Source organism: Lathyrus oleraceus, chromosome 6, assembly GCF_024323335.1.
Source record: "Lathyrus oleraceus cultivar Zhongwan6 chromosome 6, CAAS_Psat_ZW6_1.0, whole genome shotgun sequence".
Classification (NCBI taxonomy): domain Eukaryota; kingdom Viridiplantae; phylum Streptophyta; class Magnoliopsida; order Fabales; family Fabaceae; genus Lathyrus; species Lathyrus oleraceus.
Genome location: NC_066584.1, coordinates 26114109 through 26186197, shown reverse-complemented (window position 1 = coordinate 26186197; position 72089 = coordinate 26114109). Strand labels below are relative to the sequence as shown.

The 72089-nt window shown below is 34.3% G+C and overlaps 4 protein-coding genes across 5 annotated transcripts; 1 reads left to right on the top strand and 3 right to left on the bottom strand.

Annotated features, from left to right (window-relative positions):
* Positions 1 to 6843: 6843 nt before the first annotated feature.
* On the top strand, positions 6844 to 8948 carry LOC127093787 (uncharacterized). The gene is made up of 2 exons (XM_051032689.1): positions 6844 to 7782; positions 7860 to 8948. The coding sequence occupies exons 1-2, from the start codon at positions 6844 to 6846 to the stop codon at positions 8946 to 8948; spliced, it is 2028 nt and encodes a 675-aa protein (XP_050888646.1).
* A 9379-nt stretch (positions 8949 to 18327) lies between these two features.
* On the bottom strand, positions 18328 to 23047 carry LOC127098181 (enhancer of rudimentary homolog). The gene is made up of 4 exons (XM_051036692.1): positions 22789 to 23047; positions 22556 to 22655; positions 19626 to 19746; positions 18328 to 18703 (listed from the first exon to the last, which is right to left on the bottom strand). Exons 1-4 carry the CDS (start codon positions 22789 to 22791, stop codon positions 18613 to 18615), a joined length of 315 nt encoding a protein of 104 aa, XP_050892649.1. The 5' UTR covers positions 22792 to 23047; the 3' UTR covers positions 18328 to 18612.
* Positions 23048 to 34620: 11573 nt separating this feature from the next.
* On the bottom strand, positions 34621 to 37217 carry LOC127098180 (probable folate-biopterin transporter 6). Of its 2 annotated transcripts, XM_051036691.1 has the most exons (5): positions 36390 to 37217; positions 36196 to 36297; positions 35868 to 36041; positions 35360 to 35408; positions 34621 to 35197 (listed from the first exon to the last, which is right to left on the bottom strand). In XM_051036691.1, the coding sequence occupies exons 1-5, from the start codon at positions 36978 to 36980 to the stop codon at positions 34812 to 34814; spliced, it is 1302 nt and encodes a 433-aa protein (XP_050892648.1). In that variant the 5' UTR covers positions 36981 to 37217; the 3' UTR covers positions 34621 to 34811. The 2 variants fall into 2 exon arrangements, with proteins under 2 accessions (XP_050892648.1, XP_050892647.1); XM_051036690.1 differs by having other exon boundaries at positions 34621 to 35408.
* Positions 37218 to 58564: 21347 nt separating this feature from the next.
* On the bottom strand, positions 58565 to 62543 carry LOC127098179 (phospholipid hydroperoxide glutathione peroxidase, chloroplastic). The gene is made up of 6 exons (NM_001426973.1): positions 62114 to 62543; positions 61883 to 61959; positions 61307 to 61368; positions 59304 to 59422; positions 59058 to 59225; positions 58565 to 58861 (listed from the first exon to the last, which is right to left on the bottom strand). Exons 1-6 carry the CDS (start codon positions 62366 to 62368, stop codon positions 58832 to 58834), a joined length of 711 nt encoding a protein of 236 aa, NP_001413902.1. The 5' UTR covers positions 62369 to 62543; the 3' UTR covers positions 58565 to 58831.
* Between the last annotated feature and the right edge of the window lie 9546 nt (positions 62544 to 72089).

Below are 72089 nucleotides of genomic sequence, written 5' to 3'. Positions count from 1 at the left end.
TATCTAACTTCTCTAACAACTTATCGAACATCTCTAACGGCTTCACTAGTTGGTTCATCACACGGGATTCTTTTTGAATCCTTCTTGATGTTTTTAGTCTAATCCCACTCCTTAAGCTCATCTAAGATCACATCCCTGATGATCAAGACTTGCTTATTCACTGGGTTAATAGTTTGTATCCGCCAGTCGAATGATATCCCACCAAGATCATCTGACTCGACTTATCATTTGACTTTCTTCTCAGCTGGTCTGGAAGATGTCTATATGTTATGGATCCAAATACCTTCAAATGACTTAAACTAGGTTTGACACCAGGCAAATATTCTTCGGGTGTGATACCTTCAAGCCTCTTCATCGGGCATTTGTTTAGTATGTATGTTATAGTCAACACAACCTCGCCTCATAGCTCATTTGGTAGATGTTTCCCTTTTAACATACTTCTCATCATATTCATAATGGTTATGTTCTTTCTTTCAGTAATACCATTTTTTTAGGAGTGTATGATGGCACCACCTCATGCACAATTCCTTCTTTTGTACATAGTATGTCGAAATCTTTTGACACATACTCTCCACCTCTATATGTCCTCAAAACCATAATCTTGTGACCACTTTTTCTTTTGACCATTACTTTGAATATGGTGAAAACATCAATCACATCACCTTTCTTCTTGATTATGTAGGTCCTCAGCTTTCTGCTATAATTATCAATAAATGTAACATAATACTTGTTACCTCGAAGTGAATCTACTTGGAGAGGACCACACACGTATGAGTATATTATCTCAAGAGTGGATTTTGACTTGCTTCTTGCATCTTTGCTGAAGATATTCTTATGTTTCTTTGCTTGAACACATTCTTCACATACTTCTTCTAGAATATGGATTTTTAGTAGGCCTGAAACCATGTTTCTTCCTCTTCAAGTTACTATTGTCATTGAAATTCAAATGATCAAATCTATAATACCATAACCATTCGTCTCTGCTAGCTGCAACCGCCTGCACTTGTGTTTCAACACATCAAGTTCAATTTTGAAGGTTCTATTCTGAGACATAGGAGCCTTCAAGATTAACTTGTTACTTAAGTCGATAACTCTTATCCTTCTATCTTCGATCAATAATTTGTATTTCCTCTTAATCAGTTGACCTATACTTAGCAGATTACTCTTCATGTCAGGTATGTACAACACATTGGAAATTACTGATTGTTTACAATCCTTTCTCCTGATCAGAACATCACCAATACCTTCAGTAGATATGGTATTATTGTTTTCAAATTTTACCTTGTTCTTCGATGAGGAATTGATGTTGATAAACCAGTATTTTCTTCCAGTCATGTGCGACGAACAACCTGAGTCGAGATACCATTGATCTTTGAATCTTTCTTCTTCTTTTGTTGTGACCATTAGCATCACCTCACCTTCTTCAAGCTTTGCATCATTTTATTGATCTTTCTTGCCTCCTCAACATTGACTAGCATAATAGCCATATTTTTTATAGTTATAACACTGAATATGACTTTTATCAGGTTTTCTTCCATCGTCTATTCCTCTACTTGCACCACCACCTATGTGATTTCCTTGGTTAGAAGATTGTATTTGATTTCCTATGTGATTTCTACCATTCTGTTTTCCTTTGTCTTTCTTAGTTGACTGAGCTTGCAAGGCCACACCATTCTTCGACTTGCTTGCAGTTCTTCAGTCATTCTTTGTTCGTGAGATTCAAGAGTCCCTTGAAGATCTTCTTTTGTAATACTTGAAAAATCCTTCGATTCTTTTATGGCTACTACCACATGATCGAACTTTGGATGCAAGGACCTCAAAATCTTTGACATTACAGATTTTGGTGTCAACACTTCTCCACACATTTTGATTTGATTCACCAGTCTTGTTACTCTAGTGAAGAAATCAGTCATGTTTTCATTGTCTTCCATCTGAAGTAATTCATACATCCTTTTGTGAGTTTGTAACCTCACCTTTTTCACTTTCTGAACGCCTCCAAATGATTTTTCCCGGATGTTCCATGCTTCCTTTGTTGAATCTACATCACCAACTTTTTCAAAGTTGTCTGGATCAGCGCATTGATGGATTAAAAAGAGAGCCTTGTGATCCTTTTTCTTCAAATCTTTGTGTGCAACCTTCTGTTCATTTGTAGCATTCTCTCTAATTGGTGTTACATCATTCTTCACAAGATCTCAAAGATCTTGATAACAGGAAACAACCTCCATCTGGTTACACAAATTTTCATAGTTCTTACCATTCAAGATTGGAAGATTCGCTGGAAAATATCCGTTCAGATGATTCGTCGATTCAATGTGTCCCGAAGATCACACAGTCAGTGCTCTAGATACTAGATGTTAGGAAAACTCCAATCTTGAAGTTAATCGAATCAATATTGATGAACAAGAATTAATTTATCTGATTGGTCACGCCTTTTGTTCTTCACTCTTTACTCAGGTGAAACAACCACTTCTTGGTTGTAAGATGATTCTACATTACACAGAGAATTAAAGAAGAAAATAATGCAATTGAAAGTGAGAGAAAAGAAATTATAGAGGAAGAAGAATGAATGAATATTGTTGTGCAAACTGCACTCAATGTGTTTGTTACAATGTGTGTTAATCACCATTGTGATTTTTGAAACTACACAATACACTCCAAATAATCACAAAATAACTAACTCAACTAAAACTAAGTTAAGTTAACTATTTTGACTTTGTCGACTTCTTCGACAACTGCATGCTTCGACAGATTGTATTTGATTTTTTGTCAAATATATAAAATACAGACTTTATTCGATACAAATTAATTTTGACATCTATAAAAAACAAACACTTTATTTCGACTTCGATACAAAGAATTACATATTTAATCGAAACAACAATTAATGATGATGATGAATACTAGAGAAATTCAAAAAAAAAACTATTAAATTAAATAAATATTATTATTTTATTGAGTGAAAAATATAATTTATGATTTTAAGTTTATTATTATATCATTTTAAAAATACTAGGTAAAAAGGACAACTTAGTATGGTGAGCAAAAATTTATTTGCCCGTGTTAAAGACCACCTTGATCTCCACCATGTTATCAAAACTATAGATTCCAATTGCCTAGGCTCAAGGCCAAACTATAGATTCCAATTGCCCTGGCTAAAGGCCACCATGATCTCCACTATGTTCTCAAAACTATAGATTCCAAACGACTTGAAAGATTGATCTATATATTGTGCATAAAAAATTAATTGATGAAAAAACTTATGTACAAATGTAGCTATACTTTTTCTCAAACAATGAATATTCCATAAAAGTGACATTATACATAGGTGCTTGGAATGTAACTAACTCTTAGAGTCCAGGTCAAGTCTACAAATTTTTATTTTTATATGTGCAACTTGCTCAAAAGTAGCCTAAGAAAAATGATGGCTTTAGCACTCCATTCCAATATTGTGCCACTTTATCATCATTTTCTCCAACTAAATCAGGTTTTATTATATGTTGACAAAAAAATCACGTTTTATATAGCAGTGGCGCATTTCAAGTTTCAAGTGAGGCTTCTGAAAAATGGATGACTCGAGGAAAGTCCCCTCCAATACTTAGGTCTGTTTGAATCAATTCTTAAAAATTGTTTTTTAATTTTTAAAAAGTTAAAGTTAAAGAACTTGTTTGATAAACTCTTTTTAAAATATTAGTTTTGAAAACTAATTTTGTTTTTCAGTTTTAAAAACTAAAAGATAGAAAATTTATAAAAGCTGTTTCAATTTTCACTTTCAGTTTCTTGTTTGGAAAATCCACAAAATGAAAACACGCGGAAAACAATCGGTTTTCATTAATGGCACTTTGGTAATTTTTTGATTTGTTATTTATAGTGTCATAATGATTGATGATTAGGAGGTTTTGTTTTTTTCGGTAGTATATTGCATAATGAAATTATAACTAATAAATATAAGACCTCTATTATTTTATTTTATTAAAGGTTATTATTTTATTTTTATCCATGCAAATTCTCTTTTCTAATCTAAAGAGTCAAAATGCTAATCACTTCTCATTAATATATATATATATATATATATATATATATATATATATATATATATATATATATATATATATATATATATATATATATAATTTTTAATGTATACTCTAAAAATATTTTAAACATACATCCAACTAAATTACATTAAATAAATATATAAATAATTAATTTTATAAAATAATATCACCCTTTATTTTAATTCAATTAACTTTTTTACACATTAAATACATACAAATTATATATGTATGGAGCTTTGAGATATAAAATTTATTTGCACATAAAAAATAACTTTTAAAAGCAAATTAATTGCTAAAAACGTAATTAAAAATATCAATAGAAAATGTACTGATAAAAATATTTTACTAGAATAAAAATGTATCAATAGAAAAAATTCTATAAGAATGTGCTAAGGATAAGAGTCTACATCACATAATAAGATAAACACTTTTAACATGGACTAACACGTCCGGAGTTGTGAGAAGAACGAGAAGGTGTTTGAGAGGAGTAATTCGCTGACGATTGATTCTCAAATGAAGAATCAGTGGTTGAATGAAGATTGAACATGTGTTCTTGTTGAAGAATCAGATTGAACGCATTGTCTAGGGTTGGAAGTGGAGACATCAGCATAATCTGCGAACGAACATGAGAGTATTGATCACCAAGACCTTTCAAGAACTTGATTACCTTGTCTTGCTCCTTGAATTTGCGTAGATCTGCAGCAGCACCACAAGAACACGATATAACACAAGTACAATCACGAATTGGGCAAAAATTTTCGATTTCTTCCCAAAGTGTCATTAATTTGGTGAAATACGAAGAGATGTCAAGAGTTCCTTGTTGAAGACGAGCTACTTCCTCTTGAATATCAGCAATGCGAAAAATATCACCCTGAGAGAACCGATTCTCTAAACTTTTCCATACAAGAGAAGCACGATCATACTAGAGGAGAGATTTCGCAATATCTTCAGAGATGGAACATTGAAGCCATGAGAGGACGAGGTTGTTACATCGAAGCCAGGGTTCATAGAGAGGGTCAGAGATAGGAGGAGGAGAAAGAGTGCCATCAACAAATTTTACCTTGTTCTTGGAGATAAGAGTCACCTTCATCGATCTGCACCAGATTTGATAATTCTTGTTATCAAGCACAGGTTGAACGAGAATAAGAGATGGATTCTCATTCGGATGCATATAATATGGATTGGAGGGATTGATAGCAAAATCAGAGTAAGAAATCACCATTGTTGAGGTGATTCAGCAAGAAAGGAAATTGAATAACGAGAAGAAAAAAAAAAGGAAGAAGATGAATTGCGAAAAAAAAGGTTTCAAACTGATACCATGTTAACTTTGGAATATCATAGGAGAGAAATTCATTAAAGAAAGTATATTCCTTATAAAAACCTAATTACAATATACAAGTGTAATTAATATATATAGTAAACTAGGGAACTAACTAACTCCTACTTTAGCTCCTAACTTAGCTCCTAATTCAGTTACAACTATGATTAGTTAAGATTAAATAGAGTTATTATTTACATCACTATTTTCATCATGTAATAATTATTAAAAATATCAATTCATAAATTCATATTCAATAAAGAACAGTTGATATATACTTCGAATATTGACATATTATCGTACTTAACAAAATATTTTGTGTGAACAAGTTATTACTCAACTCCAAAAAAAAATTATATATTTAAAAAAAATTATCTCGACTTTATTTAATAATAAAATTATACATTTGTATATTTAATTATAAGTCATTAAAAAAAATTTAAGGGTTAAATACACTTTTCCCCCCTGTAATGTTAGCGAGTTTAGGATTACCCCCCTGTAAAAATATTTTTTGTAAACCCCCCCTTATGTTATGTAGATTCCTTCATAGAACCCCCTAATATCCAGGTGGCATGGAATCTAATAAGAGGTCCTACACCTGGCATATTTTTAATTTTGTTAAAGTGATTATGTGTCATTTTACACTTTTTAATTTCAAATACCCCCTTAGAAAATTAGGGTTCTGAACATAGCAGGGAAGACGAAGACGAAATTTCCAGGGGAAGACGAAGACGAAGAAGAAGAATGCAGGGAACGAAGCAAACGAGAAAGACGACCGCAGTGAAGACGAAGATGAAGACAACCTCAGCGAATACGAAGAAGCGATCCAGCTCAGTGAAGACGAGCTCAGTGAAGTGTCCAAAGTCCGAGGTTAGTAAAAATTTGAAGTTCATCAATGTCGTAGGGTAAAATTTTGAAATCAACAATCTTTGACATGTGGGTATAATATATTGACAGGATTCACAGCACTTTAGTGTTACACTCCACCATGGGGGTGAATTTTACAGGGTTTTTGAAGAAGAAATTATATACAGAGGGGGTACGGATACGACAGTTAATGGGATACATGTTTCAAATTGGAACATGGATAACATTGAGAAGTTGTTGAGTAGGTTAGGGTATAAGGCTGATTGTGTTAGGGTATGGACAAAAGTTTTAGAAATTCAAGATGGTTTTTTTCTGATTAGGAAAGATGATGATGCTGTTGATGATTTTGCTCTATACTTTAGTGCAATGAATGTGAAAGGAGATTTGTATGTTGAACATAGTACTGGGAACATGGACCCTGCTGATAGGGAACCTAAATGTGTGAATGATGATGACCACCCCCCTGATAATGGAATTGTTCCATTAGATGAGGAGAAGGTAGAGGGGTTAGATGATAGTGAAGATGAAAGAGCTACTGCTTACTTTGATGGTTTTTAAGGAATAGATGTTACTAAGCCTATTAGGGAGGAGCCCAATAACAGTATGGAGGAGCCCAATAAGAGTATGGATTCAGATGATGTATACTATAGTGATGAGTTGAATAGTTCTGACCCAGATGATTCTTGTGATGAAGAAAGGCCCAAGTATGCTAGGTTTAGGAAAGAGCATCTAAACAAAGACTTTATATTCAAGTGGGGTATGGAATTCAACACACTTGATGACTTTAGGGCAGCTATCCGTGAGTGGTCAGTGCTTAATGGGAGGGAAATTTCTTTTGTGAAAAATGAGGGAGATAGGGTAAGGGTGGTGTGTAAGCATAAATGTGGGTTTTTAGTCTTATGCTCTAAGGTGGGCCACAAGGAGACTTTTGCTATAAAAACACTTGTACATAAGCACACATGTGCTAGGGTTTTGAACAACAAGTCTGCTAGCTCAAAGTGGGTGGCCAAGCATGTGGTAAAGAGGATGCAAACTTCTGATACAGTCAGGATAAGAGACATCATCCAAGATATGAGGCAAACATATTCTGTGGGTATTACTGTTGCAAAAGCATGGAGGGCTAAGCTAATTGCCAAGAAGATAATTGAAGGTGATGCTGACAATCAGTATGCTTCCATATGGAGGTATGCAGAAGAACTAAGAAGGGTAAACCATGGCAACACTGTGAAGATAAATGTAGAAAGACCTAGTCCATCCATACAACCAAGGTTTGGGTCATTTTATTTCTGTTTTGATGGCTGTAAGAAAGGCTTTATTCATGGATGCAGACCATTTGTGGGGGTTGATGGATGTCACTTAAAGACCAAGTATGGTGGACAGTTACTTATTGCTGTAGGCAGGGATGCTAATGATCAATACTTCCCTTTGGCATTTGGTGTGGTTGAAAATGAAACAAAGGAGAGTTGGAGATGGTTTATACAACTACTAATGGAGGACATTGGTCAGGATAGAAGATATGTATTTATCTCTGATCAACAGAAGGTATGTATTTAACTCTATCTTTCTGTTGCAAATTATTCTATTCTCTAAATGTTGAAAAAATTTCTATTTTGTATCAGGGACTTGTGGCTGTATTTGAAGAATTGTCTGATACTATTGAGCATAGATTATGTCTTAGGCACTTGTATGCTAATTTCAAGAAAAGGTTTGGTGGAGGAGCCCTTATTAGAGATTTAATGATGGGAGCTGCTAAAGCCACATACTATCAGGCATGGGTCCAAAAGATGAATGAATTGAAGAATGCAGATCCCAATGCTTGGACTTGGTTGATGGCTGTTCCTACCAAAAGCTGGTGTAAGCATGCCTTTTCTTTTTACCCTAAATGTGATACATTGATGAATAATATCTCAGAGTCTTTTAATGCTACCATTCTAGCTGCTAGGGACAAACCTATACTCACAATGTGTGAGTGGATAAGAAAATATCTGATGAATAGGTTATCCACCTCTGCAAGTAAACTAGAAAATTGGCCACATAAGGTGATGCCAATACCTAGGAGAAGGTTAGATAATGAGGTGTTCAATAGTGGTCATTGGTTGCCAACATGGTCAATTGCTGAGACTTTTCAGGTTACACATAGTTACAACACACATGAATTTATTGTTGACATTGCTAAAAGGTCATGTAGTTGTAATTTTTGGGAATTAGTAGGAATTCCATGTAGGCATGCTGTAGCTGCTCTGAGTTATAGAAAGCAAAACCCTGATGAATTTGTTGATGCTTGTTACACAAGAGAAAAGTTTGCACTATGTTATGGATTTTCAGTAAGTCCAATCAATGGTCAAGATATGTGGCCAGAAGTTGAGATGGAACCACCTCTACCATCTGCATATAAAAATGGTCCTGGTAGACCTAAGAAGATTAGGATAAGAGAAAGTGGAGAGGATGGTGCAAGGAAGAGAAGATCTGGTGTTGCATATAAGTGCACCAAATGTGATAATTTTGGTCACAATGCTATGACTTGTAAGGCTACCACTCAGGATCCCAATGCACTTAAAAGAAAGGTAATTCATTGTGATATACATTTTGTCTTACATTCTACATTCTGTCTTACATTCTTCATTATGATATGCATTGTGATGACAACCATACATTGTGTCTTACATTGTAGAGAAAACCTAAAAAGGACATGTGCCAACTGCAACTGATATGCCAACTGCAAATGATATGCCAACTGCATCTGATATGCCTGCCCCAACTGCAACTGATATGACTGTTCCAACAAATGTGCCTGTTCCAACTGATCCACAGCCTCCAACTGATATGCCTGTTCCAACTATTATGAGTCAAACAGGATCTAGTGTGGCTGCCTCAATCACAAAACAATCCAGAAAAAGGGTTGAAAAAAAACCTATCATCAAAAGAAGGCAAAGTGAGAGGATCAAGTTGAGTTGGTTTAAAAGACCCATAACAGGTGAAGGAATATCTAGTGACAAACCAATTACCCTACCAGAAAATGAAGACATACCCACTTCAAAATGAGGGACTGATTATTATGTTTCTGCTATGTATTTTGTAATCCTTTTGGAAAACTCTTTTGTAATGCCAACTGATCTTTGAAGACATGTATTTTGTAATCCTTTTGTAACAAACATATGCACTTACTGTGATGATCAATTCTAATGTATCAGTTTAACATTATTGGTGTGTATTGTCTATAAAACACAATGGCTAGTCTGTCACATTTTTTTCTTGTTTTTCATAAACCATGAATTCTGCAGAGAGCCATGGCTAGTCTGTGCACTAATCTTACAACAAAACCATGAATTCTGCAGGACCTAAAGAAAAAGCCAAAGTATTTAATTACATTCACCTTGAATTCTGCACTGAAAAAGTTTAAGAGATAGACTACATTAATATATTTCAATTTATTTATATGTTTACTATGTCATATTTTCTTTAGAATTACTGACTATAAAATTGTTCTGTAGTTTTCTGATGATTTCGCAATTTTGCTCTTTCATTATGATATAACTTTTTTCTGTCATTATTGGTAGATTGAATGCTGAAAGTTTAATCAAATAATGATGTTGCACTGACAGTTTAAGATTGATGAACAGATTACATTTCATTGATGAACACATTACAAGTTCAACATTACATTGCTGAAAAACACTAATGACATAACAATTACATGACAGACTCATTAGACTAACTTAACCATAGCTGCTATCAACATCCATGACAGACCAATTACAAACATTAACCATAAATTTTTCCTCTTTTCCATTGCAATCTTTTTCTTCAGTTTTTCTAACTTGTTAAGCTTTCCGACTCTGCAATCTATCTCCTCAACAATCTCTTTAGCAAATTCAATCAAATAAGCCTTGTTGACTTCACATTGGCGGCATCCGGACGGATTGGTTTCTTTCACTGCAAACTCACTGACCAAATCATCCCACAAAAATAAACCGCACCCATTCTGCAATTTGAGACAAACACCACCAACAATTAATTTCGAAATCAAACTCAAAATAATAAAATGCTTCAAAATTGCTCACCGTATAATTCCTGCATTTCCAAAATTTGCGACCGGGGTTTTCAATTGACTTGGAGACCAACAACTTCATGGTTTCATTGCATCCACATCTTGGTAAGCCGTTTCCAACTTCACTCGTGGAAGATGCCTTGCTGCCACCCATAACCCAGATGAAGGGGACACGGACGAAGATGAAGAGAGGGATGGATTTGGGGTAGGGATGGATTTCACGAAGAGAGAGAGGGATGGATTTGGGATAGGGATGGATTTCACGAAGAGAGAGAGGGATGGATTTGGAACCCTAATTTCTAGTTTATGCCATGCTGGAGACCTAATGAAGATTCACATGTGAAAATAAAAAAATTAAAAAGCCACGTCTGAAATAAAAAACCAAGATTCCATGCCACCTGGATATTAGGGGGTTCTATGAAGGAATCTACATAACATAAGGGGGGTATTGAAAAAATAACTTTACCAGGGGGGTAACCCTAAACTCGCTAACATTACAGGGGGTAAAGTGTATTTAACCCAAAATTTAATTATTAATTAATAAAAACCTTTATTATTATATATTAGTTAAAAACAATTTTTAAAAGTCGATTTATCAAATAGGTTTTTTATTTTCTCATCCCTTAAATTGTTTTTAAAAATAATTTATCAAATAAATATTTTTATTTTCTCATTTTTAAAACAATTTTGAAAAATCATGTTACCAAACAAGTTTTTAAGTAGTTCTCTTTTCATAAACACTTTTCTAAAACAATTTTATAAAACATATTTTAAAAAGTGAAAAACAAAATTGATTCAAACGAGCCCTTAATCATTAGTTGCAAAATATTGTAGTTGCAAAATATGTAAAAATTCTAAGTAATGTTTTTTTTATTTTTTTTTACATATGTCAAGGAAGTTAATTATTATTGTTACTTTTTAAATAATAATTCTTATTTTATCTATAAAAATCTTAATTACTTATTATATTAATTTTATTTTTTCTCTTTCTATAATGGCTAATGTTAACGTGTGTCCCAAGGGTACAAGTTAATGATATATTTATAGAAATATTCTCTTGGAATGCATGTATTTGATTTCTTGAAACTTAAAATTTTGTTTTATTCAACACAAAAAATTTAATAGTAGTAACCTTAACTTGTGCCTCAAGGGCACAAGTTAGCAAGACCCTAATTATATAGGGGTAATTTTGACAAAATTGCAATTAATGCTATCTTGAACTTTATAAGTGACAATTAAAAAGAAATATTTTTTTTTTGCAAGAAAGTGACACTTATAAAGGAACGGGAAGAGTAATATTTAATGCAACCAAAAAGTACTGATATTGTTATGTTAACATATTGTTTTGCTCACGTCAACCGGTCCAATATATGTAGGTTTATCATCTTTAGATATTTGTCGCACTACTACATAAGAGGATTTGTCTCATACGTCACCGCACATCACACATGAATATGTCTCTTCTTCATTATGAGTATTTAGATCATCATTCAATAATCATGCATTTCGCGTTGGATAACTCAGAGACGGATACAACGGTCTCCCTTATATAAATGTGACCCTGAGTCACACTAAGATATCATTTATTGCATGTTTGTAAAGTTCCATTACAATCTCTTACTGACTTGAACGTTAGAGTGTTAATCCTTTTTACATGTATCTTTTTCGTTCATGGAAAACCGTCTCAACCCCGCCGCAAGAGTTCCACTGTGATGTTCATCATCGAACCAATCATCTTTTGTTTTAGTATGGGATAATGACGTCATATGTGAAAATTGAACTTTTGATTCTCTTGAATCTTTTCAATCTCACAACCTAACTACTTTCAATTGTATCTCTGATGGCTGGTCCAAGTTCTATTTGTGGCTAGAATGTTATCAATGATTGTCTCGATCATCAGTCTAAGTACTTCAAAACATTGTTATGATAGCTCTTTCCTTTGTCGGTTACGAGCTTCCTCTATAACAAGATCCATAAGTTTCAACAATAAACCATCAACATCAGGTACAATTTCCTCAATCTTTGGTCCCAACAAGAATCGTTGGGCAAAATCTTTGTAACACCCCGTATAATATAAATCTAGAATAATATCATACACAATGTTAATTGGTACTGATATAACATAAGTGTCTAACGAAATCATTTATATATACATGTCCAAAATTTATAATGCATCATAAGGCACATGATATACAAAAGTACCTAATCAAAATACTAAGATATACATAGTGGAAACTATCTTGAAACATTGAACTCTTCGAAACGTCTTCGCACAACTTTACCTTTGCCTTTATCCTTCCTTGAGTTACCTGAAAAATTCAACAATGTAATGGAGTGAGATAATAATCTCAGTTGATTTTCTTATCTTATGGATACTCGGCTCTAAAGGGTTACTAAGCGATACTCTAACTCAAATCTTTCAACTTTATCCTACGTGTATACACTCACACGATAGAATGAAAGATTAAGTATCTATGAGATTTCGCTTCGTATGGAAACATATGCACTTGGGGTCCACATAACCCAATAAATCACTACTAATACCACTCTCATGTGTTAGATACACAACGAGAATAACGAAGCTCTGCTAGTTTCCCAACATGTATGAATGTTATCACGGTTGCACTTGCCATGCAACTCAAGGGTGATCATTCCAAACTGATCTCAAGGATCTACTAATTCATCCTTCAGATATGATCGATGGGATACCAAATCTCCACTTCACGGACTAAGCTATCTACTAGATATGATCAATAGACACCAGACATCCATTGTATGGATTTTACCATCCACACGATGTTGTCAATGGAATCTAGACCTCCACTGTGAAGATCACGCTATCCATCAGATATGGTCAATGGACACCAGACCTCCACTGCATGAGTTACACTCCCCATTAGATATGGTCAAGGGATACCAAACCTCCACTGTATGAAATACACTAAATCCTTTTCCATCAGATATGGTCAATGGATACAAAACATCTACTATATGGATTTCATTATCCACTAGATATTATCAATGGATTCCAGACCTCCACTACGTGGAATATGATTTATGAAGTTACGGTAATTCATCTTATTGATTTGTCTTTCTCGGTTATTACTCTTCATAAGTTTCAAACTCGGGACAAGCACGAATAGGGATTATTATCGAAAACACAATTATTCTCAAACAATCATTACGTGATTATACTCATTAATCACCACGTGATTATTCTCATCAATCATAATATCATAATATCTTTTCGTACAAAACCAATTAGGATCACATATAAATCATCGACCGCCATCCAAGTCATTCGTCATCCTCGTAGATATGACGATTCATCTCAAGTGACTACTCCATCATGGGTACACACAGAAGTACATTTCTCAATCGAGAATCACGACCTAAGTTATTTTTACTAATCTTATTCACCTAGTTATGATCCTAGGTTTAGTCTCATTCATCATCATAGAATTTGACCACTTATTATTCATTCAATGCAAACATGTCATAGTATAAATCATAAAGCATTCATGATAGTTCAATATCATTACCCAATAATTATTTTGAATACATGCATATTTTTACTTCACCGTATGGTAGAGAATTAAACTAGATTTTCAACATATTTGATCGCGTCTCATTCTGAATTACGAAACTCAAGATACACTATTTTGAATTCGGAAATTTCTCACATAATTAGTGGCAATCGATTACCAATATATGGTGATCGATTACCAATCCTCAAAACGGACTAAAATCCCAATTTTAAGCCGGTAATCGAATACCAACATGTGATAATCGATTACCATAACAGCTAAACTGAAAAATATCCAGTTATCTGCATACAAATCATTTGCAAACAAACCATCACACATCAACTCCAATCATATTCTAACATGCCCAAACATCTCATATTATAATTTAAACATCATAACAGATATATAAACCTCATTCTTGTGAAACTCTAATGAATCCACAAACACAACTTCCAACCACAATAACACAACCCCATATCATCAACATGACATAACATCATGCAATAACAACATCATAACTTCAACACAACATTCTTACTGGAAATGGTGTGACATGACTTTGTTCAAAGGTCTGGAGAAAATCTACATAAACTCTTGGACGACTCCTTAGAAATAATTCATATCTCATTTCACTTAACAAAAACATAAACTAAATACAATGGATGTATTCAGTGCCATTCTACAAAACAAAAATACCTTGTAGGAATACATTGTGATGTTCATCAGAGGATCCGTAGAGGTGAAATGAGCAAATGACAAGTTAAAGTGTTGGATCTTTGAGAAACTTTTAAGGTTGGATATCATATTTAAAGAAAAGTTGAGTTTGGAATATCCGCAGAGCATGAGAAACTACTTGCTCTGTATCAGTTGTATATTAACTATACAAAAAGAACTTGTTGGCTGAAGAAAATGAGAAGAGTAAAACATCTGGGGGGAAATGGAGACAACAATCACCATAAAGACAGAGACAAATACATGAACAAGGAACCACATGCCCATTTCTCATAATATATTTGTTTGAACACATCCAGAGAAATGAGTGCTCCAACACAGAGTTTAAGGAAGCCAAAGTGATGTATCCATAAGGCGTGAAAGAGTTCCCACGCATTGACAAGTCAAAATATTAAAGATTTCACAAGATCCATGGACACGAGACCAACGACTTCATCCACATGAAATTGAAGAATTAATCAAGAATGGGGAGATTGAAAGGTATACACAGGAAAATATTCAAAGATGAGACAAGAAAAGACGCATAGGATTTCCACAAAAAGTCGTTCGTATGAGCGAACCTCTGTGATGAAAAAATCCCCCTCCCCACCTGGATGATATCCCACCAAAAAAGACATTTATATAAATCAAAGGAACTAGTAAAGAACTAGAAAAGTGAAGAATAAGATCACATGAAATAAAATGACATTTCATAGCTTCAATCACAAGAGGACTCCCTTTAATCGCCTCTATCACAAGAGGAATCCTACTCCCAAAGGAGCCATCCAAAAGAACCTTCAAGATAAAAATCGTAGATATGTTATCTATAATTTAGAACAAGAAGTTAACATAAGGTAAGAACCCTAAGCGGACCATTATGGGATTCAGGGACAACAAAATATTATGACGAATACCTAACGATACTTTTTTCTTAAACAATCATAGAGACCATGTCCAACTACGATGTCTTGTGAATTCTCATCGAAGAGGGAATTTCATGTGATAACATATATGTGGAGTTATTCACCAACTTGGGATTGAAAAAAAAAATAAAGTATGGTATTATACTTAGGACAAACTTACAAGGGTTCAAGTATTCAGTAACTTGCCCTTACAGTTTTAATTATTGGTATCCTTTAGAGAAGAAATTATAGAGTGATAACTTTTTGAGTTGTTCAGTGCAAATCTGTCTATACACGAAAATCACCTCACATTTGTGTTCAACTGTGTACACTAGATTAACATGACATTGAACCTATAGAAATGCATATTTAGAGTCAAAGTCGACATGTTCCTCTTATTCTAACTCATTGAAAGAGGCATCGAAGCAAATTTTGACAAGTCTGGCGTCATCATCTATATAGAAACTCCCTTCACTAAAGAAATAATAATGAAGTTGAAATGGATGATCATCGCCCTCAAAAAATTTATCTCCATGTACACTAAGGTATAATTTGAATGGACGTTAGAGTGTAAAGAAGCCTTCACACGGCTGAAGTACACTCTCTCAAAACCCTTGGTTTTCTCAAAATCCAATATCGGGGTTTTGAAGTCTCAACAGAAGAATTCATCGGTGTCCTCGTAAGATAAATTGAGGGCTATATCCCAATCTATTTCATCTCGAAGGTCTTAGTAAGACCCCAGACACACAATCGATAGATCAAGAAAATTGCTCTAGTTTTGGTGATAACATCGCAAAATTCAGGACGTTATTTCTTAACTCACTCAACACTTGTCTGCATTGACCAATCATTGAAATAAATCATATATATAACGGAGTTGATCCATATCTCAAACCTCGACATCTCCTTTAACCCCATGAAAGCACTCAAAGCGCGTGTATTTGCTGATTTTATTACAGAGTTCTCTCTAAACCACCAGATCATCGTCCATTAACGGTCATATGCACTTTATGTTGAACTACTCGAAGAAGGTTACAACGATCTCCCTTATACAAATGTGATCCTGAGTCTTCTTAAGTAGGGAAATGTCTCAACCGCATCAAAAATGTTCCATGGTGATTACCTTTATTATCAAAAATGTTCCGGCCTATTAAATTTAATTTACTACCTTTGCTTTTAATTTTATTACTCATTTATCTTTCTAAATCTTAAGATATCAAATTTATTATAATTATTATTTATTTATTTTAAATATAGATTAAATAAAAATGATCAAACATTGTGATTATTCTTAAAATGACAAAATATTTAATTTAATTATTGATTTTCGTTGTTATGAAAAAATATGTATTTTAAAAAAATTACGATTTATAGAGAGCGGGGTGGGATAGGACGAAGAAAATCATTCCCCAATGGGAAGAAGGGTGGGAGGTCAATTATTACCTCAACTGTGTTTGGAGTGGGGGTGGGGCTGGTATTGGAAGGCGGGTGGGACGGATAATGCTTAAACCCGCCATCTACCACGCCTTGTTATCATGTCTAATTCTCATTGAAATCAATTTTTAAATAGAATTTCTCAACATTAAATTACATTCTAAATAAAATAAAAATAATAATCAAGAAAAATTCCAAACATATATTTCAAATAATAAATAATAAAATATAAACAAAAATATCAAAATATTTATCATATAACTAATATTTTAAAATTATTATGAATAAATAATAAAGTGTGAATTAATATAAACGGTGTGGGTGCTAGTGTTTCTATAATCCAATTCAAGGTAGAAAAGATTAACCTAATCTCAAACTAATTCAAGATAGATTTTCTCTATCAAACTCTACGCATTTGAGTGAGTATCCACGGATCAAATCGGTTAGAGAGGCTGCTCATGTTGACTCCTAAACAAGCATTGTCTTGCGAACCTTTTTATAAATAAATAAAAGGGTAGTTGGTGTAGCCACCTCATGGTATGCAAGTTGCTAGTACTATAAGAATAAAACATGATGCGTAATTAAGGAATGCCGTAATTCAGTGCATCCTTCGGATCAATATAATCGTGTCACAACTCACAACTGCGTGAGACTTGGAATCTAGCAGCACATTTTAGATTATACTATGACTTTTTGAGTGGATAAGGTAAGGAAAACAGGTGGAGCGTTCATACATCGTATCTCTTGTCTATTTTGTTCTCATCAATATCAATAAATATTTATGATCAATTTATGTGTGATTTAATCAATAGCCGAGATTCTGAATTTCAACTCAACTCATAGTTAATGTAAATTAGTTGCCCAGTAGTTTGACCAAGATACAACTATATGCAATGATACAACCATTCAGAGTATTGTATATAAGCATCTGGCCCTACCTGGCTCTATAGTCTAAGAGAAACATCGAGGAAACGTAAACAAAATAACACTAGTTCAGAAAACAGGTTTTGATATGAATGTAACATTGGTAGATGTTGAAGGTTCCCGGCAATTGGATCCGATTTCATCCATTGCCAGGCATTGACAAGAGGAGGAAGAAAAGGATCAGTGTCTGAAATAGGAAGAGGTGATGAAAAATGAAGTGAAATACCACAAGTCGTGAACAAGTTTAACATGTGACACTAGACACTAGACTTCCATCAATCTCCATCATAGTCTAACAATCAAAAGCTAAAAGCTGATGACTAAGATTAAAAATCCTCACTCTAGAAATCAAAATGGAAAGAGAAAGTCTTGCAACAAAAACCATAAATTACTACTATAAACAGGTTTAAAACTTGATTTTTCTACACGCACTTACTACCTCAACTATAATCCCACATCCACCGCAACACATTAAACATGTTGGATAAGAACTAGTATTTGCATGACCCTGTTAATGAAAAATCATAGATGTTAGGACAGGTAAACAAACAGTGCAACTTATTATTATTATATAGTACAAGATGAAGATTTTTTAACAAGGCCGAGTCTTCTAGATATAGAACACTTGACAAGGATAAAACAAGCCCGGTTTAAATCGCTTGTTTCCGAAACTTCGCTGGCACTAGCTATTATATAAAACGCACCAACAGTATGTGCAATAATAATATTAAGTAACATAGCCATCAAAGGATAGCCCACATAACAGATAAGTTCTCCCTCTGGGTGATTTTCTTTATACATCTAATTGCTAAAACTTTGGGTTCAATCAATGAGCCAATTTCTTCAAATGTTGAAACGTCTGTTGCTTAATCCACTCTCGGTCATACGGCAAGTAAGCAAGAATTGAACTGTCATAACTGCAAGTAGAAACCAATCAGTCAGTCATTAATCAATGTCAATGAAAACCACACATGCACAAAGAAAGACAACTACAGACAGAGACAGTTGAAGTAAGGTATTACCTAAGTTCACCTTATTCTCCTACTTTTTTTTCTCTATAGTGTCAGAATGGGTAAAGCAAACATATGATGCAACAAATGATTGATTCATTAAGTCCTTAACACCAGGTAAAAGGGGGCATGCAGAGAGGGAGGGAAGGGTGTTACAAACCAGTGCCACTTTTTCTCCAGCACTTTACTCTATCAGGGGTTTAAGACTAAACACCAGGAAAAAAGGGGCATGCAGAGAGGAAGGAAGAGAAAGGGAGTTACAAACCATTGTCACTTTTTATCCAACACTTCAGTGTATCAAGGGTTTAAGACCTCTTTCTGACTCATAATTGCTGCCAATTTTCTCACACATAATCCTAATTGCTGCCAATTTTCTTACACATAATCTTAATTTCTGCCAATTCTCTCACACATAATATTAATTGCAAATTCCATGATTCACTCAATAAAGTTGAATCATGGAAAGCTCAAATCATCAGTATATACTCTTTTGCCTTTTCTCAATCATTTTTTTCTCTTTTCTTTTCACTGAATGTGATTTTACAATTTTTTTAAATCAGAAAGCGCAGACAAATCATATACTGAACTAGATATGAACAAACAACTACTGAATAAAAAGCTTTTCTTGAACCATGAAAAGCATCAGTATATATCCTTTCACTTTTTCTTTTCCATCTATTATTTCTCTTATTATTCATTTTCTGAAAATCATAAAACGCCGACAAATCATATATCTACTCATTACTAACAGATAGATCTGACTATTAAAGACCTATGCATGCACAGATTTGAGAGAGAGAGAGAGAGAGAGAGAGAGAGAGAGAGATACACTAGAGCACTCATGTCAGCAAGACCGTCTATGAAGTTGTAGAGATCCGTAATATCATAAGAGAGATTTCTGACGGCTGGATTCAACTCCTTCAGCTTTCTTTCATACATTGCACATATGCCTGTAAAATCACAGGATTAAAACCTCTATTTAATGCTGATAACTAATACATACACAAAGCATCAACAAATAACATAATACAAAAAATAAAATAGGTTGTAAATCCCGGATAAATGCACGGAATAGCCGGCCCCAAAATTGGAATAACGGTATAGCCTATTCCAGGATCAGGAATAACTTAGCAGCTGCTCTGGATGCCATCCGTATATAACACACTGTGGAGCACGGTAGAGGGGACACTATTTTACCCTATTAATAACCTATAAAATAATTTTCAAATGTATTGTCCCATATCTCCAAGAATGAATGAATCGTTTAGTTATCCACTTATAGACAGTATGTTTGATGTTTAAACTTTCCATAGACTGTCATAAATTGTCACAGTCCCTACTCACCAAAAAAAACACAATTTACAGATTGTCCAAAACACCAAGCACATAGTTGACGGACTTAATCACCTCATTCAGCCAAACATCATAAAACTTGAACAGAGACAACTGAGAATCCAATTTTATTATAGGAATAAGAAGTATATCCTGAATATAAAATCCAACACAACTTGCAAAAATATTTAAAATTATAATTGACCGGAGATGCAATATACATCATCCAATATTTAACACTCATATATATGCATGCAAAATGGCATTAGTAAGACCGATTTATATATGCATACAAAATAGCATTAGTAAAACAAAAAAAAACAGTGTGATTAATGGCGGATCGCAGAAAATAGAGGATTGCCAGAAATCCAATATTCAGAAATAGTGGATAGCGTAGCAGATAAATAATGGAAGCCGCAAAGCAGTTGAAATATAAATAATTGTATAAAAAATAAAGCATGTTGCATACAAATGAAAACTGTGCGAACATAAATTAAAAAAGTAACTAACATAAAACTCAAAATCTCAATATAGTTAAAGCAACTAATAAAACATGATGCATAGTTGCATACATTGTATGAAGGAGATGAAGGAACGTAGTGAAGGACAAAGCAGTTAATTGATGAAGGAGACAGAGCAGTTAGCATCTTTTTTTGAGGTGGTGAGATGTGTCTTTATATATCATATCCACTAACTAACTCACCACTTAAGGTTTTGTACTTTTTTAATGTTTTAAATTTTTTGGATACCACTGCAGGTTCTGTAATTTTTTAATGTTTTAAAAAGTTTGACCACCGCTAACACACACAACTCCGCTATTCATTACGTACCTCCATAACAGATATACCAAAACGCACAGCTATAACGCAAATAGCGGAGTTAACATATTGTATCGACTACCCCAAATTCTGATACATAATAGTAGTATAGTGGTGCTACACTGTTGTTTTAACAACACTGACAAAGAAAACCTTAAATCACTTCAAATACTTGTGTAAATTTAAATTCACAAGAATAGCTCACAAGAAAGATAATTAAAACTATAAATCACATTTCAAATACTTACATAAATGTAAATTCATTCATAAACATGATCGCATAAACGTTACAAATATCGTAAGATTATACGATTCAACTATTAACAAGGAGGATTCTTACTGATTCCACCAAAATAGGATTATTTGTACTCTTAATAGCTGAGGACATGCACGAAATCGTGAGATTTTACAATTCAAATCACGACTTTAACTACCATGTCATCTGCCAAGGAAAATAGGTTTGGACGGTATAAAACTAAGACAGTATATAAAAAGAAAAGAAATCTTGAAATCACACTCAAGGTTTTATTGCATCACAATCATGGAGACGACAACAATTCTACCGCCATAGTTAATAAATCTCATCATTTGCAATCTATCTAAAAAGAAAGTATTTTATAACAAGGCTTTAAGAATCTGCAATAATTGAGAACACTTTTTCAATATCAAAGTAAGAAAAAAATAAAAGGCTTATCTCACTAGGTGCGGTCAGCTACATAGATCAAAACTAAACTATAACGCCCAATCATAAATCATGTATAAAGCAAATCAATAAAAAAAAATTTAAAGGTTTTATGTACAGTTTCTCTGGGCATTCTTAGACCTCTAATTTTTAGACTACTATTCATCTTATCTATTCCATTTCTCTAGGCACCCGATAGTATGTTTTTCCCAAATTATTGAAAACCATATATTCTTGATGCTGATGCTCCTTGCATCAACTACATTATTCACACTTCCTATACCAATCCACTATCGTAAAATCAGTCAAAACCAAAATATTACAGGACAATGCTTAAAAGGAAATCGAGAAAGCCAATCTAATGTGAAATGCACCAAATGCTTGGGTAGAAAGGAAGCAAGATGACAAAAACAAAAACAAAACAAAAAACAAAAAAGAAAATAAAATTAAGCATAAAAATCTTTCCTAGAGATAATAGAGTATCAGATTTTATTTTGACCCAGCACTTATGCAGTGAAATACTTCTTCATGAGTTCATCGGCAAACTTAATCAAAATCTAATCAATAATATTTGAAACCACGATCCATGCAAATCCTAACAAACAACAATCCATTGACAAATGAGGATAAACCTAATCAAAATCATTGCATCCAAATCATAATATTCAAATCAAAAGAACTTGGTTAATAATAAGCAATCATCCTAATTTCCTGAGACCAAATGAAGGTAACAAAATACATAAATCCATCCAGAAGAAGAACACTAATCAGTAAAATCAAAAGAGAACAAAAAAAACAAAAACTCAGCCTGTGTACACTATTATTTACTATCGATGAAATTACACATAAAAAACATTAAAAAAAAAAAAAGCAAAACCTAAATCAGCAAATAAACAATGAAACAGCAGGAGGAGAATTGAATATTACCATCCATAGCTAGAGATACTGTGTTATAATCCTTGAAAGTTCTGGTTGCTCTGTTATGAGATGTTTGGATTAGAATAATCGTGTGGCGATTATTATTAGCCTGAGAATGAAAAAAAAAACACAAAAGATTAGCATGAATGATGATAAATAAACCTAATTTGAGAGAGGAAAAAAACGAAATTGGATTCGGTGAGAAAAACGAGAGTTGAATAATCAGGGGAAGGAAATCTTACCATAGCAGAAGAAGAATGATGAATCGGAAGAAGCTCTCGTTTGAAGTTGGTTTTTCTGGTTTGCGAAAACACGACACGACACAAAGCTGCGCTAGACTTGAATGAAGACTAAAATGGACCCTATAGTGGCAATTTCGATATTCGAGCTTATCTAAAATATCGAAATCGGAGCCGGGGTTTTAGGGTTTACATTAATTGGCTCGGCTTGGTTAGTCCATTTTAATTAATCAAGTTTCATGTTAAGTTAATTATCACTCTTTTTTTTTTTGTCAAATTTAATTGGGTGATTATTGTGTTCTGATGATTTAGATTTGGTCATGGGTTATGATTATTCAAATGTGTCAAGCTTACTTAGTACTAGTATGTTTTAAAAGTATATCTTTAGAAATTAAGGGCAGGTTGTTACCGATGGAAGCAGGTAGTGTCATGTTTTTTCTTCTTCTTGTTATCCTATATGTTGTCAGGCTATTGATCATATCTTCGTTAATTGTACTAAAATTTTGTTTTATTTTAAGTTGGACATTAATTTCAACAGAGTTCTAATACGTCTATAATACTATCATGAACTATATTTCCTCTACCGTTTATGTCACATGGTGTAAAATAAATTTTAAGATCTTCGAGGAAAAGATAATACCTATTACGAATTTAACTTAAAAGATTTGGTAAATTGTCTACGATTTTTAACATTTAATAAAAGAACTGCATCTTAATGACCATCAACATGGGAAAGGGAGAACGATTAAGGATCATCACTCGTATTCTATGATTTCTCAACAGTATAGCAATAGGCAAATTCCAAATCATATATGAAAACAAAAAAATTAAAGTTAATAACATAAACAAGACGAGAAAGATAGAAAAGGGAAATGGACTAAACCTAATAAGTAGTTTATGAAAATCAATAGTGATGCAAATCTATATGAAGACAACAATTAAGATTGTGGAATTGGCATTCGCGATAAGCACGATGATATGGTTGTGGCAGGGACAAAGAAGATTTGTGGCTTCACATATGTGTTTGTCGCAGTGACATCTGTCATACTTAAAGCTTTGAGATTGCAAAAGACCATGGAATTCATTGTATATTAAAGTGGAATCAAACTATTTGAGCCTTATATATCTAGTGGAGAAGAAATTTAAGTCGAGAGGGTTTATGAAGAACTTGGTAAAATCGATAAACGAAATTAGGGTTTCATATGAGAAAACCTTATTTAGGCATATGGGTAAAGTTAAGAATCGGGCTAGCCATTATTTTGTCCAATAGAGTTTGGGTTGCACATATTCTCGGCCCTATTAAAAACATTTCAATGCCCGAGTATTATTCATAAATGGCCTTATATATATATATATATATATATATATATATATATATATATATATATATATATATATATATATATATATATATATATATATATATATATATATATATAAATTAGTGGATACAAGTTATGATAAAGTTTACTCCTAGACTCAAGAAAAAATAATTAAATTTATATAGGATCTCTCCTTGTCAAAAATAAGATGATATATATATAGGATCACCCACGATGTCCTCCAAATAAAAGAAATTAAATTTATTTAGAGAATAAGTTGTTAGTTACTCTAAAATCAAATATCAAATTTTCATGGAGGTTCTGATCAACAATACGGAAAGCAAACCACGACCACATGTTGATGATCTTAAGATTACATTCCAAGACAATGAACGGGGCCAAAGTCTCGATATTGGAAAAACACTAATAGTCACTCTTGTGGGGAAAATATTTTAAGATGTTAGAGAGTTATATCCAAATGTAATGGACCAAAAATGGTGAAATGGAAGTTAACGATTTTCTTGTTTACTTTCTCATTAAAGTTGATTATATGCACGCATTATATGAAATTCCTTGGATGCTTTTCGGTTATTTATTGTTAGTCTAAATGTAGAGAAAAATAATTCTACAAAGTATTGCAACCATGAAGAAGTTATTAGTTTGGATTAGAATATTTAGGTTATCCCTAGAAATATAAAATGACATGTTTCTAACGTGGATTAAAACATCACTAGAATCTTTGGTGAACATGGATTGAATTACTTTAATACATTCTTGTGGAAAATTTTCTAGAATATATGTGAAAATCAACCTTGAGAAACCTCTTATATCATACATTGTTATGAAAAAACACACAATTTCCTCCAATATAAGATCTTGCATTAATTATGGAAAGTGCAGGTTGCAACATTTTGTGGTCCTTTTTACAAACTCAACAAAATATTCTTAATTCGATTTCAATTAACACTTTAATTCTGTTTTGAAGACATTCAAACATTTTTTGAAGAATATACCTCTAAGCCAACTACCAATACCATGTTTTAAAGGGGAATGCAGTAGCCATAAAAATTGTGGAAGAGTAATATGTTGATGATCTTAATAGCTGCAAAAATTTACTTCATGGAAGGATAATGTTGAAGAAATGAGAATCTTCTCTAATAATCGATAATTGATGCATTGCATGAAAATTTAAGTGCTCTTTGTAATGTTTTTGAAAAATGGTATCTCACACCTATTGCTAAGGTTTTTTATCTTGTTTTTTCATTTTCATCTTATGAGGGTTTTGGAAGTACGTTTGTGTATCCAGTCTCTAGGTATCCTTAGCGTATTCACCTAGACACCAGACTTTAATATAGATTTGGTTAAAAATACAAATATACAAGTTTGGATTATAATATATGGTATTCGTATTAAATATTAGAGATCAAGAATTCTTTTTTCAATCGCAAGAGGTATTGGTGTCCTTCTAGCCTTAGATAAAGCAACTAATAGTAAAAAAAAATGGATATTAAGCTAGAACTTTTGTGGATATTTATTTGTTATAAATATTGCCAAATTTCCTTCTTACTAAAATGGAAGGTTATGCTTTTAATGTTGTTGTTGAGTACAAAAAATATCTTCATTACGTTGATTCTATTGATTATCCCGGTCCCTTCAAGAATACCCCAAAGTTCAGTGATTAACATCGAACACCTGCCTAAACCTTTATTGAATCCGCAAAACCAATTCCCTTTGCAGTCCCGAATCACTCCCTCACATCCAGCCATCTGGTTTTGGAACATTGCACCATCAGTATTTAGTACCACCCAATTCTTCTTAGGGGGTGCCCACGTAGTCACTCGAGGCTTCACCATGCGCGAAGTAACTTGCACTTGCCATTTCTTACTGACTTAATACATTTGAGCCAGGCATTTGAAATTTTTCACAATGTCAACTTACATTACATAATATTCAGTTTACATTCTCTTGTTCTTCCAATACCAGGTCCCGTGACACACCATAGCCCATAAACTCTGCCAGTTTGTCTCTCTTTTTTTTCACTACAGTTCTAATGCAAATTTAAATTTATCCAATCCTTAGCATTTTTCTCGAATAAGTTGTCCCTAAGTTTCATATCCACCATATTTAAATAGATGAATTTAATAGCGGGGAAGTCTCGAAGGACATGTTGCATCATTTCTTGCATGTTCCCACATTCACTGCACTAAGGATCTAAAAGTTACCTTCAAGCTAAAGCAACCTTTGTTTTCAACCCATCATGCTTCATCACCCATATACAAAGTCATACTCTTTATGGTGCATCAATCCTCCAAATGATCTTCCAATCTTCATCATCAGTATTTCTCTCTGATTCAAACCAGCTATCATATGTTGATGCAATCGAGAACTTATCAGCTATCAGTATATCTTTTTAACTTGAAACCTCCTCATGCATGTGCTCTTAGGAACTATAGACATGAGCACAAAGTAATAAATAGGGAAATGGCCCAAGTTATGATAGAAGCTTTTTGTAGGTCATGGGCAGAATGGATGGTTAAGCGCAGCTTAGCGCTATGTCTCAAAATCGCTTAATTCCACCAAATTTCGAAGGTTTGGGCCTCATTTTTTGTGCAAGCGTTAGAAGATGCGTCTAACCAATCACAGTTTATTGTGAAGTGGTGTTTATGACTTTTAGCTCTTTTGAGGGGGAACCTATTTATTTAGGGCGTTTAATTGTTGAGAATATCAAATACATGGCTAACATTGCACAAAGAGCTTGTGGGTATTTTTGTATTATAAACAAATTGTGCAGGAGAACAGGTGTGTCCGTTTAGCCCGAAGACAAAATGATTAGTCCAAAGGCGCCTCCCAATGCTTCAGCAATAAGGAGGCTGGAACATATGCATCACACAGAAGCTGCTCATCGTGATCTAGAGGATAATCAAGCGGGAAATGACGAAGGATTCTTCCAACCACAAGTGCAACAACAACAATAAGTGTAAGCTCAACATGCTTCAGCGTTTAAAGAAGAATGAAAGCTCACACAGTGGGGGTTACAAGGTGGATAACGGAAGTTTCACCCACTTTGTATGCTGAACATCCGAGATTCGTGTTCCGAGACTTCTATAATCAGCAAGAAGACCATATGTCGACTCATAGCTTAAGAGCCCAATTTGTTCATAGCTTAAGAGCCCAGATTGCAACAACTGAAGAGATGGAGAATTACTTCACCAACCAAGATCAAGAGCAAGCAAGGAGGAGAAGCCATATGTGGGCAGAATGGAGTAGACATAATAACAACTTCAACAACACAATAAATGATATGTATGATCTTTTCCACAATAATAATATATGAAAAGACATGTGGTTTGTTTTTACTTCTTAGAAGATTTTATTTTTATTTTTAAAATGTATACCTAGAGAAGAGTAATAGCTACTATAATCACTCTTCCCCCATTGTATTATTCAGTTGAATTGTCTGTAATGAACAAGTTTGTAGCAGTGTTTCTTTTAGATTTACAAATTTGCACCTTTAGCATTGAACAAATGAACTAAGAGAAACTTGATCATCAGGAAAGAAACTTACAACTTGAAGGAAAATGATGATAAAAGAATCAAAGGACTTGTACTCAACGTCCAGATACCTCAACTCGTAAGGTTTGAGCCAAATAAATTCCATTGTTCATTATTCTTTCTTATTGAGTGTATCCATGCATTATTGTTTTATCTGATTTGAACTATTTTTGGTTACATTTGTCTTGATTTATTAACACACACTGAGGCAGTTGTTTGCCTATAACTTGGAGCCTTTTTAGCCACCTTGTAGTAATAGGTATATCCATTGCAAACCACTTTGAGCTTAGTCTTTCTTTTGGTAACTTAGCCTTAATTTTCAGTCGTATGACTTGAAAGATTTTATCTTTCCACCCTATCTTTGGAGTTAGGTAGAATTATAATTCTTAAGTGGTATGCAAAAGATTAAGTTTGGGATTGCTCTTGGAAGTGACCAAAGTTCTAGGTTTGGGGTTGAAGTGCTAGATAAAATTGGTCAAAAATTCAAAAAAAATGAGAAAATAAGAAGTGAAAAAAAAGACTTCTTACAAAAAGGGACTAAAAAATGCATATTAAGGACCACAATTGAAATATCTATAGTACCATAAAGAAGAAACAAATGGGTATGATAATAGAAGGAGAATTAGGTACCTAACTCCAAAGGTTTAATCCTACTTCGCCAAAAATATCCTACCCAAACGTAAGCCAAGATATAACCGAAAAGGCCATCAAATGTGTGTGTTTTGATTTATTTAATGAATTATATTAGAATATGATCAAGCTAAGCATAAACTATTTTGCATGTTGATTGAGAGATTACCTTATCCATAAAGTGATTTAAGATGAGATGAGAGACATGTTGAGTACTCGTCAAAGTTTGAGGATGTTTTCCGAATTTGTCGAATGGAAGTTGTAAGTTAGAATGATGGTTAGGTAAATAAAAAATTATATGGTGATGTTAAAATGTTATTGTGCAACTTATTTTTTGTGGAAATGTGTAGTTGTAGGCAAGTTACTTGAGGACAAACAACGATTCAAGTATGGGGTTGTGATGACAGTTTGCTAGTGCATAAATTCAGTTGAAGAAACATATCAAAACAAGTTAAAGAGGAGCAAAAATGAAGAACAAATACTAAAGAATGAGGAAAAAATAGATAAGTGTGAAGAAATAGGGACTTAGTGAAAAATCAGGTGAAAAAGGGAGCAAAAGCATGCAACTACTGGAATAACTATGCACATCATCGCGCATGCGATATGGATGTATTATTTGCATCGCGCGTGCGATGTAGGTCATCACATGGGTGATGAACCCTTTTCTAGGATTTTCTGATGCATTCTAGTCCATTCTGAAGGCTTTTTAAAGGGGAATTTGTCACGTTTTCAAGGGTTACAAAATTTGGCACAACAAGTACGAGTTTTGCAACACCATAAGGAGCAGAGAGCATTTTAACTAATATGGATAATAACATTGATAGCTGGAAGAACAATAGTTAAAATTCTAGTTATAGTCATGGTGATTCTTTAGTAGATGTCAGCAACATAAATAATTTACTATGTCATAAAAAAAATTCAGTTAGGGATAGTAATAGCAATAGTTCTGACATACATTATCCTTATGATACTAATGATACTAAATATAAATGGACTAATAACATTAATCGTAATATTTTTTATGTTAAATATTCTTTTAATCTGTTTTTGGGCACATAGGGAATACCGACCATTCGTCTGTGTTGGACCTAGGGAAATTATTGTGTTTATGCTGGTTGAATACCGATATGATACCCTGAGTAGTGGCTAGTGAATTAACGCTTTATTGCATTGTCTAATCCTTCTTACACTGGTGGACTTGGGATAGAAAACTTTGAGTAGTGATTAGTGAGCTATATCGCAAGGGATTGGTTATAACGGTTTTGTTAATTCCTCGTGGGATTATAGTGTCAATATCATTCATGTAATGCATTGAACATCAACAATAGAGAAATGGGGGATTTTATACACAACCTAATCGCTTTTATAGTTCTGTCTGAACACTTTATTTTATTTTCGCATTTGAACTTGAACCCCCCACCCCCACCCCACCCCATGTTTACTATTTCTTGAGACTTGTACAATTTTGTCTTGTTAGATAACAATCCTTGTGGATTCGATTTTTTGATTACTGTGACATTATCGGTACACTTACCAAAAAGTCATCAACAACATCAAAGCAAATGGGGTGAGAAACAACAAACTAATATAAACTGTGTAAAGAATGGCAAGGTAGATAATACACAACAAATATACATTCATTACACATCCATCAACAAAATGTACGATCTCATGACTACATTTACATTTTCACATCCAATCAACGCATCTTGAACAATCAACTACATATTCAATCATGTTTACAAATGTACTCCGCAACTGACTCATTATACGCACGATACCAATCATGAACACTCTGGTTCATCTTACTCTCGATCCCCTCCAGAGGACCAAAGCACACCAAATATTTACCATCATCATAGTTAATGCTTCATCGACTCCCACCTGAAACCAGCTACTCGCTCCCGATCCCCACCATAGGACCAGAGCACACCAAAATTTGTTACCATCAGAATAGGTAACGCTTCACTAATTCTTCATTAGAATTAGCTATTCGCTCCCGATCCACACCGCCGGACTAGAGCACACCAAGATTGGACCGAAGTTTGTACACCATGATGCATGACTCTCAACAACATGCATTATCACCAAAAAGGTTCACCAAAAGGATCCTCATGCACATCTCACCATTTATGCAACACATCGTTCATCATACCTAACCATCAATCCATGTCACAACATCACTAAACAATAACAAATAGCAGTAACTCAACAAATTTAAATTCATAAGTAATTATTCATGTTACTTTACCAAAAAACAATACATCATCGTATAACCATAACGACTCGCTAACCGATCACACAAGTTAGCATAAACATTGACATAGTAGGTACATAATTAGAATTTAAACAGTTCACCAAGCATCACCATGTAACATCTTTGCGCGTTAGCTTTCCAACGCTTTAAAACGTGCCTCAATCTGAATCACGAAACACAAGTTACACTCGAAAATATCTCACTTGGTACAAAATCCAAGGAGCTACTACTACCGCCTGTAGCACTCCCCAGGCCAAAAAAAACCTTTGGGCATGCCTCTGGTACAAAAACCAGAGGGTTGTTACGGTCGCCTGTAGTAGTGCCCATAAAACCCCAAATTCTCGCGATTTTGTACGATCACTCTTATTTTTCAGTCGTTCATCAGACCCTAAACCCCAAGTTTGGACCTTTAACAATCCCAAAACATACCATACATCATTGTACATGAAAACATGTGGATTTTTATCATCTCTTAACATCTAACTCAATAATACATCATTTATCTATGACTAACATGCAATTCACTCAATTCATCATGGATTCATCATAGCAACACATATAAGCACAAGGTTCATCAACAACTTTTAGAAATTCATCATAAACCATTCATAATAAGAAAAACCTAAGAACCTTAATGAGGTTAAGAACTCATCATCACTATCCATAATACAATACACCTAATTGGTAGTCCTTTCCCCCTCTTTACCTTAGATTTCCAGAAATTGATGATGAGTCAAGTAACTTATATGGCTTCCTTCTTCAAATTCCCAATTTTTTCTCTTTTTTTTCTTTTGCCTATTTTCTCCACAAAATTCAGTTTTATGTAAAACTCTTCAAACTCTCTTCCTTCAAATATAACTTAGGATTTTCTACACACTTCTTCCCAATTACCTCATTAACTCTCAATTTTCTTAATTCACATTATTGCCCCAACTCCCTAACTCCTTGCTCCCTTTTATTTCTCCAAATTCTCCACATTGGCCTAATTCTATCATTTACTATTATTTAATTAATTCAAATAAAACACTATTTATTATAATAATTAATTAAAATTCTAATAATTTCTAAGCAAATAAACTAAACTCTTACTCTCTTTATACCTCTATTCCAATGATAATTATCCCCATAATCACACAACAATAATTTAAAAATACCAATTAATCAAATACAATTCCAAATAATTCAATTAAATTAATTAATCGAATTTGGGGTGTTACACTTTACGCTGGCGTTTCTTCTACCAAAACCAAATCACCTTCCTCTTCATCATCATTGTCTTATGTCTCTCTAGGTATCTTCAAATACTCAATGTCAATGTGATAACTCTTAACACCCAAAAGCTCAACTTTCCCTATTCTAGAGTCATCCAATTTTGAAGTAACCCTAACATCAACTTCGTGGGCTGTAGCGGCAATTGGCCATGAGGGTTTAGTGACTTGGGCTATGTTTTGGTTTGGCATAGTGTTTCCCGATTCAATTTTGCCAAGAATCGAACTAATTTTGCGTTGTATTCTTTTGCCCATTGGCCCCTTTTCAATATCCTTAAGTAACTTGTCAATTTGAATCTTCACGCTCCCATGTGTTCTTCCCGCTTTGTGCTTATCCTTCACCACTCCTTTAGAAGCTATAACGAGCCTCTGTTTTATGTGGGGATATTTGTTGACTTTCTTTTTATCTGCTTGCAACATTTCATTCACGTGCATGTTTTCTTTAACTTTTTCCAGTTCCTTGTGTATATTGACCTCCACTTTTTCTTTCCCCGTTGGCACCTCCCCTATTATGAGAACATCAAGTTGTATCTTTCTGTTGGTCTCCTCCAGTTCATGCTCATTAGTTTGCTCATCTTCTTCTCGTAGTAGCTTGCATCTAGACCCTATCACGCCATTATTACTGCTATCTCTTTTCATGTTATCACGTTGCTTCAACTGATTTCCTCCTTGTACCTTCATACATTTGGATTTCCATGTTCTCTTGGTTTTTTGGACCACCATCCAAGGTCCCTTATCGACTTGTTGGTTGCCTATCTTCTTTTTTTCATTACTTTGTACGCCCCTAGAGTCCTTTTCCCTATCTCCACTCCACATTGCTCTTTGGTTACACATCCAGAAGTTTCATGCCAAAATATTCCACATACAAGACACAAGAGATGAAGGCCTTCATATTCCACTTTATAGTGTTTTCCTTTAATGGAAAACATGGCTAATAATGGTTGTTTCAAATTCACTTGAACTCGCATACGAGTGTATTTCCCTCTATCTCTGGATAATATTGTCTTGTCCACCTTAATCATCTTCCATATTCAGTTTCCAACGAATGTTAACACCTTATGATCATAATACTCAATGGGCAAGCCTGAGATTCTCACCCATACCGCAATATGGTCAATAGCATAAGCGTTAGTACAGAAGTTTGTATGTCATTCCCGCACTGAAAGATAGTGGTCGTAAATAAGCCAAGGCCTTCCATGAGTGAAACTTGTCAATCTTCTTCACACGTAAACGTAACAAGATAGTAATCTTGCCCTAGATCAACGATGTTCAATGCCCTTTTTTTTCCACAACTGATTAAGCCTTGTCTCCAAAACTTTGAAGCCCAATCTCCTGCCCATTATCTTTATAATGACACCTTTCTTCCAAGGTTCTGCAGTTCTTCATTCTTATTTCGCTAATAGAACGAACTCTAGACACTAGTAATCTCCGACTTTTATTTCTTCCACTAGCATACCTTCTAGACAATCTTATTCCTCTACAATTTCCTCTTCCTGCATCTTCTTGAGTGACTACCCAATAACCATGTTTTTGTAAGACACCATTATGTAAGAGCCAGTGACCTTTTCCGATCTAACGACATCTTCTTCCTCTTCAAACGTTACAGAGTTCGTAATTTCTTGATCTTTGAATTTTTTGTGCTTCTTTATCGCTGATCATCTTCTTGCATGCAAGATTCATGGTTTATCAGATTAAACCCTAGCAAGGGAGTTGACATGAGAATTTACAATTACATTATATTGTCACATATAGGGATGAAAATTGGTAGAGTTTAGATAAGGTACTGTAGTACTCATTCCAATACTGCAGTTTGAAAAAATCTTCGAACCCGAGTCCATATCCGTCCGGGCACCGACCTTTATACCTGTATCTTATGAGTACAAAAGTACCCTTACTCATACCCGTTATCTGCATTTCTAGTTAAAATAAAGTTATCAATAGAAAAATATCATATCATTTTAAAATTGTAACAAAATTTACAAAAAAATCAAAATCAAAATTTTTATTATTGAATTATGAAATAAAAGAATACTTATATTAAAATGTGTAATAGTTTAATTGTGATGTATTTTTTTAAAGAGATAGACATACACATTTTTTATATGATGATATAAATTAATATATATAAAAATATATATTGTGCGGGTATGGAATAGGATAAATATTTAACTACCTGTAACATATTCATACCAACATATTTTAATGAGTAATTATTAGTGTTCGCATCCGTATTTGTTATACGAGTTTTTATCCTATTTGTTGGGTGTAATTTTTGTTGGTGTCAATTGGATACCAGTATAATTGTTATCTCTAGTAGGTCCACATCATCATCTTTAACGAAACAAATGGCCAGAAGATTTGGTTTGTTAGACGTCAAACAAGTTTTAAAAGTTTGGGTTTTTCCTATTGGTAAATTCCATAGAGTAAACGCTAGGTCCCTGCAATTTCAATTTGAGAGAGGGAAGGAGAGAGAGTTACAAAATGAAATCAATTTTAGATTTCATCTCTTCTTTTAATAACCATCATGTTGCATTTCCACATGTAACAACATAAAAATTACAAAAATAAAAATCAAATCAGCACCATTAGTCAGAGACTTTTTTTTAACAGATTTTTGAGGACATAGACTGACATCTAAAAAAAAAGTAATATATAGGAACTTCAATAAAAAAAGATTTAAGAATTAAAATTTTTAAAAAAAAAAACTCACCAAGAAAAATACTATGAAAACTTTATACATTCAACATTCTTTTAAAAAAAATAAAGGATTATCGAACTATTCCAATTTCTGGAGGAAATTTGAAAGAATAAGCACAACCAGAAACTTGTAAATTGTATGTATTTAAAAAGTAAATCTAAAACAAATTATTTTTGTGTATACCATTCGTGTAATTAATCAATATAATCTATACAAGAATGTTCTTATACAAAAATCCATGTATATGCATGTAACTAAATGCATATAGTGGTTAACATTAGTTACATGACAAAACTTCTCTAAACTTCAATTTTGGCGTTGATGGGAACAAGCTCCAAGGTCTCTTCATCAACATTACCATCTCTTTTATCCATTTCACAACCATCAGAAGGAAGCAATCCTTCATAAGGTCCTACATTAGGAACAAGAAAAACCAAAACAAGTGTAACAAATCTAAGAATGTCCCTTATAAGAACAGCCAACCATAGGTTGTTAAAATCACTTCTGGTAATATGAAGGACGCGTAGAAGTAACCCTCCACCCCATTTGGATATAAGTGCACCAACACTATCAATACACATTAAAAGAGCGAAAAATGTTCCTTCAATTCCTAGAGGACATAGTTTTGCACTCAGTACCATCATTGGCATCCACCTTATTTTGCCTGTGATTCTAACAGCGGTTTCTTCAATGACAACAAAAAAGTAGTCAGGGATTCCAATTTTCAAATTCCAACGGAGAACAAAGATTAAGTCCAATACGCCTGATATTGCGTATAGGAGTTGTGCATAGAATACTAGGTTTCTAAATGTGTAGTTTTTTAGATACTTGTGGTAGATTAGAACACCTATTATTGAAGCCACTGCTCCAATTGCATAGATTACTCCAACAAACTCCTGCATAAGAAAAAACAAGGGACCAAAACTAAATTAGAAAAAAAAATGGTTTTGAAAAAATTTGTCACTTCTTAAGTTTCATTTTGGATATACAACTTAATTAAACACTTTGATAAGTTATTTGAGAGTTTATAGAAATAAACTGAAAACAAATTATAGACATGCCATAAGCATTTTCCATAAATTCTCTCTAACAGTCTCCGCAAGTGCTTATGGTAACATGCAAGTTCAAATAAGCTAATCCAAACAAGGCCTCCGTGATCTGCAAACAGAATATGGGATCGGGATTGCCCAAAGTAAAAAATCCATAGTCACTGCAGTTAGCTAATCTAAGCAATTGAATACAAATTCTAAGTTTGGTAAATCGACCCCAACCGTTTGATATACATCAATAGTTGACATCTTAACTGCAGTGACTACTGATCGTATAGAATCAATTTTCCAAAACATGGGAGGTACCTGAGAGAATGCAGGACCGGCTTTTGAATCAGTATACCAGTAAAAGTGACCTTCATGAGTGGTTACATTAAGAGAAAGGGAAAGGAACATGTAAAGAGAAGGCTTCCACGCTTGAGGATACTTTATTGTTTTGTACATGCTTCTAATTGTCATTCCCGCATTCTCCATCGCTCCCTGCAAAATCTAGCGTGTTTAGTTGGATCATCAAGCTAATTTAGCATTTACTAAGTTTAATAGGGGAAAAAAGTTATGACAAAACTTTATGATACAAGTTGATTCATGTAACTGATTTGACTTTGTGCAAATAGGATCATGAAAATCTCCTAACCTGCTTCTTTTCAGTATGCAAGCCAATGGCTCTCTTTTCATAGATCACAAAACCCAGTACAATTGTCAAAGCAGGAAAAATTGCCATAAGACCAAGTGACCCCTAAAGTAACAACAAAAAAATCCCATTCAGACATTTTTACAAACAGTTGGTGAAAACGAAGTATAAGAACAAAAGAAAACACTTTTCCAAACCTGTGGACCAAGATGATGAACAAAGAATCCACTAACAAGATACCCAATAAGAGCACCAGAGCCCGAACAAAAGCCACACAAACTCTGCAAATCAGGAGCCAAACCCGGAACCTCAATACTATTCCTTGCAATACAAGCATCAATAGTAACATCCGCAATAGCAAGACTAGCAGAAACACCAAGAAAACACATCAACGCCGCCACAGGAGCAAGGTTTCCTTTCACCGCAACCACAGAAGCCGACACCAATCCAACAACTCCGGCGAGGATAAAATAAGGGCGGCGACGGTAACCCAGTAACGGAAAAGCGTCGGTGAGAATCCCCCAAATGGGTTTGAGAATCCATGGTATGAAGTAAATACCAACGTAGAGTTGAACAGTTGAAGGTTGTATTTTTTGAATGTCTTTCCAGTAATAATCTGAAACGAGTTTGAAGAATGAACCGGAGAAGCCTTGGCCTATGCCGTATATTAGGAAAATTCCTGCTATGAAAGATGGGTTGAGATGATGGGTTAGCATTGTTAGCCATTGTATTGGTTGGGTTAGGATTGATATGAATGGGTTTTTGGTTTGATCTTGTTGGGTTGACATGGTTGAGATTGTTTTGTTAGATCATGTTTTGGATTTAGAGGAAGATGAAATTAGAAGGTTTTTGGTTTGACTTGAAAACTTTAGAGATAGTTGAATTTGGGAGGGAGTGTAGTTGTACTCAAATTATTAATTGGTGCATTTGCAACTTGTATGTGATTTTTAAGTCAAATAGTTGCCGGTGATATAATATAAGTAGATCTAGTTAAATTCAGTTGGAGAAAGTTACTATGATTAGATGGAGGCGATGCTAAGAGGATATGATGATCTAGCTGCACATATTTATATAATTTCAACATAAGAGTCAATACTAAAAATAAAAAAAATAAAAAAAAGTCTAATTCGCATTTTTCTTGATCTGTTTTAAAATAGTACTAATTGTTAATCAATGCAATATTTATTTTTCTTTTTTACAATTATATTATATATTTTTTTATTCAATTACTTTATTAATTACAATTAATAATAAATAATATTAATTTTATTATTGAAATCACTGAATATAACTATTTCTTTAAGAATTACACGTTAAATTATTCAAATAAAATATTTTTTATGAGAAATTGGGAGGATACTTAATTTATATTTATTTTTTAAATTAAACATATTTTTTAATTAAAATTCCAAAATAATCTATATTTTAAAATATTTACGAAAATAACTACATTCCATGAAGTATGTGTCAGTTGGACTAACGCATCCAATTTCTCATTTCACAAAGGCGTTAATGACCCAGGCGCATGCATGCAATAAAGTCAATTGCATTGACGTTTGCATACACTACATCATGTGTAAGCGTCAATGCATGTGGCACATGCTCTATGTTAATTTTTTTTAATTTTATATTTTATACTTATAAATAGTTAAATTAAATACGTAAATAAAATAATAACTATTAATATTATAATATAAAGTTAAAATACATAACAATTGACAAGAAAATCAATGACCCGCTCGATTGAAACGTCATCGTGTTCCACATCCAGGTGCGTTAACCTGCCTTCGAGGTCTCCCACGATTTTCCTTAGATGTTTGGGGTCTTTGAGTGCTGACATGATGCAATGGTGGCTGGTGTGAAGGTCCGGTGGAATGTCCAACGATATTTGATAGATTTGTCATCATTTCTCCCCAATTGCTAGGGGTGTTGCCGCCAACAGCGCTTCCGTAATTGAGTTCGGTGTCCATGTTGTCGTAGTTGGGTCATTGTGGTTGGATGGTTTGTGGACGGTATGGTTGTCTGAATTGTGACATTGTATCATTTTGGAAATGAAACAATGGTTCATATGGTGTAATAAAGTAAAAAAATGGTTCGGTGTTGGGATGTTTGGGTGTTCATAAGTAAGGGCTATGATGGGATGAGATTGAATCGTATGAATTATTCAGGCTATAGACAGATGTGGTGGTTGCGTATGGTTGTTGGTGGTTAGGGTTTGATTATTTGTTTTGAGTTTGGGTGTGTGGTATGAATTGGTTGCATCGATGGTGTTTGATGGTTGGATGTATATGGTAGGGTGACGATGTGAGGTGGGTCGTTGGGTTTGGGTGGGTTGACATTATTCTTAGGCGGAGATTTGTTGTTGGATGTTTGATGACGAAGCTCATTGGCATGGATCAATCAAATATCTTGGCTCAGACACAAATTGTGGTGTCGTAACCGACATAAACCATGCCATATAATATTGATTCATTTAAGATGTGTTGTCGTCGATTCCTCCAAAGACAACACATCTCTTTTGTGAAGTCTCTCCAATTAGAATAATCTCATTGGTCATCGACTATTTGTTGACACCAATTTCCCAAACATGTCGGAGGATCTGGAATTTGTTGTTTCATGCCGAACTACAGCTTTACATGGTCAGCCTGATGCATCTCCACAATAGTGAGTCGGATGATTGGTGTCTTTGTTGTCCAAACTACAACATCATCATGGTTAACCTGGTGATCACGACCCAAATATGGGCTCCAGATAAATTGTATAACACTTTGACATGATTAGAGGATATGTAATTGGATAATTTTTAAAATCAAAAGTAGAGTTGTTTAGTAGTAATACATCATCTGATCCAATGTGGTCTAAAAGATTGTGATAGACTACTACAGCGTGTTTGGGACACGTGTTGTAGTTTATCCCCTTAACTGACCACCTAGATCAAAAAGATTATAAATATATTAGTTACAATTAGTTGTAGTATAAAGTCTAATAAATTAGATGATTTAATATAAACTTACTTTGTTGCATAGGGGAATGTGAATGGCTTCTCGGTAACTGGGGCGAGTGGCGGCAGTCTTGACCAACCTCATGCTTGTAGCAAATAGGCGCAAGAATAAAACGTACAAGTATTTTTTTTTAGCATTTTTACACAACGAACTATATAGATAGGACACAACAGCTGAACCCCCAATTATATGTTCCTATTTTATTTATGTTTCGTAACAACGACAAATACAAAATATTTACCGTATTACCAATACTTTCAGGAAATAAAAAATTACCAAATAGAATCATAATATAACATTGAACTTTAATTATCTTTTCATACTCAATAGATTCTTAGTTTATTGTTATACTTGAATAATATTGTTTAAGATATTTTAAATTAATACCTTGACCCCTAGGTTGACCCGAAGTTTGTCTCGTAGTTGTGTCTTCACACAAAGGGGCACCCAACAATTCCTCACATATAGAGTTATCTTGGTTAACTCTACCATTTACAGCCCTACCATCAAGTGGTAGACCTAACAACATGCAGACGTTCTCAAGTGTGACGGTACACTCACCGAAATAAAGGTGAAACATGTGGGTCTCTGGTGTCCATCTGTTTAACAAAGCAAGAATAAATTTGTAGTTAACTGATTATGAGACTATGTTGAGTAGATTACCAAAACCGCATCCTCGAAGATATGGTTCTATTAAAGGATCGTGTGGTACATATTCATGTAAAAGCTCGACCTTGAATGAATTAATCTATTGCCCAAACATGGTAAGAATGTGTCATTTGGGAGCAGTTCAAGTTTAATTGAATAAACATGTCAACTTTAAAATGTCCATAGAAAATAACTCAACTTATGGAGTGGATTAAGAAAAACTCAAAATTATATGTTAAATAGAGATGAATTATAAAATAAGTTTGGTAAATTCATAATCCACTACGTATTTCAAGAATTTTCTGAATTGTCCATTTTGACACATTTATAAAAAAATAAATATATATATTCAGATATTATTTTCTACATATTTTAAGAGTTGTCTAAATTGTCAATTTTGACATTTAATATATTCAGATATTAATTTTTTTTTAATTTTTTTTTAATTAAAATATGTGGTTAAAATATAATCTATTGATTGTGTTTAATTTCAAATCAAAATTTTACTAAAACTTTTAAAAACAAATTTTATTTTTATATTTGTATTCTAAGATTAACATATTATCATCAAATATCACAGATAATTATTCATATGACATTAATTACTTGTATATTAAAATATATAGATAATTTTATTAATAGTAAAATTTATATTCTAAGATTAATATATCATCATCAAATATCACAGATAATTATTCATATATATTAATTACTTATATATTAAAATAGATAGATAATTTAATTAATAGTAAAATTTAGAAAATTACACAAATAAAAGATTAAAAAAATTATGTAATTTTTCTTAAAAAATTAAATTACATATATTACATTAATAATTTATAAATTAATACATCACCCCGGAATTGAAATTTTTTGACCTAGAATCATATGTACATACAATGACCATGCTCTTGTCCTTCTCCACTCCATCTGTTTGCAATTCTCATACTCTAAAACACAAAAATAGAAAACCAATCTAACATTTTTCATCTAAATAAAGTACAAATGACTCTAATTTGTTTGAATCATAAAACAATTTATCAAATATGCTTAATTTCGTAACGTATTTATCATTTACATACTTGAATATAATTTGCGAAATCTTAAGTTAGCTATCAAAGATTCCTATAATTTGGATCCTTAATCATGAGGAATGACGGTAAACTACTATATTTTGCATTTGTTTAAGGAATTCCATTTTTCCTCATTTTTATTCAAAATTACATAGAAGTGGAAAGATAAAGTTAAATTTTTGCGACACCGTAAGATACTTCGACATGCATATGATATCACTTGTATCTCAGGTTGAAAGATGAAAGACAGCACAGATTCAAGGTTTTTAGAATGGCTTAGGGCATACATCCTTATCCTTGGTTCAGGGTATTCAGTCTCAAATATCATCTCATTCTTTGTGTCCATTCTAAAATAGAGCCTCATACATTGATTCAAGCTTCAATAGTATTTTTTTTGGATCGGACAAATCTATCTTTGTCTTGGGTCAAATAATATATTCATTCAAATATCATCTCGAATAGGATAAATAAAATAAAATTATAGTATTAATATAAATTGATATAATTAGTTTAAATTTTATATACAATAATAAAATATAATTTTTTTGGGGTATATTTAAGATTTGGGTAGCTGTGTGTCTAGAGAATATTTTCTATTTTTCTATTAAAAATAATTTGTTGAGAAAGTTTTTTATTTTTCCGTTCAAAATTAGTTTGTTGATAGGGTTTGCAATTTTTACGTTCAAAAATTGTAATTAAGAGAGGGTTTGCAATTTTTCCGTTCAAAAATTATAGTAACTGAGAGAGATTTTGCAATTTTTCCGTTTAAAAATTGCAGTTTGGGGGGTTTGCAATTTTCTCCTTAAAATTTGCAATTTAATGAGAGTTTGTAATTTTGTTTTGTAAATATTTGAAGTTGAATTATGATTTTATGAGTTTTTGTTTGAATTTTTTCTTCCTTTTCTTTTTTGTGGGTATGCTTCCGCGTATGTAGAAATTCATTTTTATATTATTTTTCTAACAACGGGTATCAGAGCTAAGGTTCTGATCAAATGAGGAAGGAAGAGTCATAAAAAATTCTAATCAATGGAGGAAGAAGACAAAAATATTGAAGAGTATCCTGAGAATCCATATCTTCTCTTTTTCTTTAATCACAATACGGTTTAACTCGTCGTAGTTTCCTCGAACATGAATTTAGTGGGCTTTGAGGTTCAATACCCTTTAGGCGTCGTTTGACCTAGATGATGAGACAACAAATCCCTCAGGTGAGGTGTTCTATCTTTGGGATAGGACTTCTATCGAGTCCTCAAGCAAGACTAGCGATCAGAAGAATAATATTTGCAGTTATACGAATCATTTAGTTAGACCACAACTTCTAAGCTGTGCGACTCTCACTCAATGATAAGGCGGCTAAGAAGTTTAGTACGCGATACATAATTAGGTTACTAAGTTAAACTTTTCAATTTAATTAGAACACTTATGTTGTTGTATTTGACCCAACAATATGACAATATTTAAGGTTTTACATGTGATAGACTTGCTTAGAATCTTTATAAATATACGTATAATGTTTTGAAGAGAAAATATATGCAAAAAAGCGCAAGGTTATCATCCTTTTCTAAATAGATGCTGTAAAAAAAAGGAGTAAAATGTTGATCGCTTAGTTTGGAATCGTTTAAACAACATTGCTTAATGCTATTGAATGTGGGTGGCAGTTGACATATGAATTGGGTCTCACATTTGTATATAATTTTGCATATGCATTCTCAAAACCAAATGACGTTTTCAAAATGCATATGGAAAATTATATTAAATAAAATAATATTTCATTTCACTCTTTGAACGAAGTAATCTAATTAAATAAAATAAGATTTTTTTGTGCAATCATCTATTAACATATGAATCACTTATCAATGCATTATGAAATTCACATTTTTCTTGTGCAATCATCTATTAACATATGAATCACTTATGAATGCATTATGAAATTCACATGACCTCTCACTCTTTGAGTGAAGTAATCTAATTAAATTAAATAAGATTTTCCTATCCATAACCTCTTAACACATGAATCATATTGGTTTAATTGTAATACTATTTTTTTTATAATTCTTAAATTCAGTTAAGTACAATTTTTTTAATTAATATATTCAAAATCAATAAGCATTAAGAACATCTGTTAATTTATTATTTTGTCTTGCTTTATATTTTTGGTAATTAGCCCATGTACACACATTACAGGTATTGTAAAACCATGAACAACAACTAAATATTCATATACTATTATCATATTGATGCTTAAACTTTATTACCAATAGATCAACATGCTTAAACTTTATTAGCAATCGATGAAGTGAGTCTTCCTATTGAATTTAAGATCACAAAAGACAGTTTTTATTCATGTTTTGAAATTCAAATTAGATAATATTTTGCACTATCCATACAACTGAATAGTGGTTAATATTGAGTAGTGCTCATAATCGATTAATAATGAAGGGAAAAATAAGTTCAGTAAATTAGAACTAAAGAAAGATGAAGATCTAAGAGTTATGTGGAACACATTTCACAGTTACGCAACAAAGGGTTTAATTGAGGTGGATGTGACGGTTGCAAGATCTACCGACGTTATCCTAAAAATTATAAAACATCTTGAATCATCTATCAATGGTTAAGTTATGGTCATGTTATTTTCATGTTATGTTAAGTTATGTCTCTACTACAAAATATACACCTTTTGTAACACCATATTACTACGAGTGTTTAAGCAAGCATAGTAATAACTCATTTTAACGCGTCTGAATTTATTTTTATTTTGTTAAAATACATTTTATCACGGTTCATAATAACAACCGTGATGATAGATGAAATGTTATATGTTTCAAATCCCAACACCAACAAATTTTTTATTTATTTTTTCTTTACAAAAAGGGTTTGTCCATATACTCTTATAAATATAATAAAATTAAAATACCTATCACCACAGGTAGTATCAAAAACCGTTACGAATAGTACTGACATTTTATCATGGTTTTCTTTATCAAACGTGGTGATAAGTTTTCCATATATAAAAGGGAAGTTATCAAGTTTCAAGAAAAAATAGTTGTCTTACTCAAAACATAAAACCATAACATCTCTCTTTCATATTCAACAAACTTGTCTTTCTTCTTCTTTCATAGATGCTGTCTTTCTTCTTCTTTGTACTAAAAGATAATCAAGTCCAACATTATTTCTTCTTTATCTTTCGTCTTGAGGTACGTCATTCCTCCCTATACTTTCTTTCATTCATGTTTTTTTGGGTTTTTCAATCTTCAATACAAATTTTGTTTTTTTGAGACTCACTTTACTATCTCTTTAAAAAATCCTTTTTTTCTTCTCTAACATTTCCTAATACCACCACCATCAAAACTCAATAACACTTTCTCCTTCTTCTCTAACACCCCCTCTTGATATGGTTAAATTACAAAATGAAAAGAAAAAGTATTTGACCGATGGAAAAGTTAACACAACTCATTTTTATGCTTTCTTTGTTTTTCCTTCCTTTTGTCTTTGTTGGCAATGACTATGGTGAAGCTCTTACTTAGAGCATTATGTTCTTTGATCATAGATCTCGTTATCTTCATCATAAATAAAGAGTTTTGTGGAGATCTCATTCTGGTCTTCAAAACAGCAAATCAAGTGGCGTAGATCTAGTCGGTGATTACTATGATGTAGGTGTCAACATGAAATTTGTTTCATAAATTCATTATCAGGATTTAATCTCTAAAATTAAAATAAGAATGTTATCCATTTAGAAGGGATGAAAAGAAACATCATCTATTACCAATTGGAAAGGAGGGGGAGAATGGAGCTACAAGAGCGATTGTGGCGTAACTAGATACTCTATTTTGTTGGGTTTAACTTTTTAGATGGGAAGATAAAGAATTCAAGAATTTATGATAGTAGATTTGAAACCCAAGAAATAATAAGGTTGAAAGAATAAGAATTATTTATATTTATTTTAATATTACAATATAAACTCAAATAAAGTGTAGATTGAAGATTGATATCAGAAAAAAGAGAAAGTTGTGGGATTAAATTGGAACAAACATTTTGACAAAAATAAAAGGATGAGGGATTAAACTATTATGGTTTCTAGTACAATTTTTTTTTAATTTTTAATAAATAATAATAATAAATAAAATAATTTAATTGATATACACTAGAGTAAAGATTTTTTATACTGTCAATTAATCAGAACTATTGATTTATTTAAAATATTTGATTTTTATCTTAACCATTTAAAAAGTAATACAGACGGATGATTGTAATGAATTGACAGTATAAAATCTTTTATATCGACATTGCATAACAATTAATCTCTTAATAAAAATATTTGGATATGACACTAACATCATATAGTGACACGTTATTAAAATTTAGTTTAAAATTTAGAGGGAGACTAAAATTCTGATAAAATTTTAAAAATGATTAAAAATTTATTTTAAAAGGGAAGAATCAAAATTGAAAAGAAAAAGAAAATAAAGATTAAAATTACAATTAAGTTTATAAGTTAATTAAAACACCATAACATTAAAGAGCAAATTCAAAAGTACGTAGTCTTGTCTTGGACAAACATAACAACAATTATGTACCATTGTAACATTATAAAATCACAATTTGACAATGACCATTGGCCATATTTAGTAAGGGGTTTCTCAATGCACCGCATATGCTTCTTATGCACCATACGTAATTCTAAAAATGTTTCCAATTTTCAGAGATACCTCTTCGGACGCATCAAAAGGCAAATTAACATTAAAATATTATAGAAATGCATCTCCGAAATAATTTGGAGGTTAAGTCGCGTCAGACTTTTCCCCTTCCTCATTTCACAATATCAACCCAAACTCAACTTAAAAAATTTCTCTCAAATTTCTTTACACCAAATCAAGTTTCATTTAACAAGGCTCAGTAGAACATCAATCTTCATTTGTAACATCATCCAACTTCATCAAAAACATCAATTTCTTATAAATTTTTCGAGTTTTCGATAAATATTTGAGTTTTGGTGTAAATGAGTAAAAATCACATTTAAAATAGTTTAGCTATAGTGTATTCGTTGTTTGTTGGCTAAAATTGATTATCAAAATCATTTGTTTTGAGCTTCATTATGATACATTACGCCATTGTCGCGACCTCTGAGTTGTAGAAAATTCTAGAGATGCATCTCCGAAATTTTTCAGCATTTTAGTTTCCCATGAACCAAAGATGCACCTCTGTAATTTTTCAATGATCTCCCAGAAACCGGCGATGCATCTCCGAAAATTTCTCTGTGTTCTTTTATTGCCACCTCCTATTGTAGATGTTGTTGTTCCACTCCCACCACCTATTGATGATCCACTCCCACCACCTACTTCTGATCCACTCTCACCTCCTACTATTGCACATGTTGATCCAGTGCCACCTCCGAAAGGTGAAGCTGTTGCGGATGCTGAGCCATAGGATTTTGGAGGTGGTTCAATTGATTTATCATTACTTTATCTGTATCTAGACCATACTTCCAGACATATTTGGGATGGAGAGGTAGCATTAGTTGGATTCTTTATTTATTTTTACGTTAATTTTAATTTTTGAAATTGATTATTTCTGACAAATTATAGGAACATGATCCACAGAAGTTTGTTAACCATGGGAGGAAGATTTTTGTGTTGCCTCATCCGGGTGAGGATTGATTTCAGTCAGTTTTGTCCTTATCTGGCCTTAAGGACTTGTGCATGATCGGTTACACTACGATCAACTACGGGATGCTTAATGTAACACCCTTCTAAATACCCCAATAATTTAATTAAATATCAAAATACAACATCAGAGTAATTATGCCCTTTAAGGGTGTCACACAAAATATTCACACCGTTCAACAATATAGAGGTCATGCTCTTTTATTTATTTAAAACTTAAACAATTGCATAAAACACAGCGGATATAATTTCATCAATCATGTAAAACATTACATGGAAAATGGTTCTCAGCCAATAATAAAATATTCAAAACAAGTTAGGACAACCCATCCCGATGTTACATCTATCAGAGCACGACCCACTACGGAGACTACACTAGACTCCAATAATTAGCTTCTACTCAACTCATTTCTCGTCACCTGAAAAATAAGTGTAAGGGTGAGTTCTTCAATCAATATAACGAGCATTATACAACATTATGTAATGTTAAGTAAATAACGCATCATATCACCCTAACCAGACCACATACTCAATAACAGCAGTATCAACTCAACATCATACTTAACAGTAACATATAGCATATGTATAATCTCAAACCATACTCAATGGCCACACAACAATACCAACACAAACACACGTGTAATATTGGAATACATCCATTCATATTACACGCCATACATATATTATGCAATGAGACTCCATGCATGCGGTACCGACTATTTGTGAACATATAGTTCAACCTCACCGTCCAAACCCAGGCACGGCTACCAAGCTCACTAGTCCCACTCATTTGAGACATAGTGACTCACTCACTAATTCCTCACCATGGGAATTAGCTACCACCCCAAATGGGCCATGAAATGCACGCTAATCACCTAGCATGCAAACATCAACAACAACAATCAAATGATATACTCACTAATTCCTCACCATGGGAATTAGCTACCACCCCAAATGGGCCACAACATGCATGCTAATCACCTAGCAATGCAACATCAACAATAATCAGGAATAGACACATGCTCACACTCTAAGCCATAATACAGTCTATTCACACATGTATACATTCACATCATCATGTATAGCATCACACATCATTAACACATTTTATCACAACAGCATATCATGTCATGCCACAAAATCAAAACACAGTATTAGCACCCTCTACTAATACCTATACTACTCAAAACAACGGGAAATGATCCCTGCTACATCATACATCAGCTAAGTCACATCACTCAGTCTAAACAGTCAAAACTGCACAACCACAACACAGAAAAATCTCCATTCTGCCCATACGCGTATTGCCCACGCCATACGCGTATTGCCCACACCTGACCAAAGTCCATACGCGTAACGCCCATGCCCATACGCGTATGCTACGCGTATCACATTCCCATACGCGTACCACCAGAGACCAAAATACGTTCAAAACCTCATCTCTTTCCCTCATACGCGTACGACATACACCATACGCGTACCACGTCCAGGGATACGCGTATCACACGCGTATGGCGCGTACCAGCGCCAAAACTCCCACTTCCAAGCCATTCCATACGCGTATTGCCTAGTGCCATACGCGTACCAGCCCATCTCATACGCGTATTGCCTAGTGCCATACGCGTATGACCAGAGACCACAATTCCAGATCTGTCATGGTTTCTCTGCTACGAATTCTCAGATCTACACTTCCACAATCCAATTTTTCATACACTTTCGTTCGTTTTATCAATTACAACTCAGATACATTCAACTTCTCAAATCGCTAACCTTACTACATCTAATTCTTACGAATTTCATCGATTATCATTCAATTTTCGTTCATCCCAACATTTCACAGATTTTCAGCATACATCAATCCAATCAGAGGTAACACAATGATTATTACTACCCAGTACATATTATCATATAATACCCTTTAACCGATGATAAACCCCCTTTACCTGAGTTAATCCGGCAGCCTCTGAGCTCCAAGCTTCTCCTTCCTTCAACCTTCGTTCTCTGGTTCTCTTTTTGCCCTTTTTCCACGTTCTGTCTCTTTTCCCTTTTCACGTGAAAAACAATAACCTTTTTACCAAATGGGACCTTTTTACTGCTTTCCAATTTTATTCCAATAATAAAAATAATAATCCAATAATAATAATCCCAATAATTATTATTCCAAAATAATAATATTATTAATCCAAACTTCCAATTATTCAATTAAATTAATAAATAGAATATTAATTTAAATTAAATAATTAGCTTATTTTAATTGGGGTGTTACAACTCTCCCCCACTAAAAGAGTTTTCGTCCTCGAAAACATACCTCAAGCGAACAACTCCGGATAAGACTCCTTCATCTGACTCTCGAGTTCCCAAGTCACATTGCCACCTGCTGGTCCTCCCCAAGCTACCTTCACTAAGGCAATCTCTTTACCCCGCAACTGCTTCAGCTCTCGATCCTCAATCCTCATAGGTGATGTCTCAACAGTCAGGTTATCTCTCACCTGTACATCATCTATTTGGACAACATGCGACGGATCATGAATGTATCTCCTCAACTGAGACACATGGAAAACCTCATGCAAATTCGCAAGCGACGGCGGTAAAGCGATACGATAGGCTACCTCTCCTATCCTCTCCAAAATCTGATAAGGACCAATAAATCGAGGTGTCAACTTCTTCGACTTCAAAGCTCGACCAACACCAGTTATCGGAGTAACACGAAGAAACACATGATCTCCCTCTTGGAACTCAAGTGACTTCCTCCTCTTATCATGATAACTCTTCTGACGACTTTGAACAATTCTCATCTTATCCTGAATCATCTTAATCTTTTCGGTAGTTTGTTGAACAATCTCCGGTCCAACCACAGCACTCTCACCGGACTCATACCAACATAAAGGTGTCCGACATCTCCTACCATACAAAGCTTCAAACGGTGCCATACCAATACTCGAATGAAAACTATTGTTGTAGGTAAACTCAATCAAAGGCAAGTAACAATCCCAAGCACCTCCTTTTTCCAAAACACAAGCTCTCAAAAGATCCTCTAATGACTGAATCGTCCTCTCCGTCTGACCATCAGTCTGCGGATGATATGCAGAACTCAACCTCAGCTTAGTTCCCAAAGCCTTCTGCAAACCTTCCCAGAACTTCGATGTAAATCTAGGATCTCTGTCCGAAACAATACTCGACGGAATACCATGCAAACTTACAATCTTCTCAATATACAACTCGGCTAATCTCTCTAACGGATAATCCATTCTGATCGGAATGAAATGGGCCGACTTCGTCAATCTGTCAACAATCACCCAAATGGCTTCAAAATTCTTACTCGTCCTCGGTAACCCAGAAACAAAATCCATACTGATACTATCCCACTTCCACTCTGGAATAGCCAACGGTTGCATTAGCCCAGACGGCTTCTGATGCTCAATCTTCGACTTCTGACAAGTCAAACAGGAATAAACAAAACCCGCAATTTCTCTCTTCATTCCCGGCCACCAAAATAACTTCTTCAGATCATGATACATCTTCGTAGCTCCAGGATGAATACTCAAGCCACTACGATGTCCTTCCTCCAGAATACTCTTCTTAAGTTCGGTCACATTCGGAATACACACCCGACTACCAAATTTTAAAATACCATTCTCATCAACTCTGAATTCACCACCTTGACCTTGATTCACTAAAGTCATCTTATCAACCAAAAGCATATCGGATTTCTGACCCTCTCTGATCTCATCCAGAATACTACTCGTTAACTTCAACATTCCCAGTTTAACACTATTGTGAGTACTTTCACACACCAAACTCAAATCTCTAAACTGCTCAATTAAATCCAATTCCTTAACCATTAACATAGACATATGCAATGATTTCCGACTCAATGCATCCGCCACCACGTTTGCTTTACCCGGATGGTAATTGAAACCAAAGTCATAATCCTTCAGAAACTCTAACCATCTTCTCTGTCTCATATTCAGCTCTTTCTGATCAAACAAATACTTTAAACTCTTATGGTCACTGAAAACCTCAAATCTTGATCCATACAAGTAATGCCTCCACAACTTCAAAACAAACACTACAGCTGCCAACTCTAAATCGTGCGTCGGATAGTTCCTTTCATGAACCCTCAGCTGTCTCGAAGCATAAGCTATAACCTGCTTATTCTGCATCAACACACCACCCAAACCCAACAACGAAGCATCACAATAAACCTCGAATAGTTCCGACGAACTCGGTAATATCAGAATAGGAGCAGTAGTTAACCTTCTCTTTAACTCTTGGAAACCTTCTTCACATTTCGAATCCCAAACAAACGCTTGCCCCTTTCGAGTCAACATCGTCAACGGTAACGCCAACTTAGAAAATCCCTCAATAAATTTCCTATAGTAACCTGCAAGTCCAAGAAAACTTCTTATCTCAGAAACTGACTTCGGAGCTTCCCACTTAGATACCGCTTCTATCTTAGAAGGATCAACAGCAACACCACCTCTTGAAATCACATGACCAAGAAAACTAACCTCTTCTAACCAAAATTCACATTTGGACAGTTTAGCAAATAACCTCTTTTCTCTTAGAACTTCTAAAACCACTCTCAAATGCTCAGCATGCTCTTCTTCAGATTTCGAATACACCAAAATGTCATCAATAAACACCACCACAAACTGATCTAGGTACGGATGGAAAATCCTATTCATATACTCCATAAATACTCCAGGCGCATTAGTCACACCAAAAGGCATCACAGAATACTCATAATGTCCATACCTTGTTCTGAAAGCAGTCTTCTGAATATCTTCAGTTTTCACACGTATCTGATGATACCCAGATCTCAAGTCTATCTTGCTGAACACACTAGCACCAACCAATTGATCCATCAAATCATCAATCCTCGGTAAAGGATACCGATTCTTGATCGTCACTTTATTCAGTTGCCTGTAGTCCACACACAACCTCATAGTACCTTCTTTCTTCTTAACCAATAACACTGGTGCACCCCACGGTGACACACTCGGACGAATAAATTTCTTATCCAACAGATCTTCCAACTGACTCTTCAATTCAGCTAGCTCAACAGCAGACATACGATATGGAGCCATCGATATCGGTCTAGTACCAGGTACCAAATCAATCGAGAACTCAACTTCACGCTCTGGCGGTAATTCATTCACTTCTTCCGGAAACACATCAGGAAAATCACACACTACAGCTAGATCGCCAATCACCAGTTTATCTTTAGCTTCCAAAGTCGCTAACAGCATAAACAACTCTGCTCCACCAGCCACTTCCTCATTCACTTGCCTTGCTGATAGAAACAAACTCTTTTCTTCCTCAACCTCAGGAAATATCACAGTCTTATCAAAACAGTTGATATAGACCCGGTTAAACACCAACCAGTTCATACCCAAGATAACGTCAATCTGCACTAATGGAAGACACACAAGATCTATCCCAAAGGCTCTACCAAAAATACTCAAAGGACAATTCAAACAAACAGAAGTAGTAGTCACTGAACCCTTCGCAGGAGTATCAATCACCATACTTCCAAGCATCTCAGATATCTCTAACTTAAGTCTCACAGCACAATCCACAGATATAAAAGAATGAGTAGCACCTGTGTCAATAATAGCTATAAGAGGAAAGCCATTAATATAACACGTACCTCGAATCAAACGATCATCTGCAAAAGTCTCAGAACCTGATAAAGCAAAAACCTTGCCTCCTGACTGATTCTCTTTCTTTGGCTTAGGACACTGTGGGCTGATATGACCCACCTCTCCACAGTTGAAGCAAGTCACAGTCTTCAACCGGCAATCTGCAGCCAAATGACCACCTTTTCCACACTTGAAACATTTCTTCTCATTACTGGTACACTCATGGATCCGATGTCCAGCCTGACCACATCTGTAACACTTAACAGGAGCACTAGAATCTCCCCCACTAGGCCTCTTCATCCCACTCTGCCTCTGAAAACCTTTGCCAGTTGCATATGGTTTCCCACGATCAATCTGATTCTTGCCTTTCCTATCAACCCTCTGCTGATAACTCTCAGCTCTAGCCTTGGAATCCTGCTCAAAAATCCTGCAACAATCAACCAAATCAGAAAACACTCTAATCCTCTGGTATCCAATCGCCTGCTTGATCTCGGGACGCAACCCGTTCTCAAACTTCACACACTTGGAAAATTCCCCAGCAGCTTCAGCATAGGGAGTATAATACTTAGACAACTCTGTGAACTTAGCAGCATACTCCGTAACAGACCGGTTACCCTGCTTCAATTCCAAGAACTCTATCTCTTTCTTTCCTCTGACATCTTCGGGAAAATACTTCCTCAGAAATCTCTCTCTGAACACAGCCCAAGAAATCTCAGCATCTCCAGCAGCTTCCAACTCAGTGCGGGTAGCAACCCACCAATCATCAGCTTCTTCTGACAGCATATGTGTACCGAACCTGACCTTCTGGTTATCAGCACACTCAGTTACTCTGAAGATCCTCTCTATCTCCTTCAACCACTTCTGAGCGCCATCTGGATCGTATGCTCCCTTGAACATTGGAGGATTGTTCTTCTGGAACTCACTCAACTGACGAGCAGCTCCCATTCCCATAACATTCGGATTTCCTCCAAGTACTCCAGCTAGCATACCCAGAGCCTCAGCAATTGCAGCATCATCTCTACCTCTTCCAGCCATCTCTATTCTGAAAACCCAAACAAGCTAAATAAATAAGTACTGATAGGGTTACACAACACCTATCCCGTACAGGGGAAACAGAATAACTACGACTCGACACGACCGACTATGCTCTGATACCACTAATGTAACACCCTTCTAAATACCCCAATAATTTAATTAAATATCAAAATACAACATCAGAGTAATTATGCCCTTTAAGGGTGTCACACAAAATATTCACACCGTTCAACAATATAGAGGTCATGCTCTTTTATTTATTTAAAACTTAAACAATTGCATAAAACACAGCGGATATAATTTCATCAATCATGTAAAACATTACATGGAAAATGGTTCTCAGCCAATAATAAAATATTCAAAACAAGTTAGGACAACCCATCCCGATGTTACATCTATCAGAGCACGACCCACTACGGAGACTACACTAGACTCCAATAATTAGCTTCTACTCAACTCATTTCTCGTCACCTGAAAAATAAGTGTAAGGGTGAGTTCTTCAATCAATATAACGAGCATTATACAACATTATGTAATGTTAAGTAAATAACGCATCATATCACCCTAACCAGACCACATACTCAATAACAGCAGTATCAACTCAACATCATACTTAACAGTAACATATAGCATATGTATAATCTCAAACCATACTCAATGGCCACACAACAATACCAACACAAACACACGTGTAATATTGGAATACATCCATTCATATTACACGCCATACATATATTATGCAATGAGACTCCATGCATGCGGTACCGACTATTTGTGAACATATAGTTCAACCTCACCGTCCAAACCCAGGCACGGCTACCAAGCTCACTAGTCCCACTCATTTGAGACATAGTGACTCACTCACTAATTCCTCACCATGGGAATTAGCTACCACCCCAAATGGGCCATGAAATGCACGCTAATCACCTAGCATGCAAACATCAACAACAACAATCAAATGATATACTCACTAATTCCTCACCATGGGAATTAGCTACCACCCCAAATGGGCCACAACATGCATGCTAATCACCTAGCAATGCAACATCAACAATAATCAGGAATAGACACATGCTCACACTCTAAGCCATAATACAGTCTATTCACACATGTATACATTCACATCATCATGTATAGCATCACACATCATTAACACATTTTATCACAACAGCATATCATGTCATGCCACAAAATCAAAACACAGTATTAGCACCCTCTACTAATACCTATACTACTCAAAACAACGGGAAATGATCCCTGCTACATCATACATCAGCTAAGTCACATCACTCAGTCTAAACAGTCAAAACTGCACAACCACAACACAGAAAAATCTCCATTCTGCCCATACGCGTATTGCCCACGCCATACGCGTATTGCCCACACCTGACCAAAGTCCATACGCGTAACGCCCATGCCCATACGCGTATGCTACGCGTATCACATTCCCATACGCGTACCACCAGAGACCAAAATACGTTCAAAACCTCATCTCTTTCCCTCATACGCGTACGACATACACCATACGCGTACCACGTCCAGGGATACGCGTATCACACGCGTATGGCGCGTACCAGCGCCAAAACTCCCACTTCCAAGCCATTCCATACGCGTATTGCCTAGTGCCATACGCGTACCAGCCCATCTCATACGCGTATTGCCTAGTGCCATACGCGTATGACCAGAGACCACAATTCCAGATCTGTCATGGTTTCTCTGCTACGAATTCTCAGATCTACACTTCCACAATCCAATTTTTCATACACTTTCGTTCGTTTTATCAATTACAACTCAGATACATTCAACTTCTCAAATCGCTAACCTTACTACATCTAATTCTTACGAATTTCATCGATTATCATTCAATTTTCGTTCATCCCAACATTTCACAGATTTTCAGCATACATCAATCCAATCAGAGGTAACACAATGATTATTACTACCCAGTACATATTATCATATAATACCCTTTAACCGATGATAAACCCCCTTTACCTGAGTTAATCCGGCAGCCTCTGAGCTCCAAGTTTCTCCTTCCTTCAACCTTCGTTCTCTGGTTCTCTTTTTGCCCTTTTTCCACGTTCTGTCTCTTTTCCCTTTTCACGTGAAAAACAATAACCTTTTTACCAAATGGGACCTTTTTACTGCTTTCCAATTTTATTCCAATAATAAAAATAATAATCCAATAATAATAATCCCAATAATTATTATTCCAAAATAATAATATTATTAATCCAAACTTCCAATTATTCAATTAAATTAATAAATAGAATATTAATTTAAATTAAATAATTAGCTTATTTTAATTGGGGTGTTACACTTAATGCATTTGTGAAGAGATGGCACTCAGAGACCTCGTTGTTTAATCCCCTACATGGTGAGATGTATATCACACTCGATGATGTCTCGTGTTTTCTACATCTTTCGATCATGGGGAGATTCCTATATCATGGGAGGATAACCAAAGACGAGACACTCGAGATGATGGTAGACCATCTGGGGGCTGACTCATGGGAGGCGAAAAATGAGTTGGATATGACAAAGGGTGCTCATGCTAGGTTTGAGTACCTGAAGAAGATGTACACAATTAAGCTACAAAGGGCACATCAGGCTTATTGTGATGATGAGTACTTGGTGCTCCATAGATCGCATGCATTGAGAACATACATGCTTTATTTGGTTGGCACTTCATTTTTTTATGGACAAGAGTCCACTTATACTGATGTCGTCTACCTATGATACTTCGTGGATTTTGAACGGATCCATGAGTGCAACTATGGGGCGACTTGCTTGGTTTACCTGTATTCGAAGTTGGGAGAGGGTTGTATGTGGAAGACGAAGCAGGTCACAGGCAACGTGACACTACTGATGGTAATAATTATTGGTCTTTGAATGTTTCTTTGTCATTTTCATTCATCTTTGCAAATCCATTACTGATAATTCGTATGTTCCAAACTTTTCATTTCAGGGTTGGATCCTCCAGCACTTCCCGCGCATCTCAGGTTGGGCGAGTGTACCTGATTACTATGAGGATATGTCGCGTGCTACTGCTTTTATTTCGCTCAGAGGGAACTAGGCGATTGAGCCTCACATAGTCTATCTTGACCGTTTGGTTGTCGAGGACATGCACTTCAACAACTATTTTGATCACCGTGAGACACAACCATTTGACGAGATAGTTATATACTCTGGATGGTTGGCATGCGGATCACGTCTCATTGCTCCTCATCTACCCAAGCGCGTCATGCAACAGTTCGGACACATTCAAACCATTCTCAGGCATCCTGTCGTCTCTGATCCGCCTGCCTTGGCACACATATAGATAAATGACATGTTTGATGATTATGAGAGTCATTTGGTACCAGAGGAGGCACGAGCTACCATAGCTGAGAGCGACTGGAGCTATGTCGAAGGGTACATCATATGATTCTTCAGGGTGTCACATTCGTACATGGTGCAGGCTGCTCTATGAGACCCGCTGAGACCAACTCATCAGGAGATACTATAGGAGGAGCAGACACGACTAAATAATGATGATGATGTTTTGCCTAAGTGTCGTCGCATAGTGGAGATTGTGCATACATGTATTGATAAAGGTATCTTTCCTAATGGGTCTGATGTGAGACATGTCCTATATGTCATCACGACGGAGGCACATGGGACATTGATGTACCGAAGACAGTGCCGGGGGACGGGTGGGATTGATGGTCGAGGAGGCAAAGGTGTCAAAGAAGGCATAGGAGGTAGATGAGAGGTTGTCAGACATACACAGTAGTCTCTTATTATCTAGTAGTAGTATTATGGTATGTATTTTATTACGACGGTCTTGATACTTTATTGATCTCGATTGTACGATATTTTCAACATTTATTGGTATTTTATTTTTGTATGGCATATTTGGCCCATCTGAAATTATGTACGTCTATTTTTTTATTTTCGATTGTACGATATATTTTAAATCTTCATCAGAACACATATAAATAACACATAATGTGAAATACCTGTTTTGAGACGTATCAGAGATGTATCTCCGAAATATTCACGAAGATGCATCTCCGATACAGTTCAAACATAAATGGCTTATGAGTGAGATGTATTGAATATTTTAAATTGTTATAGAGATGCATCTCCAAAATATTACAACGTTCCTTCAGAATTTGGTGCATTCAGAGATGCATCTCCGAAAATTAGGGATATTTAAATAATTATGCGTGGTAGCTAAGAAGTCTTAAGGTGCATTAAGAAATTCTCATTTAGTAATACTTTTAAAATTTTGTCTAATATGGAGTTATGAACCTCCCTAAATTGGCCTAAATTATGTGACTTTGATCTATGGAATCTCAATTGTTTTTCAATTCAAAAACTTTATTTTCAAAATGAGAATTTCTTATGGCACCCTAAATGTTTCTAATGCACCATGTGAACTTCCATGAATATCTCATGATTTTATAAATACATCTCCGAACGCACCCCATCACACACTCAACGAAAGCTATTATGAGTTACGCATTTTTTTGTTTACTTTATTTTATGAGCTATTATGTGACTTTGATCTATGGAATCTCAATTGTTTTTCAACTCAAAAACTTGATTTTCAAAATGAGAATTTCTTATGGCACCCTAGATGTTTCTAATGCACCATGTGAACTTCTATAAATATCTCATGATTTCAAAAATGCATCTCCGAACGCACCACATCACACACTCAACGAAAACTATTATGAGTTATGCATTTTTTTGTTTACTTTATTCCGGAGATGCATCTCCAGAATGATTATGTAGTTACATCTCTAGAGACACACCAGTATTAGAATCAACAAAAAAAGTAATTTTCCAAAATAAAATTGACATTGATAATATAAAATAAGCATTACAGTGATGATTTCAACATAATCTACAATATTACATTTCAATATTCCGGTGGACGCTTGCACATCTTCAGAATATCTTCGACTGATCTTTGTAGCGTCGCTTCCAACTCGAGGGAGGTGAAATCAATGAGCTTAAACGTTCTTACAGGTGTAGAGCCAGAGAAAAAGACATTTGCGACATACCAATGAGTGTTTATTTATGACATATTTTTAATTTGTGTGAAAATATACACTTGCTTGATATTTGATATATTTCGGGTTTTCGTTTCAACGTCGCAAGTATATTTTTTGGTTGAACAAGATTCAAGGTCATGTCAGTAACACATTCCTTCTCTTTCGGTTTGAGCCGAGAGACACTAGGATGACCGACTAATTTTAAACACAAATCATGTATTTTCCATTGAATATGCTAGTTATTTGTATCCGTATCCTGCTCAACAATTTCTTTTCTAAAACATATTTCTAATTTATATTCAAATGCTTGAAGAAGGAAGATGAATAATGTTAAAAAATTGTAGAGTCTAAAATTGAACAAAAATTCTGACCATATAGAACTTCATTCCTTTAGCGGTAAAGTAATATTTTTCTTCTCTTTATGCCAAACAAATTTACATAATAATAATAATCATCTTTATTGTTTTTGATAAACTTTAACTACTTGTGACCTTGTGCAATCATGGCTTCAATTTTCCTCATTCCTGAATATACTTATGCAGCAAGTAACTTCTGGATATCCTTCTGAAAAAATGTGAAACATGAAAGATCAGATTAAGCATAAAATGATTTGGGAAGTTTATGTTGTTAAATTTATACCGACATAGTAATAAAATTCTCTCCTGTTTTTTTAATAAAAGGGTTCTTTCTTTATAATTCAATTCTTATTCGTATGTTCAACAATTAGAAGCTAGACTGTTGAAGCTGTTGGAAAGTTTACCTCAATTTGAAAAGGAGAGGTTGTTGGTGGGTATCTTTCAACAACTTTACCATTTTTATCAACCAAGAATTTCTCGAAATTCCACTTGACAATATCACCGAAAAAGCCCCCAGAACTTGATTTCAGAAACTGGTATACTGGAGCAGTAAATGGTCCATTTACATCAACCTGTTTTACAAAACTTCGTTACTCTTACTCGCATGTAATCTGTTTTGAAATACTGGATATAGAAACATAATATCGAACCTTATCAAAAATTGGAAATTCTGCTTTGAACTTAGTGCAAGCAAATTGCTTAATTTCTTCATTTGATCCAGGCTCCTGCATGCCAAATTGATTGCAAGGGAAAGCTAGAACCTCCAAACCTGGAAAGAAAATGCATTACTTGAGAACTAAAAACGTGAGGCTGATAAAAACATTAATTAGGAACTAAAAATCTAAAAGCTGTTCAGAGAGAAACAACAAAGTAGAAAATTAAATTTCAGCCACTTATGAATAAATCCTTTGGAATATTTTGAATTTTCCTACAACAAAAAGTGTCTAAGGCCCAAAGCTCACTTTCATGTTCCACCATAATGGACCTTGACATGCTGCTTACATTAATCACCAACTCGGAACGAAATTTAGATTGCTATAATAGTTATTTTATCCTTTTGCACATTCTTCCACACCCCAAAATCTTAATGTAATCAAAATGAAACAATCCACATTTTGTTTTTAGCTACTTTTAGTGGGGAAACTGTTTTTCTTTTAAAAACTCCCTCAGCTACATTTTCTGTTTTCCATCTCCCCAACAAGCACACAACACTCTCAAATTCCAAATCGAGGGCAGTGTAATGAGAATCACAGTACTATAACGCCAGACAAGTTAATATCCTAAATTCCAAACGGTGGAATGCTTTAAAATATGGAAATAAAACAAGAAAGGTTGTATGTATAAATTGGATAAAGCATTATGCAAGGAAACAGACATATATTAAGTTCCCCACGGGCATCTTCATACAGAAGTCAATCCTGTTTGAGACACTATTGGATGCTAAATGTGACTGTTTCTTCTAGCAAAGATTCAAAATGTGTTTTGCTACAAGTGGGACGGACGGACTAGCCTTTTCTGCTGGACTCAACCCCCATTGGTTGAAATGGATATGCATTTTAAAACCAGAACAAATAGATTTTCATATAGAGCTATGTTTGACCTTTAGAGAAATGCTTGGAATAGATATTGGTTTTTATTTTTTAAAGTATATGTCAAGTGTCAACATATCCCATTTGGTTATCTTCACTCACAGACACATTAAAATCCAAGTCTAAAAATACCAATAAGTTGCCTGTGGCTGAACTTCAATAGGAACTAGGAAGAAAAGGCATACTATCAGAGTTATGAATAGCGGCCGATAGTGGCACTATCCCAGGATAGCATCCCGGAGCGGTGACCCTCCGCTATGGAGGAGCGGTTCTCATCCCAGTTTGAGATAGCGGCTGCTATTTGAGATTTAGCGGATAGCGGGAGCGGAGCGCTTCCCGGCTCGAGCGGATTTCATCAGTTTCGAAAGCGAAAACCCAGAGTTACCCTTAAATAAAAGAAACATTGGAGGAGTTTTAAGGAATTTTTCCGATTTGCCCTAACTCAGAACACAACAGAGTAATCGGTCTTTTTCTCACGCGCTTTCGCTTAATTTTTCAAGTTTTCTTTTCTCTTCTTTCCTTTCTTCTTTCTTCCTCTATTTTTTTCTTCTTTCTTTTTCGTTATGTACTCTGTATTTTTGCAAAGTCTACTTCCTCTTTTTTTAAAGTCTTTTTCCTCTTTTACTTATGCTATTTCTCCTCTGTTTTTTTTCTTTTAATTAATAGTATTTTAATAAATTTATTCTTCTTCTTCCTCTTTTACTTTTACTTTTACTTACTCTGTCTCTCCTCTATTTTTTTTTCTTTTATGGGTATTGTGTTATTTGTTTAGTTATGTTTTATAGATTATTCATACAAATAATCCAAAAAATCGTCAAATAGCAGTTATCCCGCTATCCTATTTTTGGGGTCGGCCGCTCCGCTCCTCTACCTGGGATTGATAACTCTGCATACTCCTTTCCTAATCTTAAGCAGGATCCAACTCAAAACAAAATGATTTTAAAAGTAGATAGATTCAATCATTCAAAATGAAGCTACACAGTCAAAATATCAAATAGAGACCAATAGTCATAATAAAAATATAGGAAATGTAAACAAATAACTATGTTCCATTAGTAACGTACCTTTATTTTTAAAATTTTCATATAAGTGCGAAAGTTCTGTGTAGTTTGATGATGTCAGGCCACTGTCATTTAAAGGAAATCATTCAATAGGATCATAACATACCAGAAACTTTGACATAACTTTCAATTTATTTGATTTGCGCCTTCTCAAATAGGACTTGATTACCAGAAAATTAACTAATATCTCCTAAAGTATATGCTTAAATAGAACATACTATTTATTTTTAAACGAAGACTCACCACCCTAATTTGTTAAATGAATAACACCAAATTCATCCTATCAGTTCAGTTTGAATAACACGCCCCTCAATTTTTGTAGAACAAATTAGAGGCGAATTAATTTAATATCTCCCACAAGAAAAGTGAGAGTGTAATAATTCTAAATTGCGGATGCAGTTAAGCAAAAACCTTGATTGATATTGCAGCAACCATGAATAAATGCTATGCAACCATGATGTTGCGACACATTGCAAAAAATTCTAAAACCCTATGCTTAAGCACACCTAAAATCACTAAGGGAAAGTGAGTGTAATTTCCCCTAAACATCACACAAATATAAAGTGAATAAATCCATACCATCGTGAAGCAACATTGACAATCAAGAGAACCTTCCCCTTGAATTTGCTAAGAGAAACATCCTTCTTATCAATATCCTGCACCACACAAAAATCACATACTTTAAAAAAAAAAACTTTAATTTCAAAAAAGATTTCCCTCTTGAACAAAAGAAACACAAAAAGAAACACTTTTTCTACTCCAATACTCACACAAAACTAAAATTGAAATTGAAATCGAGGAGATACAAACCTTAACAGTAAAATCATAAATGGTTTTATCTTTGATAGCCTTAGCGTTGACTGAGAAAGACCTAGTCTTCGACGGAACAATTGGGAAATTGGAGGAAGCTTGTTGAGAAAACCCTAGTTGAAAAAACGGGGACTTAGAAGAAGCAATTGAGGATTTGGTAAAAGGCAAAGAAGTTGAAGGGGTTGAATTGGTTCTAGGTTGGTTGAAATCACGAAGAGGAGTGAAGAAGGTTGTGGAGAAAGCCATGGAAGCCATTTCTGTGGTTGAGAAGTGCAGACACTGAGGTTAATCTCAATTGTTTGTTACTACTTATTATTGTGAAATTCGATTTTGAAGTGAATTCGTGAACGCGAAAAACTGATGTGAAAGTTGGATAACGGTATTTCCAAAATTATTGGTAACTAGGGTTTAATTATCTTTCTTTCAAAGACTATTTTATTTATAAGAAGAAGAAAAATGGTTTTCACGGTGATTAAGAAATTCAATGTAGTTAATTTTTTATATTTTGTTCAAAACATTGCTATAATGTCCTTTTTATGATTCATTGCAGTAAACATATACACACATGTTTTATTGGAAAACAATGCATCAATCTTTCCAATTTCTGTACTGTACGCACATACCCATAAAATATTCACCTTTTTTAATATTACTACTGTATGTATATACTAGGGGTGGCAAACAGGCATGTCCGTCCCATTTAGGCCCGTCCTGCAAAAATGAAGAATGAGGGCCTAAATCCTTGGCCCGCCCCGTCAAAAATGACGGGTAAAACGGGCATGGCCCGCGGGCCAGGCCCGTTTTACCACCCCTAGTATATATTCATAAAAACCTAATGTTCTAGTATTCATTTTGTATTCTCTTTCATTTTGAATGTGTAACTTTTTACTATGGTTTTGAATTTGAATTTGAATTTGAATGAATCTTATAATGATTTTGATGCAGTCGCTGTCGATGAATTGTTGGTAAACCAAAGTAGAGTTTCATTATCCATCGATTTAAATTTGCAATCTCACAGTTGTTCTGATTTAGCTGCCGTTACTGTTGTCGACGAGTCATCACTAAATGAAAGTAGAACTTCATTATCCATCGACTTAAACGTGCAACCATCCAATGAAGAATGCATAATGTAAGATTGATTTTGACTAAATTGATTATGTAAAATTGATTTTGGTTAAAAATAAATTGAAAGTAAAGTAATTTATATTTGATTATATTGCAAAAAAAATTGATTTTGACTAAATTGATTATATAAAATTGATTTTGGTTAAAAATAAATTGAAAGTAAAGTAATTTATATTTGAATAATTTTATATAAAATTGAATTGAATGGTAAATTTCAATGTCAAAATCATGTTTAAACTCAAAACTTATAATTTTTTCTTATTTTCACCACCAGTATCCGGTCCACTAGACCTACTAATAATAAAATAAATTTTAGAGGCAAAATCAGTTCTATTTTAGAAGAATCAAACACCTCAAAATCATTACAAAATCAATTCCACACCTCTAAAATTGTGGAGATTAAGTTAATACATATATGATTGATTAAAGAATTGTAAGTTAATTAAAGGGTTTATCATTTCATTTGTTCGTATCTATAAACCCTAACAAAGGAGATGAGTGCAAATGTGTTGGAGAGAACGAGTGCTTAGGCGAAATTGAAGGTGCGAAATTGTTTTCTAAGAAGATTTTGTTTTCAAATTGGTTAGTATCTTGTCTTTTCTTTCTAGTTTAGGTTTAAGGCTTATCGTGTTCATCTCTTAGTAAGAATTTTCCTTTTCAACTAATATATGTTTCAGTTGTAGTATGATTTTTTTTCAATAGTTTAGGATTTATAGGTTTTAGTTTTATCATTTTCAGTTTTAGGTTTTAGGGTTTTCAGCGTAGCTCTATGTGAGGTTTAAGTTTCCACCCTCTTTCTTATTATAAATTTGTAGGACATGAGTATTAATGGAAGAAGATTTGCTTTTGTTGATTCATCATGGTGGTTCATTTTTTGGATAATGAACTTACTATATATGAAGGTGGACCTGTGACAAAATTAAAAATGGATGTTGACAGGTATAGTTATTTCGAGTTGGTAGGCATAATGAAGAAACTAGGTTATAAGGAAATAGACACAATACAGTAATAAGGACCTAACATTTGGGATGAATGTTTTGAGTGATCACAAAGGTGTGTTAGACATTACAGGTTTTTGTAAGGTCCATTTGAATGTGGATATTTATATATAACATGTTGTGTCTGAGTCTGATTTTATGAGCGTCATCTTGCGGAAGAAGAGTTAAATCCTGAGAACATTATTGATCTTGAGGAGGAAGAACAGTTACTTGTTAAACTATATGAAGAAGCAGTTAGAGAATGTGAGGGGCGGAATGGTGAGGGACACCATGATGATTTGCAAGGTGGTGGTGTTCAAGAAGGTGAGGGGCAACATGATGATCTACAACGTGGTGGTGCTCAAGAAGTTGAGGAACATCATGATGATTTATGGGGTGGTGGTGTTTATGAAGGTGTGGTAAAACATGATGATTTACAGGGTGGTCGTGTTCAAGAAGGTGATGGACAACATTATAGTGTTCATAAGGGTGAGGGTCGGGATGGTGAGGTGCATGATGGGTTGAACATTAATGAGGGTGATGCATGTGTGATGAATGATGATATCATTGTAAGTTATGATGATAGTGAGGATGAGAGTTTTAATTATGATAGTGCATTGGAAATTATATTTGATGACTCTGGTGATAGTGTTGATTTTGTGGAAGAGGAAATGGAAAATCTAATTGACTATGAAGATGCTAAATAGGGTATTAGAAATAATAAGAGACACAAGTGGGAAGAACATAAGTGGGATGCACGCAAGGAGAAAGGACGTATGGAGGGTGTTAATGGGAGTAAAAATGAGAATGAAGAGTTGGAAAGTGAATGTGAAAGTGATGAGAATAATGGAACTACTAAGAAGAAGTGTCAAATTTTCAAGTTGCAGAAAGACATGGCTAATTATAAATGAGAGCTAGGAACACATTTTAATACCAAACGTGATTTTAAGGAAGCAATAATAACTTATGTCATTCAATCTGGAAGAGGTATAAAATTTATTAAAATGACAAAAATATGGTTAGGGTTAGATGTACATAGGGTTGTGAATGGGAAGCATATTATGTCAAGTTGCCCAATGAGGAAACTTGGCAACTTAGGAAAGTAATTAACATCCATAATTGTAATAGATAATATAATGTCAAGTTGATGACTACAAAGTGTTTGAGTAAGAGTATGCAAAATTTCTTGAAGAATAATCATAATTTAAATATCAAGGATATAAAGAAAAACACATAAAAGAAATGGAATATATGGGTCAACAAGACAAAGGCAGTTAGGGCAAGATTTATAGTAAGAGACATGGTAAATGATTTCTTCCTAGGGGATCACACTATAATTTATGACTATTGTCATGAAATTCTAAGAAACAATATTGGGTCAATAGTCAAATTAAATGTACAACTTGTGGAAGAAAGAATTGAAGACATAAAACCTCATTTCAAAGGGTTGTACATCTGTTATGCAACATGTATGAGAGTTTTAAGTTGTGTTGACATGTTATTTGTCTTGATGGATGCTTTTTAAATTGTTTGTGTGAAGTATAAATATTGGCAGCCATTGGTAGAGATCCTAATGATCAGATTCTACCAATAATATTTTTTGTTGTTGAAGAGAAAACAAAGGATAGTTGGACATGGTTTTTGTAACTTATGATTAATGATCTTGGAGTTAAGGATGCGTGTCTTTCCTACACTTTCATTTCTAATCAACGAAATGTGTGGTGTATTTTAATTGTAATTGAAATAATTCATTTCTTTTGTTATATTTTAATCGTAATTTTATTCATGTATTTTATATTGTATTATATGTTATATTACAAGGTCTGTTGTCTACTATCAAATTCAACACATATTTTTATCAAATGTTTCAATGGCACAAATGGTTAAGGAATGGTGTATTTGTGAATAGGTAATGGGTTAAATCCCCACCAAATGCAAAAAAGTTTATTTTGTTAATTATGTTAGAACAAGATTTGGTTATGCATATATACCTTGAGTTTTGATGATAACAATAGTATATTTGTGTGAGAACAATTTTGGTACCCTAATGGTTTGTTATTGTGTAGCTTTAACAACCAATTATGATTCTGATCATATGATGTTCAACATCATCAATTTCTGAACTTTGCGTTCCAAATCCACTTTTGTGCCTACCATTAGAAGCTCTGAAAGACGTCAATATTGTTATTGCAATGTTATTTTTGCTTCAGTGGTTTCACCCATCAGAAGCTTATGAGGAGACTATATGTCGCTACTGTAATGTTCTCTAAGTTCTTGCTTCTGGACGTGACTCTGATCACCAAACTTCTGAAGAATGGCAAACTTTTGAAGTTGTGTTATGTAGCTAAAGATTATGAAGATCTCAAGACAGACGATTGAAGTTATCAAGGTTCTGACTGAGGATTCTGAAGACTCTGAAGATTCTGAAGATACTGAAAACCTCAAGCTAGACTACTGACGATGTCAAGGTTCTGACCCAAGGTTCTTAAGTTTATAAATCTAACTCTCTACTTCTTCACTTTATGCTTCAATCATCTTTTATTAGAAACCAATGAATCTGAAGATAAGATCAAAATAGGAACATGATCAAATAGTATATGGTACAAATCGAACAACCCTTCCACTACCTGATTTCGTGGGCAAGGACAGTACTATTCAGCACACTTATCACTGCTTTTGTGGGCGAAAGGACAATATGTGGTATCATTTCTTTCCCATCCAATAGTGGACAATCGCTGAAAAGAGCTTTCCCCATTTTGCCCTCCAACGGTCACATGCTTTACTTTATAAGCATGCATTGGAGACTTGAAGAAAACATTGATCTTGCACAAGTATTTTGACAAGCTATTTTTCTTTGCGAAAAGCTATCATTCTTTGTATACAGTTTTCTTTAAGTGTTTGTTATTCATTTGTGTAAAATCTGCTTGTGTAGAAGCATCTTGTAACACACTAAATATTCTTCAAACTATTTGTTTTAGCCCTTAAGGAGGTTATCCTTCAGAAGACAAATAAAGTTGTTCTTTGTGAAGTCCTTAAGGAGACTAAGGTTTAGTTGGATCCTTAAGAAGACAAAGAAAATCATTCTTTGTGTTTATTGTAATATGTTGATTATAGTGGATTAAGTCCTTGTGTATAAGGCAAAATCATCTTGGCGGGTGGATTGAATTACCTTTGAGTTCAAGCGAAACAGGATAAAAATCATTGTGTTTTTAACTTGTAAGTAGACATGGCAACATAACCCATACCCACGGGTACCCACCCGAACTCGCCCCGAAGTTGACGGGGAAAACCCGCTTTGATTGGGTTTCGGTTCAGGTTTGGGTTTTCCCCAATTATAAAATATGGGGACGGGTCGGGTAATGGGGACACTAGTACCCACCCTGAACCCCCCCCCCCCCCCCCCGGTTTGTTTTATTATGTACATTATTATTTATTTTTGATAATTTAGAATATTAAATATATGGTCAATGTTTTGATATTTTAATTTTAATTTATTATTTAAAATATTTGAAATGTATTGTATGGAATTTTTTTAGATTGTTTTATTTTATTATTTTTAATGTAGTTTTATTTTAGAAAAAATAAATATTTATATTTTAAAAAAATGATTTCACTAAATGAATGGTGGCGGGGCGGGGATACCCGAACCCAACCTGAACTCGTTTGGGACGGGTTTGAGTTTTAATTCTCCATCCCCATTTGGGTTTGGAGCGGAGAACGGGGATTGTTTGAGGATTCGGGTTTGGGTTTGGGGGAGGTAAAAACCGTCCCCGACCCGCCCTGTTGCAATGCCTACTTGTAAGTGATGTTTTTTGTTTTTGAAAAAGCTTTTGCTTTTAAAAACCCAATTCAAATCCCCCTTTCTTGTGTTTTTCACACCTTTAATTGGTATCAGAGTCTAATTCTGATTGTGATAAAAAGTTGTATCAACACCTCACAGTGTTCAGTACTGATCCAGTTGTGTGAGAAATAATGGTTGTTGCTAACGCTGCTAACGTTGTTAATAATAATGATAGAGATCATTACAGTGCAAAACCTCTTATTTTTGATGGTGAGAAATTTGACTACTGGAAAGACAAAATGGAAAGTTTCTTTCTTGGTTATGATGTTAATCTCTGGTATCTTGTAGTCGATGGATATGTTCACCCAGTAAATGTTGAAGGAAATATTTTAGCAAGAAGTGATATGTTTGATCAACAGAAGAAAGACTTCAAAAATAATCATAAGGCCAGAACCATATTGCTTAATGATATCTCTTATACGGAGTATAGGAAGATAACAAACAGGAATTCTACTAAATCCAACATTGGCTCTTTGAGAATAACTCATGAGGGAAACACTTAAGTAAAGGAGACAAAGGCCTTGGCCTTAATCCAGAAATATGCGGCTTTCAAAATGGAAGATGATGAAAAAGTTGAGACTATTTTCTCAAGGTTTTAGATGCTTTTCACAAGGCTTTAAGTTATGGACAAAGGGTATTCTACAATTGATCATGTCAAGAAAAATATCAGAAGTCTTCCCCAAAAATGGAGACCTATGGTAACTGCCTTGAAGCTGGATAAGGATCTCAACAGCATCAGTCTTGAAGAACTTGTTAGTTCTTTAAGAAGTCACGAGATTGAGCTAGAAGAAGATGAACCTCATAAGAGAGGTAAATTTGTAGCTCTAAAATCCAAGCCCGAGAAGACTAGAGCATATCAAGTTGAGGAAGAATTAGAAATATTTGATGAAGACTCCGAAGATGATGATGAGTTGTCTCTAATCTCAAATAGAGTCAACAGACTCTGGAAACACATGCAAAGTGGTCAAAGGAAATTCAAAGGAGTCAGAAGGGCTACTGGTCGCTTTGAATCCCATCTGGTCATAAAAGTAAACTTCTGGAAAAAAAGTTATCTGTTTCGAGTGCAATGTGCTAGGCCACTACAAGAATGATTATCCTAAACTGAAGAAGGACAAAAGGCCCAAGAAGAACTTCTCAAAAGTCAAGAAGGGGCTAATGGCCACCTTGGATGACTCAGAATCTAAAGAAGAAGATTCTGACGAAGGAAAAAGTCAACGTTGCACTGATGGCAATCACTGAGGACCCCATAAGCTTTGAGAAACCAAAATATAAGGTTTGATCAGAATGAGAATCCGACTCCGATTCTGAAGAGGTATTCTCTAATCTATCTTGTTCTGATATTGAAATTTGTCTTTCTAAAATGCTATAAAAGTCCCAGAGTCTTCAAAGTAAATATAAGGACCTTAAACAAGTCCAAGTAACTGCTTTTGAAACTCATAAAGGGATTGAGATATATATTTCCTCTCTAAAGAAAAAAAGTATTTTCTTTAGAAAGTAACAAATTTGCTTTGAAAACCAAAATTTCAGAACTAAAGGAGGAAATAACTTCAGAAGCTTCTGGTAATGATTGCGTCATAAGATAAGACAGAGCATTCCAATACTTTTTGGCTAAAAGCCTAGATATAAGCAAAATGGCTTCCTTGGTCTATGGAGTTATCAAAAATGGCAGCAAAAGTTTGGGTTGTACAGAATCTACAAAACTTGAAAAAAGTCAGAAGGTCAAACCAAAACCTCTCTATGTACATTTCGTGTCTGCCGGTACTGAGCCTGATACTTCTGTACAGACACAAAAGCATACTAAGGATAAGAGCTTCATTCTGAAGCCTAAGTATCATGCACAAATCTCTCATGATTATCCTTCTGCTAAAAGATCCAAAGTTGTAAGAAACTCTGGGAAAACTAACAAAAAAGGACCCAAAAAATGGGTATCTAAGGATAAAATCATTTTTGTTGCAGATATCCTTAACAGCTTAGTTGAGACACCAATCATGGTACCTAGACAATGGATGCTCGCAACACATGACGGACAGAAAGTCTGTGTTCCATGATCTGGATCTTAAGCCTGGAGGCTTCGTTGGTTTCGGAGGAAACCAGAAAGGGAAGATCATTGGCTCTGAAACCATTAGTAACAGTAAACTTTCTTCTATTACTAATGTTCATTTGATGGTCCGATGCATAATCTATTGTCTATTAGTCAACTTAGTGACAACGATTATGATATCATCTTTAATCAAACGTCTTGTAAGGTTGTTAGTCATAAATATGGCACGATCCTTTTTAACGAAAAGAGGAAAAACAACATTTATAAAATTAGACTTTCTGAGCTTGAAGATCAAAATGTAAAATGTATAATGTCGGTTAATGATAAGCAATTGATCTGGCATAGACGTTTGGGTCATGTTAGCATGAGAAGGATTTATCAACTAAATAAGATTGAATTAGTCAGAGATCTACCCAAACTAAAGTTCGCTTCAAATGCTCTTTGTGAAGCATGTTAGAAAGACAAGTTTTCTAAAACTTCTTTCAAAGCTAAAACTGTTGTTTCTACCTCTAGACCGTTAGAACTTCTGCATATTGATTTGTTTGGACTAGTGAAAATCGCTTCTATCAATGGAAAGAAGTATGGATTAGTCATAGTTGATGACTACAGTCGATGGACATGGGTAAAGTTCTTGAAACACAAGGATGAGTCACACTCTGTGTTTTCTACCTTCTGCTCACTAGTGCAAACAGAAATAGATTGCAAAATAGTCAAAGTCAGAAGTGATCATGGTGGAGAATTTGAAAATAAACATTTTGAAAATCTTTTTGATTAAAATGGTATTTCCCAAGATTTCTCCTGTCCCAGAACTCCACGGTAAAATGGAGTTGTAGAAAGGAAAAAATAGGACTTTGTAAGCAATGGCCTGCACCATGATCCAAGAAACTGATATGGCTAAGCATTTTTTAGCAGAAGTAGTCAACATATCATGTTATATTAAGAACATGATTTTTATCCGACCTATTATCGGTAAGACTCCTTATGAATTGTGGAAGAACAGAAAACCCAACATTTCTTACTTTCATCCTTTTGGATGTGAATGTTTTATGTTAAACACTAAATAGAATCTTGGCAAGTTTGACTATAAGGCACATAGGTGTTTACTGTTAGGATATTCTGAACATTCTAAAGGCTACATAATCTTTAACACATAAATATGAATTATTGAGGAATCAATTCATGTTATATTCAATGATAAGCTTGACCCTGAAAAGTTAAATCTAGTTGAGAAATTTGCATATCTGAAGATTAATTTTTCAGAATCCAAAGACTTTGTCTCTGGAGAAAAAGACTCAGAAGGCAAAGCCAAAGAACCTGAAGAAATGACTCAACTAGAAGAAATAACAGATATAGCTCATCATAAGAAGAGAAGATTAAGAACTTATCATTTTGAAGAACTGGTTCTAGGAGACAAGAATGCCTCAGTCAGAACTAGATCTTCGTACAAACCTTCTGAAGAAACTCTTCTAGGTTTGGTGTCTCTGATAGAACCCACATCATTGATGAAGCTCTTATGGATAATGAATGGATTATGTCCATATCGGATGAACTGAATCAATTCACCAGAAATAAGGTTTAGGATCTTGTTCAAAAACCAAAATACTTCCATGTCATTGGAACCATATGGGTTTTCAGAAACAAGCTAAATGAGAAAGGCGAAGTTGTCAAAAACAAAGCTCGACTAGTAGCACAAGGTTATAGTCAGCAAGAAGGTATAAACTATACAAAAACCTTTGCTCCAGTTGCCAGGTTAGATTTTATTTGTCTTTTAATTTCTTTTATAGTAAATCATAACATCATCCTTTATCAGATGAATGTTAAGAGTGGGTTCCTGAATGGATATATTTTTGAAGAAGTATATGTGCATCAACCTTTGGGTTTTGAAAGTTCTCAATATCCTAACTTTGTTTTTAAATTGAAAAAATCTATGTATGGTCTAAAGCAAGCTCCAAGAGCGTGGTATGATAAACTAAGCAACTTTCTATTGGAAAA

Coding starts and splice junctions, on each gene's coding strand:
- LOC127098180 (XM_051036690.1), bottom strand. CDS start 36,980: ATGTCAACCCAACAAGATCAAACCAAAAACCCATTCATATCAATCCTA. Junction 36,298..36,389: donor TTCATCATCTTGGTCCACAG/GTTTGGAAAAGT, acceptor TTGTTACTTTAG/GGGTCACTTGGTCTTATGGC. Junction 35,409..35,867: donor CCGGTCCTGCATTCTCTCAG/GTACCTCCCATG, acceptor TTTCTTATGCAG/GAGTTTGTTGGAGTAATCTA.
- LOC127093787 (XM_051032689.1), top strand. CDS start 6,844: ATGGAGGAGCCCAATAAGAGTATGGATTCAGATGATGTATACTATAGT. Junction 7,783..7,859: donor TTATCTCTGATCAACAGAAG/GTATGTATTTAA, acceptor ATTTTGTATCAG/GGACTTGTGGCTGTATTTGA.
- LOC127098179 (NM_001426973.1), bottom strand. CDS start 62,368: ATGGCTTCCATGGCTTTCTCCACAACCTTCTTCACTCCTCTTCGTGAT. Junction 61,960..62,113: donor TTTATGATTTTACTGTTAAG/GTTTGTATCTCC, acceptor TGTGTGGTGCAG/GATATTGATAAGAAGGATGT. Junction 58,862..59,057: donor CCTCTCCTTTTCAAATTGAG/GTAAACTTTCCA, acceptor ACATTTTTTCAG/AAGGATATCCAGAAGTTACT.
- LOC127098181 (XM_051036692.1), bottom strand. Junction 19,747..22,555: donor AGTATCTCTAGCTATGGATG/GTAATATTCAAT, acceptor GTGATTTTACAG/GCATATGTGCAATGTATGAA. Junction 18,704..19,625: donor GCTGACATGAGTGCTCTAGT/GTATCTCTCTCT, acceptor TTCTACTTGCAG/TTATGACAGTTCAATTCTTG.